General features: G+C 44.3%; 2 protein-coding genes and 1 non-coding gene across 6 annotated transcripts; all 3 read left to right on the plus strand.

Annotated features, from left to right (window-relative positions):
• Window positions 1–18,731: 18,731 nt before the first annotated feature.
• LOC108100432 lies at window positions 18,732–36,073 on the plus strand. 4 transcript variants are annotated; one of them, XM_043208521.1, is made up of 4 exons: window positions 18,732–18,770; window positions 34,901–35,251; window positions 35,318–35,490; window positions 35,555–36,073. In XM_043208521.1, exons 2-4 carry the CDS (start codon window positions 34,902–34,904, stop codon window positions 36,049–36,051), a joined length of 1,020 nt encoding a protein of 339 aa, XP_043064456.1. In that variant the 5' UTR covers window positions 18,732–18,770; window position 34,901; the 3' UTR covers window positions 36,052–36,073. The 4 variants fall into 4 exon arrangements, with proteins under 4 accessions (XP_043064456.1, XP_043064455.1, XP_043064454.1 ...); XM_043208520.1 differs by lacking the exon at window positions 18,732–18,770 and adding an exon at window positions 19,580–19,740; XM_043208519.1 differs by lacking the exon at window positions 18,732–18,770 and adding an exon at window positions 19,580–19,736.
• LOC122320361 lies at window positions 19,079–19,223 on the plus strand. The gene has a single exon (XR_006245626.1). It is a non-coding gene; the product is annotated as a small nucleolar RNA psi28S-2876 (small nucleolar RNA).
• A 17,371-nt stretch (window positions 36,074–53,444) lies between the features above and the next one.
• Window positions 53,445–53,945, plus strand: LOC122320313 (AAC-rich mRNA clone AAC11 protein-like). Its single transcript, XM_043208492.1, has one exon. The coding sequence runs from the start codon at window positions 53,445–53,447 to the stop codon at window positions 53,943–53,945; it is 501 nt and encodes a 166-aa protein (XP_043064427.1).
• The last annotated feature ends 18,144 nt before the right edge of the window (window positions 53,946–72,089 follow it).

Consider the following 72,089-nt stretch of genomic DNA (forward strand, 5'->3'; position numbering starts at 1 on the left):
ACCTCAAGGAAGCGTGCTTGGACCAACGCTGTATTTAATCTACACACCAGACCTTCCGACAACCGGCCTTACAATAATCTCAACATTTGCTGATGATACTGCCATTCTAAGTCGATCTAAGTGCCCCATGAGAGCAACGCAAAATCTATTAGCTCATCTCGGGATTTTGGAGAAATGGCTAGCAGATTGGCGCATAAAGGTTAACGAGCAAAAGTGCAAACACGTTACTTTTACCCTAAATAGACAAACTTGCCCCCCACCATCTCTGAACAACATCCATATTCCACAAACAACGGAAGTAACGTATCTTGGAGTCCACCATGATAGACGGCTTACCTGGAGAAGGCACATCGAAGCCAAGAGAACACAACTAAACTTAAAAGCAAGAAGCCTACACTGGCTCTCCGCTTAAATTGGAGTACAAGGTACTTCTGTACAATGTAGTTCTCAAACCAATTTGGAAGTATGGCTCCGAGCTATGGGGGAACGCATGCGTTAGTAACCTAGAAGTGATCCAGAGAGCCCAATCAAAAATACTAAGAACAATAACGGGTGCACCGTGGTACATACGAAATGAAAATATTCACAAGGACTTAAAGGTGGGATCTGTTAAAGAGGAAATCGACAAAGAAAAAGCAAAGTATACGATCAAGCTACAGGCTCATCCAAACAGGCTGGCGCGGTCTTTAACGTGGAACACTAGCCACACACGACTCCGGCGAAGAGATCTCCCCACCCAGCAACAATAGCTAGGGCCGTTATACCAAAAACTTAATTTTAATTAATTAATTACATGTATTAGGCTAAGATTTGAATACTTGTCGTTAGTCTCATTGTGAGAAGGTTCGATAATTAAATACCGTAATTACAAAAAAAAAAAAAAAAAGAAGGGTTCACAACTTCTGACACCATGTTTTATGTATGACATGTTGCTTTATTGGTAGATCACTTAAGACTAAATATAATGTGTGTATCTATATCTAGGTATGGTGTTGCCAACTTATTTGCATGTTTTGTGTTGCCATATTGTTACAGGCATGCCACAGGATGGCTTGCGCTTGAGTTACCTTCTCTACCCTATTCGTAGAGATGTTGAGTCTACGACAAACTCGAAGAGGCACGATCCAACTGGACACAATCGGAAACTACCGTTATAAAACACGACTAAAAGAGAAGAGAGAATCGCGTAGTGGTTTGGCGTGGTTCGATTGAAGCAGTCGAGGGTGAACATGGCAATCAAGCAGACGTTGAAATAAAAAGTAAAGCCTAAAATAAGTAATAAATAACTGAGCGTTTTAAATTACACCAGCAAAGAGGGACATCTACACCAATAGTGTTACAAACATATTGGTAACTGGCGCAGTCGTAATCTTACCTATTACTCCAAATTAAACCGGACACAACATTATAAAAGAAGGTATGTATATAGTATGTACATACGTATTTAAATTATTGATTTCGAGTAAAAACGCTGAGAATAGTGATGAAATTCAGACATAAATAAAGCAAAGTAAATGATTCGCTTATGTACATAAATTCCCTTATGCTGTGTTTTTTCTAAGAATATGCTGGAACAATTCAGACATACATAGCGGTGAAGCAAAGTAAATGATTCGATTATGTAAATTCCCTTATGCTGTGTTTTTTCTAAGAATATGCTGGAACAATTCAGACATACATAGCGGTAAAGCAAAGTAAATGATTCGCTCATGTAAATTCCCTTATGCTGTGTTTTTTTTTCTAAGAATATGCTGGAACAATGCGAGAGACACACAGAGATAACGGGATCGTTCGTTTCAGTACGAACAGTCCTCGACTTTTTTTTTGTATATTGTGTTTATACGTATGTATGTATACAACAAAATTCGATGCGTTGCGAAGCGCAAAACAACAATATGTGCTCAAACTGATCGTGTGTGTTGGGAAACATGTTTGAGACAGTTGCAGTTAGTTCTGTGTTTCAGTGCGACTCACAGACTAAGAGCAACAATATGTGCTCAAACCGATCGAACGTGTCCTGGAACATGTTTGAGACAGTTGCAGTTAGTTCTGTGTTTCAGTGCGACTCACAGACTAAGAGCAACAATATGTGCTCAAACTGATCGACCGTGTCCTGGAGCATGTTTGAGATAGTTGCAGTTAGTTCTGTGTTTCAGTGCGACTCACAGACTAAGGTCAATTATATGTGGTCAAACCTTTTTAACGTATAGTTGAAACATGTTCGAAACGATATTTGTATAAATATATTTAAGTGCAATTTAAGCACCAAATACAACAATATATTTATATACTTACCTTGGTTTGGTTACACGCAAATTTGAAATATAAAATACATATTTACTAATTATAAATCCTAATTAACAGATAGAGCTACCATGAGAGGAGCAAAAGACCATATTCCAAATACCAGGAGTCGAACTGGAAACAACACCAGTGTATCCGAGAATACAGAGGCCATCGTAACAAGACAAGACGATCATTCATCTACGCCTTCTTCATCAGAATACGTCCTTCCGGATCCAGGAGATCAAAATGTTAATCCACTTGATGTCCTATCAACACTGAAGATACCTGACGCAATTCGTTTTTTGCCTGTGTACGATGGTAATCCAAAAACTTTACATGAATTTGTAACCAATGTGGAGGAAATATTAGCACTAATTAGCGGCACTAGTAAAACGCCATATGGTCAGCTACTTCTAAGATCGATTCGAAATAAAATCGTAGGAAAGGCTAGCGAGGGTATCATCGAATCTGGAGCCAGTCTTAATTGGGAAGAAATTAAGGACGCCCTAATTTTGCATTGCGCGGACAAGAGAGATGAACCCACTCTAATGTTCGAGCTCCACAATTCTGTACAGGAGGGTTTATCGTTACGTCAACTATATGACAAAGTCTGTGAGATTAAACTAGCATTATTTAGAATAGCGGAAACCACAAAATCGGAGCAGTGTGTGGTAAAGACAAAAAAAAATCTGTTTGCAGACATATGTCTCAACTCATTTTTAACAGGAATTAGGGGCCCATTAGGAGCTACAATAAGATCTATGAAACCGACCAATCTTCGGGAGGCCTTTGAATGGGCGTTGAAAGAAAGAGAAACTTTTTTCGCTCAAAAGAATATGAAAAGACCGGACCAAAAACAAGAATATAAATCCCAACAATACTTGTATAATAATAGAAGTATAGATTATAAGCAAAGTAGTGTAAAATATGAAAGACGTAGTCATAAACGTAGTAGTGACAGTTATAATTATAGAAACGATAATAGAGGAAATGACGAAAAGCGTAACTATAAGCGTTTTCGTAACGATAATGACAATATTGATAATAATTACAAAATAAATAACATGTTAGCAATTATGCCAAAAGAGAATACCTATAAGAATAATAATCAACAGAAACAATCCAATAGACAAACCACCAACTATCAATCCAGAAATTCGTTAAGGAATTCTGATCAACAAGTACAAATACACAATTTTAATGAGGCGGCAAATTTTCCACAAGAAGCCTCAGACAACAGACAGGGTACCTGATAAATAAAGACAACAATATTATGGTAAATAAGATTTTCGATAAAGCTCTCAAGTTCCTTATAGATACTGGTGCTACTTTTTCTTTTATTAACCCTAAGTATATTCAAAAAGAAAATCAAATTAAATTACATACACCAATAACCATTTAGACAGTACTAAATCAATTCCAATTACATAACAAGACTATGATTCCATTGTTTAGTGAATTCTCTGATTTTTCACAGTACTCATTTCTTTTATTTGATTTTCATCCATATTTCGATGGACTTATCGGGATAGATATATTGCAAAAAATAAAAGCTATTGTAAACATTCCATTAAAGATACTTGAAACAAAAACGTCAAAAATAAATATTGAGCTAGAAGAGAAATCAAATTCTGACATATATACAATAGAGGAGGAATCAAAGAAGATTATTCAGCTACCAGTAAACGTCACAAACGGAACCTTCTTGTTTGAAACCACAACTATTTCCGAAGATATTGTAGTATCAGGTGGACTTTATACTGCCGAAAATAACTTTAGTTATATGGAAGTTCATAATTTTTCAAGCCAGGACAAAACATTCTGTTTAGATACATATTTAGAAGTACAAAACTGTAGAGAACAAGATTATTTTGAAGTGAATTTAATTCAAAAAGAAAATAACGAAACGACATTCAATACTCAAGATTTTAGTACTTATATACGAACTCAACACCTTAATAATGAGGAAGTTAGCCAACTTAAGAAACTCTGCTTAGAATTTCCGATGCTGTTTTTCAAAGATGGAAATACCTTACCTTTCACTAACTTAATTAAGCACAGAATTAGAACCACAGACGAAATTCCCATTCACACTAAGCCCTTTCGTTATAGCCAAAAAGATGAGGAAACAAATCGATAACCTGCTAGAACAAAAAATAATTAGGCATAGTTATTCTCCATGGAGTGCTCCAACGTTCCTAGTAACAAAAAAAATGGACGCCTCAAATACAAAAAAATGGCGATTAGTAGTAGATTATCGCAAGTTAAATGAAAAAACTATTAAAGACAAATATCCTATGCCTAACATCAATGATGTCTTGGATAGAATTGGAAGAGCTAAATACTTCACACCATTAGATTTAGCTAGCGGTTATCACCAAATCGAGATGCATCCGAAAGATATAAACAAGACGGCATTTTCCATTGAAGGAGGACACTTCGAATTTGTAAGAATGCCATTTGGACTTACAAACGCTCCAGCCACCTTCCAAAGGGTTATGGATAATGTGTTGGCCGACCTAAATGGAAAATGTTGTCTAATATATCTAGACGATATAATAATATTCTCGGAATCTCTACAGGAACACATTATTGATTTAAAAGCAGTCTTTAACAAATTAAATAATGCTAACCTTAAACTGCAACCTGCCAAATCTGAATTTATGAGAAAAGAAATCGAGTACTTAGGACACGTGGTTACGGACAGAGGAATTAAACCAAATCCAAAAAAGATTAGTGCTATAAAATCATTTCCACTTCCAAAGACCAGAAAACAAATAAAATCATTTTTAGGTTTGCTCGGATATTATAGGAAATTCATTAAAGATTTTGCTACGATTACCAAACCCTTAACACAACAGTTAAAAGGTAAAGATTCAGTAAAAATTGGCAAAGAATTCTTGTCCGCATTTGAAGATTGTAAAAACCTATTATGTAATGATCCATTGTTAGAATATCCGAATTTTTCAAAACCTTTTACACTTACGACGGACGCAAGTAATGTGGCAATAGGAGCAGTCCTTTCTCAAGGCACACCTAACAATGAAAAACCAGTATCATTTGCTAGTCGCACACTTACAGACACTGAATTAAAGTATTCAACCATCGAAAAAGAAATGTTAGCCATTATATGGGCTACAAAATACTTTCGCCCTTATCTATATGGCCAAAGATTTAAAATTAACACCGATCACAAACCATTAACATGGCTAATGAATTTTAAAGAGCCTAATTCTAAATTGGTTCGGTGGAAACTGCAACTTTTAGAATATGATTATGAAATCTCATATAAAAAAGGTTCTGAAAATGTAGTAGCAGATTCACTTAGTCGCATTTCAGCGGAAGTACATACCAACATTTCTATAAAAAATGACTGTAATGTAAAGAAAAACACAATTTTTACCGTAAAAAAGCCAATTAACGAATACAATATGCAGATTATATTTAAAATTCATACAGACTCTCAAATAATAACTTCAACTCTTTTCAAAAATAAAATAAGGAAAATAGTCACGGATAGTTCATTTGATAATAAAAAAATTACAGATATATTTAAAACAATATTAAAACCAAATAAAGTATACGCAATTTTTGCTGCAGATGATATTTTCACTATCATTCAAGAAGTGTTAAAAGAATAGGTACTTTTTACCAACAAATCCCAACAAAATTGTAAGAGCTACTACAATACTGAAAGATGTTGAAAATATTGAAGAATTAATTATAGAAATACAAAATTACCATACAACAACCATAGAGGCATAGATAAAACGGTAGCTCATTTAAAGAGGGAAATATATTCTCCACAACTTAAAAATCAAACGTCCCGGTTAATTAACAGTTATGATATTTGTCAAACCTTGAAATACGATAGACAACCACAAAAACTATCTTATCAAGAAACAGAAATCCCAGATTTGCCTATGCAAATATTACACATCGACTTGTACAGCATCAATTGCAAAATAATTTTAACAATTATAGACAAGTTTTCAAAATTTGCAGCTGGATATACTATTCCAGCAAGGGATAGTCTGAATATAGTTAAAGCCATGAGAAATTTCTTTGTACTCTTCGGTACTCCTAAAAAACTAGTCTGCGATCAAGGCGCTGAATTTTCGGGAAAAATATTTAAAGATTTTTGCCAGCAATATAATATTCAACTTCATTTCACGTCTTTCCAACAATCATCTAGCAATTCACCAGTTGAGAGGTTACATTCCTCCTTAACTGAAATATATCGCATCATAATAAATAAAAAAAAGGAGAAAAAACTTGATTGTGACCATAATGATATTCTTACCGAAACGTTTACTACATACAACAACGCTATCCATTCTACCACTAAATACACTCCATATGAGATTTTTTACGGTAGACCACATTTGTTTAACAAAGAAACGACTTTCAGCAACGAACATGATTATATCCAAAAACTTAACGAGTTTCAGAGAGTTATATATCCCGAGATTAAAGATAAAGTTGAAAGAAAAATGAAAATTAGAATCAATAAATTGAATAACGACAGGGAAGATCCAGAGCAGCTAGAAAGTAATGATATAATATTTAGAAAAGAAAATAGAAGAAATAAGCTTACACCTAGATTCACAAAGCAGCAAGTACTACAAGATAAAGGTCAAACCCTTATTACAACAAAAAATCAGAAGATTCAAAAATCAAAAATCAAAAGAAGGATAAAAAAACAAGAAGCTCAACCCATTTAATTTCTAATCCATTCAAAGAAAAGAAAATGAAGTTTGTCTCAAAAATTTACATACTTATGTTAACTTACAATATGTCTAATAAGGCAAATTAACAATATTTCGATAATCACACACTTATTATTGTTATATTATAATATTATTTTATATTATTATTATTATTATATTATATAAGCTCAGAATTCAGAATAAGAAGTAAGATAAAAGTTATAAACATTGTATTTATAAAAGAAGCGATGAACGCAATAAAAAATGTACATACTTATGTTAACCTACAATATACTTGTATATATCTATATTTAAAATAATTATATTATATAAGCTCAGAATTCAGAATAAGAAGTAAGCGATGAACGCAATAAAAAATGTACATACTTATGTTAACTTACAATATGTCTAATAAGGCAAATGAACAATATTTCGATAATCACACACTTATTAATGTTATATTATAATATTATTTTATATTATTATATTATATAAGCTCAGAATTCAAAATAAGAAGTAAGCGATGAACGCAATAAAAAATGTACATACTTATGTTAACTTACAATATGTCTAATAAGGCAAATGAACAATATTTCGATAATCACACACTTATTAATGTTATATTATAATATTATTTTATATTATTATTATTATTATACTATATAAGCTCAGAATTCAGAATAAGAAGTAAGATAAAAGTTATAAACATTGTATTTATAAAAGAAGCGATGAACGCAATAAAAAATGTACATACTTATGTTAACCTACAATATACTTGTATATATCTATATTTAAAATAATTATATTATATAAGCTCAGAATTCAGAATAAGAAGTAAGCGATGAACGCAATAAAAAATGTACATACTTATGTTAACTTACAATATGTCTAGTAAGGCAAATTAACCATATTTCGATAATCACACACTTATTATTGTTATATTATAATATTATTTTATATTATTATTATTATTATACTATATAAGCTCAGAATTCAGAATAAGAAGTAAGATAAAAGTTATAAACATTGTATTTATAGAAGAAGCGATGAACGCAATAGAAATGTATTTATGTTACAATATATCTAATAAGGCAAATGAACAATTTTTTAATAATCATATACCTATTATTATTATATTAATTGAATAATTTATCAACAATACTTAATCTAGGACTAGAGGAGGGTCACGTTTTAAGGAAGACATCTTCGTTCGTACCGTCAGATCTGTCTCCATTCCGGACCTCACTCAGCACTTAGGGGGAGGAGTTACCTTCTCTACCCTATTCGTAGAGATGTTGAGTCTACGACAAACTCGAAGAGGCACGATCCAACTGGACACAATCGGAAACTACCGTTATAAAACACGACTAAAAGAGAAGAGAGAATCGCGAAGTGGTTTGGCGTGGTTCGATTGAAGCAGTCGAGGGTGAACATGGCAATCAAGCAGACGTTGAAATAAAAAGTAAAGCCTAAAATAAGTAATAAATAACTGAGCGTTTTAAATTACACCAGCAAAGAGGGACATCTACACCAATAGTGTTACAAACATATTGGTAACTCTTGCGCAGCTGCTGCTGCGGCTGCTGCTGCTGCCGTTGTTGCTGTTGCGGCTGCTGTTGTTGCTGCTGCGGCTGCTGCTGCCGTTGTTGCTGCTGCGGCTGTTGCTGCTGCGGCTGCTGCTGCTGCGGCTGCTGCTGCCGTTGTTGCTGCTGTACCTGGCGGTGTTGTAGGCGTCCGATCATCTTGACGAAAAATTTGGAAAGACCGAACCTCTATCCGTCGCCTCCGACGACACCTCGGTTTTCGTCCTCTCCCTCCTTTCTTCGTTCGGGGTCCCGTTACCGGTGAAAGCTTTTCTCTTGAGGTGGTGTTGGTGACCCAGTAACGGTGATCGCCCCTTATGTACCCTCCACTGACCCTCTTCTCGCGCTCCAAAGTACCCTCCTCTGACCCGCTTCTCGCGCTCCTAGCGCTCGCGCTTCACGAAACGCACGTACAGTGTGCCCCCGCAATGACGGCCGTTACTCACTGTTTCTCCTCAGATGTGCCTGGTTTAACTCACTAATGTGAGACCTTTTCTCCTTGCCACTCAGGCAGTGCCGCAAGTTACATATTACTGGGGAAACAAAATCTATTTGGGGGCCAATTTCGCCGCGAAGCCTTCCACTGCTTTTGACAGGTGGTGCTCCTTGGCCCAGACCTTATCGCCAATCCTTGGCGTCCATGGCCTCCTCCGCAGGTTGTAATGGCGCGCCTGATCCTGCGCCGCCTTTTCCATATTACGCCTTACTAGTTCAAAAATTTCTGACAAGTTTTGTGCGTTTTCACTTGGTGTTTGCGTGGCTTTGTCGGTCCCGATCGTGTGTTCATCATATAGCGCCTTCGGGAGTCAGGGTTCTCGACCTTGAGTGACGAATGCTGGCGAGTACCCAGTGGACTCCGCCACACTGGTATTAACCGCCAGCTGTAATTCTGGCCATTTTTCGTCCCACGTCCTTTGGTCGGCCCCTACAAACTGGGCGATCATCGTCTTCACGGTCCTATTTGCTCTCTCTGTCGGATTTTCCTGGGGCGTTTACGGCGCAGTAAACTGGTGTCGCACACCCAACTCTTGGAGGAATTTTTTAAAAGACCTGCTGGTAAATTGCACCCCGTTATCCGTGCTCAGGATTTTCGGGACGCCATACCTCGAGACGATTCTCTCCCTTATCGCCTTTTGCAGCGATTCTGTGGTAGCCTTCCGCATCGGCACCAACTCGGTCCACTTCGAGAATCGGTCCACCAGCACGAGCAGCATTGCATTCCCGTGTTTTGACCGCGGCAGTGGTCCGACGAAATCGGCACACACTGTCGCCCACGGCTCCTCGGGAATCTGCGTCAACATCTTGCCTGCCGCCTGCAGCTGGTTCGGATTGTACTTCATGCAGCTCTCACAGCTACGTACGTAGGCCCTGATGTCCCTGTGCATGCCCGGCCAGTGGTACCTCTATCACTCTTGGGAGGATTAATAATTGCATCAACACCTTTCTCGTCCCGAGACCAACCACTATTTCCAGCTGTGATTGGATGCTCCCGCATCTTCTGTCTGCCATGCGCACCTGCCTTCTCGTCGGTACGACCTTACCGGCGGCCTGCAGCCTGTCCGCCAGCTTTTCGCTTATAAAGCTTGCCGTGGCGCCAGTGTCCACCGTGGCCATCACTTTTCGCTGGTTTATGAGCACTGTGGCGGACAGCTGCATCTCTTCCGCCTTCAGGTTGCCCATTAGTTTCGAGAGGCAGCACCTTGCGATCCCTGGCCGCCCCTCGGTGGCTGAGGTTGCTTGGCGTTTCCCGCTCGTGCGCAGCATTCGCCGTTCGTGACGCCTATTTTCCCGCATCTCCAACAGAATGCGATTCTTCTGTTGCGGCATTCTTTCGCCCAGTGGTTTTGGCTTCCGCATCTCCGGCATGCCTGGGATGGATTATTTACATATCCCGGACGTGCGTTACGCTCGTCTGGCTCCTCCTGACAGCGCCTGCACGTGGCTGCTGGTTCTCTCCTCAAGGCCGGCGCATGATATCGGGCTTTTGGGATGTTTTCTGGCTCGAACCGCTCCCTCTGTTGGTCGAGCTCCTCAAATTCGTCCGCTAATGCCATCAGGGTATCCAGGTTCTGGCACCTGTAGGGGCGGATAAATAGCCGTAGTGTCAGGGTGCTGTTTTCTTAAATCCGCTCCAAGATTTCGTCCTTGTTCAAGCCCAGGGGTCGCATCAATGTCTGCATGTCTACCATGTAGTCCTTGAAGCTTTCGCCGTAGTTTTGCTTCCTCTGCCTGACCTGATCTGCGAGTTTGTTCATAAATCCCCTGGGCAAGAAGAACTCCTGGAAGCTCTGGCTAAATCCGCCCCAGGTCTCCCAGAACCTGTTGTTAGCGATGAACCATTCGAGCGCTCTGCCCTAAAGCAGTTCCGGCATCACCCTCGGAATTTGGTTGATGTCTAACCCGTATGTCATGGCCGACCACTCCACTTGTTCGAGGAACTCCAGGGGCTTCTCATTCCCGTCGTAACGGAAACTCCACTCCCTGACTTGTTTTGCGATTTTGGCATAATCCTGTCCGGGTCTGCCATTCTCCGCACGTTGTTCGCGGTTGTCGCTCTTCCTCTCCCTGCTGCTCTCCCGTCGGTCGCGGCTGCTGCTCCTGCCGGCGTTCTGCATGCTGCTCACGTCCAGGCTGCGCACCAGGCCCTCGGCTTGGGTGACTTTCAGGGCGACCGACGGGTACTTGGCGTAATCCCTTTCCAGGGCCGCCAGAATTGCCAGCGCATCATGATCATGCTCGGAATGGTCGATGAATTCGGCCAGTGTCCGCCTCATGTCCTCTACAAGGCCCTCTAGCTCGATGCCTAGGGCGCTTGCGATCGCCGGGAAATCGTCCTTTTTAAGGTTGTATAACCAGGACTTCCCCATTCTAAACCTATTTTCTGGTTTCTTTCGTCTGAGTATCACGCTGTAACGAACTGCTTTTCTTTGTCTTCGCTCGCTACGTAAACGTGCGGCTAGCTCAGTTGAGTTTGTGTGTTCGTCCCAACAAATTTATTGTTGCGTGACCCCGAGACCAAAGAAGAACGCAGAGTTAGGTTAGATTTAGGATATGTGTGTTGGGTTTATTGCTTGTAGATTTACAATAAAGTATTCGACTTCGGGCTCCGATTCCTGATGAATACAACGCCCTCGTTGACGCCGGTAGTGGCTCCCACGTCGACTTCTACGGCGGCACGCCTGTCGTGCGTCCTCTGCCTTGCCGAGTCTTTCGGGCACCGGTCGCGTACTAAGCTCCCTACGAGTCTCTCACAACTTGGCGGATGTTGAGCAGAAAACTTTACTGAAGGGCTAAGCAGCGTTGCTGCAGTCAACACTCCACGCTCCACCCTGAAATCGGTCGGGATTTCGTCGGCTGGGCCTCGGCAGGTCCTCACTCTCTCCGGGCACCTTTCGCACAACTTCCTCGGATTCTCGTCGAATGGCCCTCAGCAGGTTCTCAATCTCTCATGCGAACCGACGCTGGGTACCTCTCGCACAACATCCACTGGATCTTCGTCAGCTGGCCCTCAGTCAGTTCTCAATCTCTCATGCGAACCGACGCTGGGTACCTTTCGCACAACATCCGCTTACTCGGACTCCACCAATACCATCGTTTTCGAGACTCGTAGACGCACCCTACAACTTACCTTGTACCATCGGGATCTCAGCTTGGCAGTCTCAGCTTATGCAGACGTGACCGTCGTTGGGCTTCTCGACTCGGCGATCTTGATTCCGGATATCCTGGCACTTACGGTCACTTGCGTTGATACGGTCACTTGCACGACTTTCACTTGACTGTCCAGAAGTGTGCGCGCGTCCTCCTTTTATACGCCATCCTGGTCCCGCAATTTCCCTTCCTCGGTGGCGTGATCGGGTACAAAGTGCAGAACAAGTGGCGTGATCGGTTCCAAAGTGCAGGACCAGTCCCGTTAGTTCACGGTCATTCCTTTTTGTGCTGGTCCAAAGTCCGCGAACTTCACCGTTATACGGGTCCAAAGTTCAGGACTTCACCGTTATAACGGGTACAAAGTCCAGAACGGCACCGTTAGTTCACGGTCTCTCTTCTTTGCGCGGGTCCGAAGTCCGCAGACTCACCGTTGTTGGGTCCAAAGTCTGCAGACTTACCGCAACATTGAGTCCAAAGTCCTGAGAGCCGTTATTTCCCTTTTTCTCTCAGCACCAGCGCATCCCGCTGTTGTAAGGAGTTTTACAAGGTTTTTAAAAAATTTTTTACATTTTTTTTTTTTTTATTTTTTTTCTGAATGACCAATATATCGAGAACATTTTGTAAAAATTTTGAGTCAATTAAAGTCAAACTAACGGAGATACAGCGTTTTAAACAACCGTATTTGGACGTATTTTCACGTATAAAAATACTTTGAATCGATTTTGCCGAAGACGTTATTTTGAAAGTCGGTGAACATCAGAACTGAAAATCTACTGAACCGATCCTTTTCAAATTTTTAACACAAATTCTCAACATAAATACGCAGGTAATCAGGAAGAGATTTTTTTAATTTTTAATTTTTTCCTATTTTTAAAAAATAAATTAACAGCGATTTTTTAAGCTAAAATCGCACTTTTGACTTTGAAGTGCTCCCAAAAATAGACAAAAAATAAATTTAAAAAAAACTCTTCCTGATTACCTCGGGAAATTCATTATCTTTACAACGCATATCACGTTTTTTTTTTTAAGATGATCCGTCAACGCCCTATGATGTTCACCGCAAAACAACTTTTTCTTTGGGCGCTTCGGAAGATTAACCGCCACAGGCTTATTTCTTAATATTTTTTAATAATTTTTTTTTTCTAATACTCTTCAAAAGTTAAACAATAACATGTAATTAAGCTCAAAAAAATAAATTTACTCATTTTGCCGCAAAAAATATCAAACATGGCCCTTTTGTTGGCCTTTAAAACCTTTTTTTCTCCCAGCTCTATACTCTGGGCGACTACGTATGGAACTTGTTACGCGAGGATACCTCTGAAAAAGCCAAAAAAAATTAGAAAAAAATTTCACTTTAAAAAAAAATAATAGTTTATTGGAAGTAAAAAAAAAAATAATATTTTGTGTTAAATATTTTCATAATAATAATTTCATAATATTTATCATAAAAAAAGAAATCCTTTCACTTAGAATGTGGCATAAATATTTTTGTGCATAACTTATGCACCTTAACCGAAAACAATCAAAAAAGTAACTTAAACAAAGATTTTGTTAAATTTTGTCGCACAGTGTAATGACATCCACATTTCCTGATGCATGGAAAGCGGCTAAAATTATTCCTGTACCCAAATGACGAAGTTGTGAGTTCAGGCCCATATCGATTATGCCATTTTTATCGAAGGTGTTTGAAAATGTAATGTCTATTCAAGTGAACAAGTTTATTTCCGATAACAAATTAATAACCGATCTGCAATCAGGCTTCAGGAAAAACAAAAGCTGAACCTCAGCAGTCATTAAAATATCCGAGGAAACTCGAGAACACCTAGATAAAGGCGAAGTCACTATTTTAACACTTCTTGACTATAGCAAAGCGTTCGACACTGTTGACCACTTGACACTTTGCACAAAGCTTTGTTCACTGTTTTTCTTCTCTGATACGGCAATTAAACTTATTTCGTCCTATTTAAGTAATAGATGTCAAGCTGTTGTAACGTCCACTTGTTCTTCATCTTTCAAATATGTGAAACGTGGTGTACCCCAGGGTTCTGTTCTTGGTCCTTTGCTTTTTGTGATATATGTAAATGACTTAGTCAATGTTGTGTGCGATGGTCCACTGATTCACTTGTATGCTGATGATGTACAAATGTATGTAAGTCGTCCACTACATAGAATCAATGAATGTATAGAGTTTTCTAATGAGCAGCTTAAAAAAATAAGTGTATTGGCAAAACAAAATGGACTTGGTTTAAACCCATCAGACCAAGCGCAGAGGACTGGGTAATTGCCAAGTCTCCTGTCTCTCCGGAGAGACTTAAATGGGCAATTGGGACCTTCCAACCATTTAAGTCACCTGGTCTGGATGGTATCTCTCCATCATTCCTGCAGCAGGGACTGGATTTACTCCTAACCCGCTTAAGGAGACTGATGCTAAGCAGCCTAGCAATTGGAAACATCCCAAATGCGTGGCGTAGAGCTAGGGTGGTCTTCATCCCCAAAGTAGGGAAGAAAGACAACACCAATCCCAAGTCCTTCAGACCTATCAGTTTAACTTCATTTTGTCTTAAAACATTGGAAAAGCTGATAGACTACCACATTAGAAGCACAGTTCTCAAGGCTGTCCGCTGCAGTCCACGCAGCACGCATACAGGGCAGGTCGTTCAACAGACACAGCACTGTACCAACTTTGTCAAACTCTTGAAGGAGCAACAGACAACAAAGAAGTAGCAATCTGCGCCTTTCTAGATATAGAGGGAACCTTTGACAATGCGTCGCATGATGCCTTCTTAGCGGCCCTCGCCAAAAGGAATATTGACGCAACAACAAGAAAGTGAATTGGAGCCTTGTTAAGCTCCAGACAGGCAATGGCGTTCATTGGCAATAGCACAATGACCGTTGCCACAAGCAGAGGAGTTTTATCTCCTCTACTGTGAAGCCTACTAGTAGATGAACTACTAAGGAAACTCGCCGACAGAGGAATACAATGTCAGGGCTATGCCGATGACATAGTAATAGTACCCAAAGGGAAATTTGAAGAAACACTTTGCGATATTGTCCAACTCGGACTCAAGATAACGCTCGACTGGTGCAGGGAAGTTGGACTTTACCTCAACCCCGCAAAAACAGTCATTGTTCCTTTAACAAAGAAGTACAAACTAAAGAAGATGAGACAAATCATACTACTACTCCCGTAGTACTCCCGTAGAAATAAGCCGGGAAGTTAAGTACCTCGGAGTTACCTTCGACAGGAGGCTAACGTTTGCAACCCATATGCAAAAGACAGTGGATAAGTGCCTCAGGGCTCTCTTCACCTGTCGGAAAATTGCAGGGAAATCCTGGGGGACCTCACCCCAAATTATCAGATGGTTATATCTTATAATTGTGAGGCCAATACTCACATATGGGTCTGTAGCCTTGGGTAAACGAGCTAGGCTTGTTACCGCACAGAAACAGCTCCAAAGGCTGCAAAGACTGGTATGCATATGTATGACAGGAGCAATGAGAACCTGCCCACTGCGGCACTGGAAGTTCTCATGGAACTCACTCCGCTACATTGCGTAGTAGAGTTACAGCGGAAGGCCACCCTACTAAGAATCACTTCTTGTGGTAATGGCAGTGATCGCATCCTCAGTTCTAGGGATGCAGCAAAACTACTAGTCGAACTTCCCCTGAGCTCACACCCCAGGGACGAAATGACAGTAGAATTCATCTTTGAAAAGAATTTCTCTGCTCATCTGAGCAACTAGAAAGAATGGACCACCATGAAGGAAGTACATTCCATGGCGAGTCACACTATAGCATGGTATACGGACGGGTCTTTAACACACCAAGGCACTGGCCTTGGAGTAGTAGGACCACGAATCAAATACCATGAATCGTTAGGCCAATACACCAGCATATTCCAAGCTGAAGTTCGCGCCATAGGACGGTGTGCAGAGCTCAATATGAAGCGTGGGTACACAAACAAGGACATTGCGATCCTCTCGGACAGTCGAGCGGCAATTACTGCACTATGCAGCAATAGAATCACCTCGAAGCTGGTACGAGAAGTAAGAACAAAGCTGAACCTTCTGGGAAGCAACAACAGGCTGTCATTAAGATGGATTCCAGGACACAAAGACATATCCGGGAATGAACTAGCCGACAGGCTAGCAAAACTAGGGGCGGAACGACCCCTTATAGGACCCGAGCCTTACTGTGGCTTAGGCAGACACACAGTCAAAGATTACCGAAGAACGGAAGAGGTATATATGAGGAAAGCCTGCTGGGTAGACACCACAGGCCAAAGACAAGCCAAAACCCTCATCGTCAATTATGACATGAAGAGGTTTAAGAAACTTATACTACTAGGGAAAAGTTCACTTAGGATAGTTACCGGCCTACTAACCGGACACTGCAAACTAAGGAGACACCTATTTAATATAGGGATTACAAACAGAAAAACATGCAGATTCTGTGATAGCGAGGATGAAACCTCCCTACCTACCTCAGAATGCCCAGCACTAAGTAGCCTGAGGAGCAGAACCCTCGGGTCCAGGTTCCTTACACTTGGGACCTCTGGAAGCATCGACCCGATAAAGCTCCTTAACCTTATCGAAGGAGCCGGATTGATGGGTGAGCTCTAAGCTCAGATAGGGGGTACAATAGATCCAGTTGGGTCGAGGTAACCAAAAAACTATCTACCGACGAACATTCGGCTCTTAATTGCCAAAACCTGTCTTGTCCCAACTTTAATGTATGGTGTTGAAATTTTTGCAAATTGTGATTCAGTTAGTCTCCGTAAAATCAATGTTTGCTTCAACAATATTGTTCAATATAAATACGGTCTGAGGTTGTATGACCATGTCTCGACACTAGAATGTAATATATTGGGATTAAGTATAAAAGACTATATGATTTTTAGAACTTTAATATATTACTGCACAAGATTTTTTATTCAAAAGAACCAGCGTACCTGTACAGAAAACTTAAGTTTGCCTCTTTAGAACGAATGAAAAACATTATAGTTAAAAGGCACAGGACATTGACCTCAGACCTCATAGTCTATTCCATGAGATGTGCCGTTATATTTCTAGTTTTTTCTGCTTTTTTCCGAGTAAAACTGAATGTTTTAATTTGCCAAATGCAATATGTGCAATAATAAGCTCATTCAGTTTTCAGTATTTAGAAAAACCTATGTTTTTGAATTTAGTTTATTAAATTTTTCGTTTTAATTAAAAAATTAATTTGATTTATTTTAAAAACCAATTACAAAAACAGCAACCATAAAATAATCAAAAAAAAAATTTTTTTCCTCCTTTTGCTTAGTGCGTCTTCCGGTTATAACGACGAAAAATGGTCGGTCCCTTGAAAGTCGTTATAACCGGATTCTACTGTAGTTATATATGTTAATTTAAATTCAATGTGACTAGGACAATAATAAATAAGCAATAGCTTGTAGCCCTGGGAAAATACTAAAATAAATAAATAAATAATAAATAAAAATACGTTTTAATATCCGTTTCCGAAAATAAGTACATATGTATTATATGTACCTGTATTCAAAATTTGTTTTGTGTTCGATTCCAACTATATTAAGAAGGTCACTATGTTAAACCAATACCAGTCGTAACGTACCCTAAGAATAATCGTTTTAAATTAAACCATAACAAGAAAGGAAGCTAGCTTCGGCAAGCCGAAGCTTATATACCCTTGCAGTTACTAAATATGTCGAAAAAATACATAAAAGCTAAAGAGCATCGAAGCTATGACGATTTTTCTATTAATTTTCCATATTGTTCATATGACAGCTATATGATATAGTCGTCCGATTTTAATGAAATTTGCTTTGTAACTCAAGACTCATTAGAAAACTCTATATTCCAAAAATCATTATTGTCTGATGAAAAACAACGAGGTTATAATTATATTTCCGTTATTTCTATATAGATTTTTCGATCTTTCCTATGGCAGCTAAATGATATAGTACTCCGATTTTTATGAAATTTTTTTCTCGATTTAAGAGTATTTCAAAAACTTGATGTTCCAAAACAACGACATTATAATTTTCTTTCCATTATTTATATATATATTTTTTGATCTCTCCTATGGCAGCTATATGATAGAGTTATCCGATTTTGATAAAATTTAATACGAAATTCAAGTGCAGTTAGAAAACGCCATCTGGAAGAAATCAAGTCGATCTGATCAAAAACAACGAACTAAGAATTTTTTATTTCATTCTCTTGTATGGGAGCTATCCGATATAGTCGCCCGATCCGGCTCGTTCCGACTTATATACTGCGTGCAACAACTACACAACTTTTGGGAAAGTTTCAGCGAGATAGCTTTAAAACTGAGAGACTAGTTTACATAGAAACCGACAGGAGGACAGACGGACAGACAGACAGACGGACAGACGGACAGACGTACAGACGGATTTCGATTCTGATCGTGATGCTGATCAAGAATATATATACTTTATGGGGTCTGAGGTGTCTCCTTCACTGAGTTGCAAACTTCTGACTGAAGTTATAATACCCTTTGCTCTGCAAGGGTATAATAAAAGGTAGTTGGGAAATTAAATGTAATCGCTATGTTGAGGATTTAAGATGTTCATTGTCATTGGTTAACTTATTTTTCCATGAATTTATATATTTATAAAATTATATTTTACTAGATATGTTATGTATATATAAAAATATTATAATTATTTTGTACTATTTTAAAAATTTAAAAACTGCACATTTATATAATATTAAACAGTAAAAATCAAAGCTATTTGCAGACTTAAAAAAAGTTTCATTATCCCAATATCTTTTACGATACTTTAAAAATTAAAATACAGAAAAATTGTGATTGTTTACTTTAGTATTTATTGTGGCCGGTAGCAATGGCTTGTGGTTCGATTGGAGACTGCCTGCTTATAACACTTGGCTAGATCGAAATTCTATCTAATATCCGTAGCGTCATAATGTGTAATTTAGCCGACATTTGGCGTATGAAACGAAGAGACATTGAAAATTTTTATTCTCTTTGAAATTTATCTTGTTCTTGTTATCTTCTGACTGAAGTTATAATACCCTTTGCTCTGCAAGGGTATAATAAAAGGTAGTTGGGAAATTAAATGTAATCGCTATGTTGAGGATTTAAGATGTTCATTGTCATTGGTTAACTTATTTTTCCATGAATTTATATATTTATAAAATTATATTTTACTAGATATGTTATGTATATATAAAAATATTATAATTATTTTGTACTATTTTAAAAATTTAAAAACTGCACATTTATATAATATTAAACAGTAAAAATCAAAGCTATTTGCAGACTTAAAAAAAGTTTCATTATCCCAATATCTTTTACGATACTTTAAAAATTAAAATACAGAAAAATTGTGATTGTTTACTTTAGTATTTATTTGAACATAGTTAAAGTTATACTTATAAAAATCTTTGTAAAAGCGACTTGATTTGCAAAGAGTAAAAATCGTAAAAATTATACTAGCTAATTAAATTAAAAAGGGACATAAAAAGTAGGTACAGTGAAGAATAAACATATATGTATGTGTATGTTATATACACATATATATATATATACTTATATGTACATATACGGATATATACGCAACGGGCTTTCTAGAGCCGAAAGCAGAAATTTAATGTTTTACAAAAAAAAAATAATATATATATATATATATTTATATATACATAAATATATATGTATATGTTTGTATTGTACATAAGTAATAGGTATGTATATATATTTATACTAGCAAGCTCCTAGCGAAGGATAAATAAATTCCAACCAAAATAATATTTATATTAAAATATTAATAATCCATATAAGTACATTAGTATTATAAAACGCCGTCGAAAGAAAAGAAAAAAATGTTAGTCCTGAGGTGCACACCAGGGTCTGGCCAGACCTTTTTAGACTTTTAGACTAACTGAAGTCTCTAATAATAGTCGTGGCAAGGTTTTTAAAGGCAAAAAATGATATACATACATATTTGTGTGTTCTTTTTTTTTTTTGAGGCGACATGAATATTATAATTTTATTAAATTTAATGACATGTTATTCTATAACTTTTTAAGTATAATAGAAAAATATGAATTAAGAAGCTTGTTACTGTAAATCTCCAGAAGCGACTTGAAAAAAGGTTGGTTAGCGGTGAACATTATAACTCAACCAAAACAAAAAGCTTGATATGCGTTTTAAAGTTGATGTATTTTTTGAGGTAATCAGAAAGAATTTTTTCTGTACTTTTGCAGCACTTGGGAGTTAAAAAGCGCGATTTTAGATGTTAATTTGTTTTTAACAAGAAAGGAAGCTAGCCTGTTTATATACCCTCGTTCTCATATTAATGAACGCTATACAAAAAGGCTAAACAACATCGAAGCTATGTCGACTTTTCTATGAAGTTCCTGTATTTTGACACCTATATGCTATAGTCGTCCGATTTTTATGAAATTTAATTCGAAATTCAAGAATCATAAGAAAACTCTATATTTTAAAAATTATGCTTTTCTGATCACAAACAACGATTTCATCATGTTGTTTTCGTTAATTTCTGTTAATTCTATACAGATTTTTCGATTTTTCCTATGGTGGCTATATGATATGTTTTCCGATTCTTTAGAAATTCTTCGTCCGATTTTTATGAAAAATTTGAAATTCGAAAGTCATTAGAAAACTCTATATTCCAAAAATTGTCTGATGAAAAACAACGAAGTTTTCAATTTTTTCCGTTAATTGTATATAGGTTTTTGATCTTTCCCATGGCAGCCATATGATATAGTTATCCGATTTTGATAAAATTTTATTCGAAATATGATAGCATTAAAAAAAAAACACATTCCGAAAGAAGTCATGTCGATATGATCAAAAACAACGGCGTGATAAATTTTTGTTTTCAATCGCTATGGGAGCTGTCCGATATACATATGTACATATGTAATATTACATTTATATTTTTAAATTTTGGAAAAGTTGAAACAAGATAGAAATAGATGAAAAGTACTTACATAATTTTACCATATCTGCAGTATTTATACCCTTGCAAAGCAAAGGGTAATATTAGTCAAAAGCTTGCAACGCAAAGAAAAGTATGTATATTCTTGATCAGCATCACGATTTCAATCGAAATACGTTTGTACGTCTGTCCGTAGTTGTTGGATCAGTGAGCTTTTTCACTAAACATAACCTTTGGTGGTGGTCAAATAAAATAAAACCGCCCAAATTTTCAACTAAATTTACACATATTTATTTAAATGGCATTTAAATAAATGACATTAATTTACGTTTAGATTTGAAATTTAATGATTTGATTTAGGCTGCGGCATGACCGAACATTCTCACCCCGCTGAAAGATCAGGCCTTTCAACCAGATCCTGCTACGGCAGCACGCACAAATTGCGGACAGCCCTTCGAGTGATTCCAGTTGATGTTCGTATTGCCCCTCCAAAGCTATCGACAAATGTGAAAAGGGAGGACACCGTGCTCGATGATAAAATTTGATGCTTAGAATGCAGCCTCCACTAGTCATCAGCCAAGTCGCTCATTGGGATATATCTGATAAGCATCTGAGTGCCCATTTAGACATCTTCGACGTCAAGACCAGTGCGTCTTATACGGTGTGCAAATTTGTATACGTCTCCAAAAGTGTTGGTCATTTTTTGCCAGGAATTCACGAATTTGCATTTTAAAGATGGATTCACTTCGGTACAAACGTCAATCAAAATGCGCTTTCTGAGCTCGGAAAGAGTCTTCACAGGCAAACAAGATTCAGGCCAATCGTGCTGATTCTGTAATGCAGTTGCCTTGATAAAAGAAGATCCACCTCCTGTTACAATCCAACCAAGCCTCGTTTTCTGTAATAGGGGGTAACCCAGCAGTCAACTTAATCTGCCCTACAGATAATAACTAAAAAAACATGCTTGCGCCAATCAGAAGATCTAAACGCTGAGATTTATAAAATTCAGGAACGGCCAACTGAATTTTAGCGGAAATTTTCCAGCTATTGGGCTTAACGGTCAAACTGGGTCGATTGTCAATAATCGCTGGAGCAACAAGAGCAGATAGGCACGCGAAGTAATCAGAGGTATGCGACTCTAGCATGATGCAAACGGAAACTCCTTCAGAGTCAAATCGAGCATCTCCAAGACCAGGAACTGATACGGTAGACTTCGTTTTAGGCAATTTCAACTGGTGAGCAAGTCGGGAAGTCACAATGTGGACCTGATCGACTTTGAACGCTTATGCAATTGGAAGAAAGACAGTATCAGAATCCACATTCTGAGCCAGCAATGAGGTAGAAGGGCTTGAAGCAATTGCATTTGGCGTACTTTGTACGAACCTGGGTCGAAGGCTGAGAGTTAAGATGTAAAAGGCTATGATGCTTAGACCCGCAAATTCGACAGCAGCCTGACCTACAATTGCGCATTTGGTGCCCCTTCTTTAAGTAATTAAGACAAAGCGCCAATCCTTTTGACTTTTGAATGCGCCCCCTGACCACAACTATAAATGGAATGACCACTGTTGTCACACACAACCCATGCATGTCCCGAAGTGTTGGTGGCAATTAAGATGATTTTGTAACGGCTTTTTTCTGATAGTGAATCATTTGAGTACAAAGCTGCAGTGAGCTCTATATTTTCCAAATTTTTGGCAGCGCTTTGACAATAATGTAGCGAAATGATTAATCGAAGGAATTTCATCAATAGCCGAAGATTCTTCCCAATTGGCCTGAGTCTTGCTATCTAATTTTTGCAAATTTGTTTAATTTGCGGAATCACAACAAAAGGATTTGGTATTGCAGGCTCACAGGCTGTGAGCCTGCAGTGACAACATGGGCCAGTGACCCGGTCTCAGAAGACTTTTGTGCGGGTATATTTACACGGTGAGGTGGAATCAGAGGTTGAGAACCAGCTTCAGGCATATCGGAACTACTTACCGTCAAAGGTCGTACACACCGCTTTAGATCGACCGGGCCCCGAATCTTTTTTAGCTGCCGATCTCAGCAACATTTGAGGGGCTGCTAAGGACAACTTCTGACGGGGACTCTTCTTAAAGGACTCTAGCTTAAAGCTATAAAACTGCGAGTCCAGCGCTAAACGAAGATAATTTGCTTTAGCAAATAACTATCCTAGCTATGCCAAACCAGTGATCAGTCTCTTTAAGCTGCCTTTAGTTTGGCGCATTAACGATTTCATCTCATTTGCAATTTCTGGCAAGCTTCACACCAAAACTTTGAAGCCAGGCCTTTACTAAGATCGTTACTTATCGGCCCTGTAAATTTAGCCCACTTACTGTGCACCATCATACCACAAAGTCTACAAGTAAGTTTAGCCAGCTCCGTATTAATTTTTATATGACGCTTTTTTTTTTAAGCATCCAATATAAGTGTCCATGGACTTACTAATTCGGACCACTGTGCCAAGGGAAATCAAAACGAAAATTGTAAGCGAGCAATAAAAAACCAAAGAGAAACCAGGAGAGCTAACCGGAAAAACACAAAAGAAAGACGGAAGTGAATACAAGAAAAGAACACCAGAGATCAGATAATAAAAAATTTCATTATAAAAATAGTAGTGCTATTTGAGAAAACAATCACACGAAAAGCGAACGGTTGCAAAATGTTAAGTGCATGATTTAACGATATCGGATTTACTAAAACTGGTTATCTAAATAAAAATCAGAAAACCAATTTTTTTTTTAAATTTGTAATTGTTATTTATTAGATCTTATTTTCTTAGATGCTAACAAGAGGCTTTTAAATTTTAATCTAAGCTTATTTATTTTGCTTTAAGACCTAGCTTGCCTGAAGATCCATATCACCCTGCTTTCGTGGTGACTATCGACACTGGTATAACAGTTAAAAATAATGCTATAAAGCCAGCCAAGCGAATTCATTGTTTTCGCAAGGCAAACTTTCTGAGACTTAATCATCTTATATCTGGCAATGACTGGTCCGATCTCTATTCCTGCAATAATATGGAAGACGCCATTACAATTTTTTATTCGGCAATAAAACTGTTTTTTAACTCATGTGTTCCGCTATATAACCCGTCAACATCCCATAAACCACCGTGGTTTAGCAAAGAGTTGACACACCTTAGGAATTTAAAGTCCAGACTTTATAAAAAATATAAAATTTCAGGTTGTCAGTCTGTTTTTGGAAAATACATAAGAGCTCGGTCAAACTTTACCGTGCTTAACGCTCAGTGTTACAAGAATTATTTAGTCCGTTGCAGGTCCCAGTTTTTACGGGATCCCAAACAGTTCTATAATTTTGTCAACACTAAGCGCAGATCATGTTCCTTTCCGCCTTCGCTCTCGTTTGAAAGTAGGACGGCTAACACTGATCAGGCAATAGCCGATCTGTTTGCCCAATTCTTTCAAACAACTTACTCTACAGTGTCTCATTCAAGTGAGCAATATTTATACTCAATACCTAAGTCGAACCTTATATTTCGTCCCACCTTAAACGAAAGCTCCCTACTTTTGGATCTTCAACGTGTTACTCCAGTTTACTCCCCAGGTCCTGACGGGATTCTTGTCAGTTTCCTCTTGTTTGGAAAGAGTCATTTGTTATTCCCCTTCATAAAAAGGGAAGCAAGTCGGATGCTTGCAATTATAGAGGTATTTCTAAATTGTCAGCAATTCCAAAGCTTTTCGAACTTTTTCCACTTGCAGCACCTTTGTAGATCAATCATATCTCCATGCCAACACGGATTTATGAAACGCAGGTCTACCACAACAAATCTTTTGGAGCTCACATCCTTCGTGATAGATGGCTTTAAAAATAATTTCCAAACTGATGTCATTTACACAGACTTCAGTAAAGCATTTGACTCTGTAAATCACTTCCTATTGATTCGCAAACTTGACATGATGGGGTTTCCAGCAGATCTTTTAAGTTGGATCTTTAGTTATCTCAGTGGCCGAACGCAAAGAGTCCTTTTAAAAAATTCCTTAAGTAGTATCCTCAGAGTTACCTCTGGTGTACCACAAGGAAGCCATCTGGGACCATTACTTTTTACCTTGTTTATCAATGATCTTCCATCGATCATTGTGCATTCCCGCGTACTTATGTACGCGGACGATGTAAAACTGTGTCTGCAGTATAATGATTACTCCCGTCACATAAACCTTCAAGCAGACCTAAACAATTTTCAAAACTGGTGTAACGAAAATTTACTGAAATTAAAAAAAAATTTAATGCTGGATGAGGATTGTTGAAAGTTAATTTTTTTTGACAACAGTGACAGGTGACAGTGCTGGTTCTTAATGTTTTGGATTTAGCTTTTGGGAGTTTCCCAATGTTAGTGGTGCTGGCCATATCGACGCATTTCCGCGAATGTATCGTATGTTGAAAAATCAAATTTTACCGGAGAAGCTTTTTCTTTATTTTCGTATTTCGGTATTTTTGTGCGATTGCAGTATTTCCATGCAAATGAAAAAAAATTTGTATGGACATACGATAATTTCGCGCGCACATTGAAAAGCATTGTAACATACGATAAAATTGAAACTTCATTTTTATCGGAACTATAGGGCTTTCAGTTATAATATTTAGGTAGTGGGACATTAGTTGCCTAACAATTTAGCATTAAAATCTCAATTTCGAAAAAAAGCGACATACGATACTTTCGCGGAAATGCGTCGATATGTTCAGATTGGTTTGACGACTGAATAATATATGAGCAGTTTGTTTTCGAGTTCTATTGGAGAACGAAAGTTCAGAAGCCAGTGGAGACTATTAGCTTTTAGCTTAAGGGGTTATAACTAGTTGCAATTTTGAAAAAATTCAAAATTTTTTTTTGCCAATTCTGAATGTATATATGTATATCTAAGAATATTGTCTGAAAATTTCAAAGCATAAATAGTTTTGGAGTAATGAGTGTATTTTTAAAGACGTATCCCACGTAGTTCAACTAGTAGCCAAAATTTTTAATGCGTTTTTCTCGAAACGATGTCTTCAAAGTCGGTGAGGAAAATTTCTCCGAGACAGCTTGACCGATTGACTTTAAACTTTCACAGGCTCTTCTTAGATATTTTTTCAGGTAATTTTGGCTCCGACAAAAATTTCTATTTTTTTAGTCACTTTAAAGTTGAAATTTTTGTGCCAAAAACGAAGTTTTATGTTTGGGAAGCCGCCATTTTGTCTAAAATCAAAATATTTAAAATTCCCAGCATCATTACCAGTATTTGTCTTTACGTAATCCTTTTGGTTTTTTGTATTTCTTATAATTTGGATCAGAGATATCTTCCTCACCGCAAAACACCTTTTTTAAGTGGACCCTCAGGAGATCCTCTACAGGATCGACGGACTCCAATATTTTTTTTTTTTTTTGAAAATGTATTCTGAAACTACAAAAAATTATCTAACTTTTCATATACAACACGTATATATACAATAAAAGGCCTCTCCAGAAATAATTTACGAAAACGCTCATTTTTTCGGCCTCGCAACTGGATATAACCCCTTAAGCTGGTTCCTTTTGGCCTCAATTGTGTTTACGCCAAGTAAGTCGTCTATCTACGTGGACTCCAAGATATGTATCATCTGTAGTTTGAGGGATATATATATTGTTAAGAGACAATGGGGGGCAAGTTTTTCCATTTAGAGTAAATGCAACATTCGCTTTGGTTGGATGCTAGATCGGCTTAATATGCTCCGTTGGCAAACGTCGAAGTTGTTGTCAGGCTGCATGTTGGTATATCTGCTGTGTAAATTAGCTTTGCTTAAGCAAATGGAGATCATTAATATTTGTGAAATGATCTTTGATTTGAACATAACATGAATGTCACATTGAGCGAGGAACTCCGATAGCCTGTGATGTGAAATGCCATTTACAATCAAATTACATATGATAAAATTACATAAACTTCAGAAATCATTGCATTTGTGAGCGTTACCAGCATTGCTTCCAATTTACAAAGCATTTAGGAACGTTCGCTGACCAATAATGCCCTGTGCTTGCTTCAGGGTCCGTTGCACTCCTGCAGAAACTGGATGTGGCCCTGCTGGGCCATTTATCAGGTTGTTCTTGCTCAAAACATTGGCAAAAGGAGTTTCTTTTGGATCATTTTTGATACTATATAAAAAGGGGTGATTGCCTTCACAGTTGCTAACATTTTTCTTGATTTTTCTTGAACGACGAGTTGCATGTGGGCTTAGTTTCTGCTTGGTTGGGCTGGGATAGCTTGCCACTGGAGTTGACAATAGTGGGCAGTGGGAAACTGCTGTTGTTGTCGTTATTGCTGTTAACGAACAGACCGTTGCACTATGAACCAGGATAGACAAAAATTGGCCAAAAGTCAATATGCTTGTAAAAATTTAAAAATTATTTTTTTTTAATCTAGATACTTTAAATTATTAACACAACGCGTTGTTAGCAATGGCTATATATTGGATGTTACCGTTGCTGGTATCATCAGATTACGTACATTGCACTTCGGCCGTTTAATTCAACACAGTGGGAGAGAGCGGACTCTCTCTGTGCTTTCATGCAATGTTGCATTTTTGATTTTGGTTTTGTTTCAGGGGTAACAGTTGAGAAGCACGCGTTGTTTTTGGCTGCCGCAAGCCACCGTTCGCCTTACTGTTGTTGTTGTCGTGCGCGACTCCTATTTTTTGTAGCTTAGAAAGCTTGCGCTTCCACGTATTGTATGTAATTAATTTGATTTAATTGAAGAAATAGAGACAAATTTGACTGTATAAGCAACATAAGCACAAGTACTTATGCATACCCTGTGATTTTTTTCTCGCTTTAATTTAGGTTTGTATAATACTGTTTTATATTACTGGCGGAGCGATATGAACAATACGTCTGGTTGGTTCAGGAACGATATAGCGATGATCAAAAATTGGAGGGAAAGAATGTACGAATGTAAAAATGTTAGTTTTCTTTGTACTTAATTTTGTTTTCCATGATGTTGAGTTTACCCTGAGTTAATTTACTTAATTTTTGTTCTATTTAGGTAGTTTGATCGACAAAATCGTATTTAATTTGCCACTTATTTTATTTCTTAAACCTGACAGGGCTGCAAAATATTTCTTACTTTTCCGGGTGTATATAATGGGGTCATTGCATTTTTGGCTGCTTTCTTATAATTCCATAACTTCTGATTTTATAAAATTCTTCAAATTTTGTCGCAAAACAGACTTCTTTAATATTGGGTTGGCAAGAAAGTCATGTTTTTTTAGTAATCGTTTTTAATCTAATTTATTTACGTCTAATCGAGCACCAGGGTCACACTTTTTAGAATCTTTTTAAAGCTTATTGTCTTAGGTACTATCGACAAAAAATTTGGTAATTATTCGATAACATTTGTGGAAGCTATAGCAAATTAAACATGGAGGACCAAAGTAAGCATTTTCGGCATATTTTGCTTTTTTACTTCCAAAAAGGAAAAAAAGCGGTCGAAGCTCGCGAAAAATTGTGCGAAGTGTATGGTAAAGATGACATGAGTGGTCGCCAATGTCAGCGCTGGTTTGCCAAATTCAGGCTTGGAGATTTTAGAGTTAAAGACGCGCCACGTTCTGGTCGACCATCGGCCGTTTTTGACTAACAAATTCAGGCTTTGCTGGATGAAAACCGGCGTTATTCAACGCGGGAGATGTCAGAGAAGCTCAAAGTGTCGCAAACAACAGTTGAAAACCATTTGAAGAAACTTGGCTACGTAAGCAAGCTCGATGTTTGGGTTCCGCATAACTTCTCTGCTGCAACGGATTAAAAACGATCCTTTTTTGAAGCGGATCATTACTGGCGACGAAAAGTGGGTTGTTTACAATAATGTCCAACGAAAAAGATCATGGAGCAAGAAAGATGAGCCAGCCCAAGCCACATCAATGGCCGATATCCATCAGAGGAAAGTTATGCTGTCTGTTTGGTGGAATTGGAAGGGTGTAGTGCACTTTGAGCTGCTGGGACGGAATGAAACCATCAATTCAGATGTGTACTGTCGCCAGCTATCCAATTTGGCGGAAAAAATTAAAGAAAAGGAGCCAGCACTAGCTAATTGCAAGGGTATAGTCTTTCACCATGACAACGCTAGGCCCCACACATCTTTGGTCACTCGGCAAAAATTAACGGAGCTGAATTGGGAAGTGCTACCACATCCACCTTATAGTCCGGACTTAGCACCTTCAGATTACCATTTGTTTCGCTCTCTTCAAAACTCTTTGAATGGTAAAAACTTTGATTTAGATGAGGCTGTCGAAAACCACTTGTCTCGATCCTTTGCTGGAAAAGACCTAAAGTTCTTCGAGCGCGGAATTATGCAGCTGCCCGAGAGATGGTCATTAGTGGTCGAACAAAACGGCCAATACATAATTGATTAATTATAAGTCCTGATATAAATAAATCATCTTTGAAAATATTGAAAAAAAACGACATGACTTTCTTTCCAACCCAATAGAATAGCTGTGCTGCGAACCAGTTTCCAGTTGTGTCCTTAGAGTTTTTACTCGCTTGAAAGAATTCACTTCAGTAAAAACAATAAACCATTATATTTTACACTGAGGTCAAAGCACCTGTTGTTGTAATTTTAATTAATTTTATAACATGTACTAATTTAATAAATCGTTTATGTCATTCCCAATTTTTGTATTTTTATTTTACAGTAATTTTAAATAAAATATAGTCTTTTAAAGCACAGTTTTTAAAATATTTTGTATTCTTATAGCTTAAAATATTTAAATCAAATATTAATATCAAATAAGTTCAAATGCTTTTTTGGTTTGGTTTTTTCATGGTAACGCCGAGGGAATGCCCTTCCTTCTTTCTTTAACTATGAAGTTGTTGGGTAATGCCTTTGTCACGGTCTTCAAAAACAAGATCGGTGGTGCACAGCTTGGTTGGTTGTGATTTTAAAATTCAAATTTTTTATTGATTTCTTCTAATTTGGGAGATTTGTTTTTAAACAAGAGAGGGAGTAAGAGCCAAGTAAAATGCATATATTAGGTATTTTTAGGTTTTCTTGAACCTAAAGACGAAATATAAAGGCACTTATTAAACTGGTCTGGTTTTATTTCTTATTTTTGATTTTTGGATGCAATATTACTTATTTTCGTTCGTTGCATTTAAATCAGCTAAATTTAATCGTTAAACGAAGGATCCGTTTTTTCGTTGTTACTCCGCAACGGCGCTTGCACCTATAATCTATCGAAGAAATTTTCGTTCATAAAAGAAGTTTTAGGGGCACAACTAGTGTGACATTTCAAAAAAACCTTTTTTCTTTGATATTTCGGTAGATTAAAAACCTTTAAAAATAACATATTAAAATTTTAAATCGATATCTCAAACAGTTTTTGAGTTATAGCAATTTTAATAGCAGCCGCTCGTATAACAGTGAATACGACCGTTTTATCTTTAAACGCGTTTTTCTCGAAACAGCATTTTTCGAATTTGCTGCAGTGATTACTCAAAAACTAATGATCCGATTACTATTAAAGTTTTTTTTAACACGTTCTATCGATTTTTTGATCTGATCAAAAATCGAATTTTGGCAGGCCAAAAACGACCAAAATTTTGGATAAAATTCGATTTTTTTTTTTAACACCGCCATTTTGTCAATTTTTGATATTTTTTATTTATCGTAGGTCATTGTATAGACAATATTATCTAGTTGAACGAAAATTTTTTTTTTAATTTCATCCACGGAGAAGGCCGGAATTACTGCAGCAGTTAAGGCCCTTTTTTTTAGCGCCGTTGGAGATCGGCTCTAACTTCAAAAATATTTAATTTGTTTCTTTAAAAATTTCACTGTATATTCTTAAAACATGTATAAATATATTCTGAATATTTTGAAATAATTGATCAAGTAGTTTTTTTTAATAAAAATTCCCAAAAATCAGCTTTTTTTTGGCCGTCACACTAGTTGTGCCCCTTAACTTAAAACGAAACGAAAACGGCTAATCCTTTGTTACCTCTTCTACCGACCCAGGTTTCTTTTGACCGACTTTATGTAAAGAAATTTGGGGCAATCAGTGCAGCCGATTTAAATGTTCGCTTACATTATTCCAATAAAACCAATGTATAATCGCAATGAAGCCCTGCTAGAATCTTTTAATTTTAATCAAAACGGTCGACCCTGTCAAGACGAATTTGAAACAAGAAAGGAAGCTAGCTTCGGCAAGCCGAAGCTTATATACCCTTGCAGTCATCAAATATGTCGAACAAAATGCATAAAGGCTAAACAACATTGAAGCTAAGACGATTTTTCTATTCATTTTCCATATTTTCGACTATAGATCATATGGGAGCTGTATGATATAGTTGTCCGATTTTCATCAAATTTAATTAGTAATTCAAGAGTCGTTAGAAAACTTTAAATTTCAAAAATCATGCTTATCAAATAAAAACCAACGATGTTATAATTTTATTTCCGTTATTTCTATATAGATTTTTCGATCTTTCCTATGGCAGCTATAAGATATAGTTGTGCGATTTTTATGAAATTTTTTTCTCAATTTAAGGGTTGTTAAAAAACTTGATATTCAAAAAATCATTCTCGTGGGATAAAAAACAACGATGTTATCAATTTATTTCCATTAATTCTATATATTTTTTTCGATCTCTCCTATGGCAGCTATATGATAGACTTATACGATTTTGATCAAATTTAATCCGAAATTCAATAACAGTTAGAAAATGCCATCTTGAAGAATTCAAGTCGATCTGATGAAAAACAACGGCGTACGATTTTTTTATTTCATTCTCTTGTATTGGAGCTATCCGATATAGTCAGCCTATCCGGCCCGATCCGACTTATATACTGCGTGCAATAGCTACACAACTTTTTGGAAAGTTTCAGCAAGATAGCTTTAAAACTGAGAGACTAGTTTACATAGAAACAGACAGACGGACAGACGTACATACATACTTGTATTTCGATTCAGATGGTGATGCTGATCAAGAATATATGTTTATACTTTATGGGGTCTAAGGTGTCTTCTTCACTGCGTTGCAAACTTCTGACTGAAATTATAATACCCTTTTGCTCTGCAAGGGTATAAAAATTACCATACTTCTTGAGTTTTAGAGAAGCTACAAGGTGTGTTCAAAAAGTATCGCGAATTTTGAATTTTCGCGGGTTACCTCGTATCGAATATCAAATTTTTATGCCGACCAGTTATCGGCCATTTTGAATGTTCACTTAATTGTTGACAGCTGCTTTGCTTGCACGTGTTTTAGATCGTCTTCGACTTTTACCTATTCAAAAAAATGGATCAAAGAACCTGTATCAAATTTTGTGTGAAATGCATTCCGAATGTTGACTGTGGCATACGGAGAAGCTACCTTGGACCGAAGCCGAGAAGATGTGAACGACGAAGAGCGTGCCGGACGACCGAGCACTTCAACAACAGACGAAAAAATTAATGAAGTGGAGAAAATGGTATTGGCCAATCGCCGAATCACCGTTATAGAAGTTCCTGAGGACCTAAACATAACGATTGGCTAGTGCCATTCGATTTTTATCAATGATTTGGGCATGAGACGGGTCGCCGCGAAATTCGTACCAAAATTGCTCAATTGCGACCAAAAACAGCATCGCATGAACATTGCTAATGAGATGTTAAACTCTGTCCGCGACGACCCAAATTTGCTCCAAATCATAATTGGTGACGAATCGTGGGTTTATGGTTACGACGTGGAAACCAAAGCTCAATCATCTCAATGGAAGCTGCCGCACGAATCAAAACCGAAAAAAGCGCGTCAAGTTCGGTCGAATGTGAAAGTTTTGCTGATAGTTTTCTTGGATTGCAGGGGAAGAACAGTCAATAAGAAATATTACCTGCAAGTTATGCGCAATTTGCACGAAGCAATCCGCCAAAAACGACCGGGTTTGTGGAAGCACAAAAATTGGCTTTTGCACCACGATAACGCCCCTGCTCACACATCGTTGCATCACCGTATTCTCCAGATTTGGCCCCCTGTGACTTTTTCTTGTTTCCTAACTGAAGAGGCCCATGAAAGGACGACGTTACGCTACGCTTGACGAGATAAAGACGGCATCGAAGAAGAAGCTGAACAAGATAAAAAAAATGATTTTTTTAAGTGCTTCAAAGATTGGAAAAACCGTTGGCACAAGTGCATAATATCTCATGGGGATTACTTTGAAGGGGACAAAATAGATATTCATGAATAAATAAATAATTTTTGAAAAAACACAAAATTAGCGATACTTTTTGAACACACCTCGTATATTCACCAACGCAAGGATGAACATCCGCCGAATTCTACTATGCGCCACTTTGATTCATTACTTATTACTAAACGAACTCGTGTTCAGGTTTCATGTCGATATTCTATACAATCTTACGAAAAAACCCAGATTTAATGAACCTTGAAAATCTACACCAACTATCCAGTGGTTTTAGATATGCTCCACAAACGGTATTTATAAAATATCTTGTTTTCTGGACTCATATCATACTGCTCAAGAAGGTAAATTCGTCGGCAGAAAATAAACTTCAGGAGTTTTTTGGTTTTGGTTTTGGATTCCTTGGTATTAGATTCTTCCTGTTGCAAAAATTACATATTTATACCCTCGCAGAGCTAAAGGGTATTATAATTTCAGTCAGAAGTTTGCAACGCAGTGAAGGAGACACCTCAGATCCCATAAAGTATATATATTCTTGATCAGCATCACGAGCAGAGTCGGAAAACGTCTGTACGTCTGTCCGTCTGTCCGTTTCCGCGCAAACTAGTCTCTCAGTTTTAAAGCTATCTTGCTGAAACTTTCCCAAAAGGTGGGTAGTTATTGCACGCAGTATATAAGTCGGAACGGGCCGGATCGGGCGACTATATCGGATAGCTCCCATACGAGAGAATGAAATAAAAAATTCTCACGCCGTTGTTTTTTGTATCATACGACTTGAATTCTTCAAGATGGCGTTTTCTAACTGTTATTGAATTTCGGATTAAATTTGATCAAAATCGGATAACTCTATCATATAGCTGCCATAGGAGAGATCGAAAAAAATATATAGAATTAATGGAAATAAATTGATAACATCGTTGTTTTTTATCCCACGAGAATGATTTTTTGAATATCAAGTTTTTTAACAGCCCTTAAATTGAGAAAAAAATTTCATAAAAATCGCACAACTATATCTTATAGCTGCCATAGGAAAGATCGAAAAATCTATATAGAAATAACGGAAATAAAATTATAACATCGTTGGTTTTTATTTGATAAGCATGATTTTTGAAATTTAAAGTTTTCTAACGACTCTTGAATTACTAATTAAATTTGATGAAAATCGGACAACTATATCATACAGCTCCCATATGATCTATAGTCGAAAATATGGAAAATGAATAGAAAAATCGTCTTAGCTTCGATGTTGTTTAGCCTTTATGTATTTTTTTCGACATATTTGATGACTGCAAGGGTAGATAAGCTTCGGCTTGCCGAAACTAGCTTCCTTTCTTGTTATTTAGGAGTTCATTGATAATTCGTGCCGAAAACTGAAGAAATGCCATGGGTAGTTATACCTTACAGTTTTTCTCGTTTTGGAAAATTTGTCTCCCATCTTGCGATAACCCTGGACCATGCAGAAAACACAGGAGCTATAAGCTTTGTAGTGGTCTGTTAGGCATCATTATAAAAATAAAAAAATTATACTAGGTTTGAGATATTTACAAGTATTTTTAACTGCTTTTCTTTTAATTTAAATGACAGAATGAAATCCATGTCTAAATGGTACATTGGCTTTTGTTTCGCCATTTCCATTTGTTTTATAACCTGCCATGGTCACGGAAGACTAATTGAGCCGCCAAGTAGAGCGTCAGCCTGGCGCTTTGGATTTCAAACAAAACCTGATTATAATGACCATGAACTGTACTGTGGCGGATTCACCAGACAGTGGAACAGAAATGGTGGCAAATGTGGAGAGTGCGGCGACGCATGGGATATGCCGGAACCCCGTCCGCATGAATATGGTGGCCAATGGGGACTTGGTCTAATTGTAAGGAGATATAGTCCGGGAGCTAAAATAACGGTTCGAATAGAATTAACTGCTAGTCATATGGGGTAAAAAAAATTCATTTTTGTGTTTTTTGTGTTCTTTTTTAAATTATTGAACTAATTTTCTTGCAGGTATTTCGAATTTCGATTGTGCCCGAATCATACTGCTAAACAGTTGTGCTTGGATCAAAATATATTGACAATACTTGATGGCTCCCCGTCTCAACCATATTCATCTGACCTGGATACCCGTTTTTATCCTCGCAACGGAAGTCGTATATATGAAATTTATGCTCGGCTTCCAAGTATGATTACATAATTAAACTGAAATATAGATTTATTAAATCATACTAATATTATATATTTTAGATTTTTCATGCGACCACTGCGTTCTTCAATGGCGTTATGTTGCCGGTAACAATTGGGGAGTATGTAGCGATGGTAATGGAGCCATGGGTTGTGGACCGCAAGAGGAATTTCGTTCATGTTCGGATATCGCCTTAACTACAAACGTGGGTGTTTATGCAGACCCAAGTCGTCCCCTTCAAACAAAACCTACCAAGTTGATAAACACAGAAAAGGTTTTAGAATCAGATCAAAATGAAATACTTAAGTATTCATTTGTGATTGCGATAGTAATGGTATTGGTATTATGTATTTGTATTGTATATATTTGGTACATATATAATTATGATGTTACGAATGTAATATTTGGGTGTTCGTTCAGAAAGAAGGTGCTTAATTGTAATGTATTTAAATCCGCTAACAAGATTAGCAATGTTAAATTGGATAAGCCACCAATTCCTCCTCCACGAACTAAAAGACTAGAAAAAAACAATTTAGCAAATGTAACAATTAAAGCCTAATAAACAAATTGACTTGTATTGATTTAACAATTGACTAAAGTTCATAATGAACTTGTTGAATTGGACGAAAACGGCGTACCAAATGCAATGTAGATGCACAGAAAAAGGGGCGATTGCTAAGTAAGGATTTACGATCTATTTTTATGGGAGGGTACTATGAATATTAAACTACCGGCCAATAAAAAGCAAGTGATATTATTTTTTTGTATTTGCTGACTGAAATCAAGCCTAGCGAGTATTCAAACTTTAAATTATTTTTTACCGTTATCATTCACTCTTATTTTTATACCCTTGCAGAGCAAAGGTTATTATAATTTTGGCCAGAAGTTTGCAACGCAGTGAAGGAGACACCTCAGACCCCATCAAGTATATATATTCTTGATCAGCATCACAATCTGAATCGAAATACGTCTGTCCGTCTGTCCGTCTGTCCTCCTGTCCGTTTCTGCGCAAACTAGTCTCTCAGTTTTATATCTATCTTGCTGAAACTTTCCCAAAAGGTGTGTAGTTATTGCACGCAGTATATAAGTCGCAACGGGCCGGATCGGCCAACTATATCGGATAGTTCCCATACGAAAGAACGCCGTTCTTTCACGCCGTTGTTTTTGATCAGATCGACTTGATTTCTTCTAGATGGCGTTTTTTAACCACTAATGAATTTCGGATTAAACTTGATCAAAATCGGATAACTCTATCATATAGCTGCCATACAAAAGATCGAAATATCTATCTAATATATAAAATTCTCGTGTCACAGTTTTTGTGACCTTACTCCTTCGAAACGGCTATACCGATTCTCATGAAATTTTGTGAGCGTATTGAGTAAGTCTGACAATTACCCAACGTCTATTTTTCATCCTCTTAAATCGTGTTCGCAAACAAAAATCGCATATGAAGTGAGTTTCTACCTCATCACACTGACAAAAACACGCTACCATAGCATTTTAAATCAATTTAAACTGGGGCAAAAATCCTTCATCATTAAGTAAAATCATGAATTCTATTTAAGAGTGTTTTGTCCAGTGAGCAATGCCAAGAAAACGCAAAGAGTGAGATTTGAGCCATGATACAAGTAGATCACGATACATGCGAAATAGAAAATCCGAAAGAATAGCGCAATTGCATCAAGAAGAGCCAGAAGATACACGAGCTGAACGCAACGAAGTCAGAAGATTAGAACAACGACAACCACGCCGTGTCACAGTCAATAGAGGCAGAACAAATGACCATCAACGACAACAGGTACATCGAGCATTTTTATATAATTCATTACTGCGTCTAGCATTCCAGTATGAGCCCGATATAGAGTAATATGCTCACTCAAAAGTGGTAATTGGTGCTATGGACAAGGAATGTCCGCAATGTCATGCTCTGAAATTTAAAAATGAGCCAGCTGGAATGTGGTGCGCGTCTGGAAAAGTGCAACTACCAGAAATTGAAACACCACCTGAACCATTGAACGGCTTACTTATCGGCACGGATCCAGATTCTAATGTGTTCCAGAAGTCAATTCGAACATTTAATTCATGCTTTCTACATAAATCTAGAACTGAGTAAATTATGACTTTATAATTTCTGTACAAAAATTACTCAGTTCTAGACTTACATATGTATTTATGTATGTATGTTTAAGTTATTATAATTGCGTTTGGCATAAAATGAATCCAGGTTATTTTAATCACAACGCGCATTCACGCGATTGGCAAGTGCGCTTCCGGAATCCTCTCCGCCCATAAAGTAGATTTGTAAGAATTTATTTTGTTCATTTGGCATTGGCAGCAGTGAGCCCATTTTATGATAAACTTGGCCTCTAATTTTGAATGTAGAATTGTAATTTTGACAATTTGCATTAGTATTTCAACCTATTTCTGTTGCTTCGAACGATGTCATTTGAAAGCATGAATTAAATGTTCGAATTGACTTCAGGAACACGTTAGAATCTGGATCCGTGCCGATAAGTGAGCCGTTCAATGGTTCAGGTGGTGTATCTTCTGGATTTTCTCTGACTTCATTGCGTTCAGCTCGTGTATCTTCTGGCTCTTCTTGATGCAATTGCGCTATTCTTTCGGATCTTCTATTTCGCATGTATCGAGATCTACTTGTATCACGGCTCAAAGTACCCGCTTTGCGTTTTCTTGGCATAGCTCACTGGACAAAACACTCATAAATAGAATTAATGATTTTACTTTATGATGAACGATTTTTGCCCCAGTTTAAATTGATTTTAAATGCTATGATAGCGTGTGCTTGTCAGTGTGATGAGGTAGAAACGCACTTTATCGGTATAGCCGTTTCGGAGTAGTAAGGTCACAAAAATTGTGACACGAGAATTTTATATATTAGATATAATGGAAAACAAATTATAACGTGAATTGAGAAAAAAATTTCATTAAAATCCGACAACTATATCATATAGCTGCCATAGGAAAGATCGAATAATATATATAGAAATAACGGAAATAAAATTATTACATTGTTGTTTTTCATCAGAAAATGATGATTTTTGGAATTTAGACTTTTTTAACGACTTTTGAATTAAATTTCATAAATATAAAAGTCGTCCAAAATATGGGAAATAAATAGAAAAATCGTTTAATTTAAGAAAACTTGTTCAAGAGTTCAGAAAAATGTGTACTATTCTGTTGAAAATAAAATAACTGTTAAAGGTTTTATCTAAAACTTCGCCCAAGAGTATTAAGTCTTTAAGAACTTTAAGAACCGACAGCTGCAAATTAGGCTGCAGGATTGCGGATCGGCGATCTTATTTGAAAGCAAATTTACTTCTGGTTGTTTTTTCCTTTTCTAGGTTACTGTAGTAACCAAGTATTTTAAAAACTGCAAGTTTCTCCTGTAGCAAAAACGGTTCGGCATAAAACTGTAAGAGGTCCAAAAAGGGTTTTCCCTTATAAAGTGGCCCTGTGCCACAAGCAACTTCAGTTCCGAAATCAAGTTAATTATGCGAAGTGAATACGTGCGTTTTGGTTCAGTTCTTATTCTCAAGTGATATTTTTAATTTCAAATGGTTTGCTGTTAAGCTAATGCGCTGGCATTATTGCGAGTGTATGTGTAAGACTGCTAATTTCAATATGTGTAACAAAGAGAGAATTCCAGTGAGCGCGACCATTAACGAGCGCATTTAGCTTAAAAGTAATAATTTAATAAGAGTAAGTTTAAGCTTAATATAAAGAATTTGTTTTAGCTATAGTTACATAAATATATATCTAAACAGTAGGACTTCAACCATGGAAATGAAATGACTAAACATCGGCCGCGTTAAACGGCTGCAAGGCGTTATGAGCTCCAAGGCAAAGGAGCTATCCGACGAATGGAATGCTTAAAAAAGCCAGACTTATCTCTGACGACTGCCACTCGAACATTTCCATCCTTGCCTTTGATCACCTCCTCGATGACTCCTAGTAGCCACTGCTGAGGCGAACTGTTGTCTTCGTGGACCACGACGATAGTTTAATCGTGTTGTCAATCTACCCAAAACCGTTGCTTGACGGCGGATATCAGTTACCATCTCTTTAAGCTGAGCTACTTGTCGTTTGTTACTGGCAGACTTGTCACGAATGGGGGTTACTGTTTCGCCATCGTTTGGGTTGGAGCTGCTCACGACCATGGGCCTCGAATTTAAGATGGCTTCTACCTCTACCAACACGGTGCTCAGTTCGTCCTGCCGGAGCACTGCACTGCTCACGGCCTTGATTATTAATCCTTTGACCGATTTCACGGCCGCCTCCCAGAGGTCGCCGAAATGCGGCGCTTGGGGCGGGGATGAACGAAATAGTGATCCCACGCGTGGCACCGAATTCCATTATGGCATCCTTTTTGGCAATGAAGTGATCCTTGAACTCCTGTAGCAAAATTGGTGGCATTGTCGCAGTAAATTTTCTGAACACGCCCACGCCGGCCAACAAACCTAGACAAACACATGATGAATAATTTAGAAGTGAGGTCTGAAGCAAGTTCTATGGGAACAGCCTTAGAGGCAAAACAAACAAATATGGCAATTTATGTACATCTTTACAGCTGACTTCCCTCTAATTTCTAAGGTTACATAAATTGGACCACAAAAATCCACTCCACCGATTTCGAACGGCCTATTGCCATGAAGACGATCAGCAGGTATATTTCCCATTATTTGAGTTGGCAAAACTGGCTTATAACGAAAGCAATGTACACACTAACCAAATTTGTTGCCGAAGAATAGCCATCAAGTCACGTGGACCTGCATGACATTTTGAACGATGTAAATATTGTAGACATAATTGAACGAAACTGCAATTTTTTGCCAGCTTGATGAGGATACAAAAATAGATTAAGTTTCTGATAACATGGTTGTAAAGTCAAGGATTTATGTAGCTTTTCAATTTCATTTTTGAACTAGATTCGCTGCAATGCAGACACCACCTCCAAAAACGCCGAACCAAGTTATTCGGCTGATGGCACGAGTGACGTCTGTTTGTGCGATTTTCCATTTATAAATCGAAGCATATCAAATATGACGAAGACTTGTCAACGAGGTCCGCTGTAATAGGGTAATGTTTGAATGAATTTATTCAAGCTCAAGGGCCGTCTTTTATACGTTTCGGTTTACATTAGTTCTTATGCATAAGCTTAATCCTAACTGTTCTTATGTTCTTACCGTAATTTTACATTAGTTAATATGAGACATACGGTTATTAAAAGAGCTTTTAAGTGTGAGGTATCCCTCACGGGGCCCCGCCCCACCTGCATATATTATTAGTTAAGAATAGTTTTAAGTTAGGATTTAGAACCATTGTATCTGCACATCACCGCCAATATCGCCGGCCACATCACCGTCAACATCATCGGCAACATCGCCGACATCATCGCCAGCAACACGCTTCGGCAACATTGCCGACATCATCGCCAGCAACACGCTTCGGCAACACTGCCGACATCATCGCCAGCAACACACTTCGGCAACACTGCCGACATCATCGCCAGCAACACGCTTCGGCAACACTGCCGACATCATCGCCAGCAACACACTTCGGCAACACTGCCGACATCATCGCCAGCAACACGCTTCGGCAACATTGCCGACATCATCTCTCCAAACTTTACGCTCTCGGCAGCCGACAACCGTCAGAGCCGACGGCCGAACCAGGAGAGCCACGCACGAGAGGAGAGGAGCACGATCGCGTAGAGAGACGCGGGTGCAGGGAAGCTGCAGAAGAAGCAGGACGACGACAACGGCACGGAGGCAGCGTAAGGGGCGCTGCCGCGGTCGGTAGCAGCAGCGAGAGCTTGGAACAGCATCCGCTGTTCGCCGATCGAGGAGTCGCTTTTTAGCTCCAGAAGAAGTAAGACGTGGAGTTGGCTTTTGAATTTGGAACGAGCAAGACGCAAACGCGGAAAAGGAAGGAATACCAAGCAACCAGAGCACGTGGACATGGAGTCCGAGGAGTAAACGGGTGAGCCGGCCGTGGGCCATCCCTACGGGGTGGCCAGGGTGTGCGCGTAGGGTAGTAGGGACAGTTAGGTTTGACTAAAATATTGTAATAAACTATAAAAGAACATAAATTACAATCGGCTTGAAGTTATTTTCAGTAAAGGCGTTCTCCGAGTGACGGAGCCGCCCCTTTCTCCACATATCTTTCCCTCCCTCGTATTTAGGAGCACCGGCCACCGGATGACGGGGCCGGCTAACCGATTCCCGGGTGACGGGATCGGCTGCTCATATCCTTCCCCCTCGCAATTAGGAGCACCGGCCACCGGATGACGGGGCCGGCCAACCGATTCCCGGGTGACGGGATCGGCCGCTCTTACCCCTTCCCTCGTAGTTCGAGCACCGGCAACCGGCTGACGGGGCCGGCTAACCGATTCCCGGGTGACAGGATCGGCCGCACACTACCTCCCTCTCCTTGGAGCACCAGCAACCGGCTGACGGGGCTGGCTAACCGATTCCCGGGTGACGGGATCGGCCGCTCATAACCCTCCACCCCTAGTAGGGCTCCGGCACCCGGTTGACGGGGCCGGACAGCCGACTCCCGGTTGACGGGATCGGTCGCCATTAGCCTGTCCAGGTCCGCTGGTCGCCCGGTTGACGGGCCGACGGCGTGATCACGGCACGCAGACAACCCCGATTTTCCCCCTCGAATCACACACCTAACTAGGAAACCCGCCTCCTTTTCCTGCCTGTCTCCGTAAATAATAAATATTTCTGTAGGGGACCCTGGATAGACTGAGTATTTATCCTGGCCCGTGATAAGCATCCTTACAGATGGCGCCCGAACAGGGACTAGGCAGGATAATGAAAGGACATTTTCATCCTTCGCGGAACCACCAGAAGAAAAATCAGGTCAAAGTTTGAGGTTAGGGACGAAAGCTAGGGAAACACGCTTTTTCAACGAAAAGAGGAATAGGGAAAAGTAACTGCGAGGAGAGAGACTGCGAGAGAGGGAAAAGTCGTCGCACAAGACTTAAAACAAACGTAAGCAGGTACAGTCATACGAGAGAGGAAAAATGTCGTCGCACACGACACGAAATAAAGGCAAGAAAGTACAGTCCAATATGTTTGGCAAATCAGAGTATACGAGGAATGTCGTCGCACACGACACGAAATAAAGGCAAGCTAGTACACACGTAGACGCTCAGTCATACGAGAGAGAACAGAAGGGAGAGATAGAGAGCCGCCAAACTTAAGCCACGTGGACGCCGCAGCCGGCAACCACGAGATTAGAAAAATTTAGTTCCCTTACGCACTACTGGTCCCTTACCAAACGGGACGCCCGACGCTGGCAAAGCCGAGAAGTATTTAGGTCGCCAGCCGACACACACAGGAGGACAGTCGATCAACAGAGCCACAGGAGGAAACATCGATCAACAGGATCACTCAAGGATACACACGCCAAGGACATCAAGGGTACACATCCCTCAAGGACATCAAGGATACACATCCTCTCAAGGACATCAAGGATACTCAAGGACATACATCGCCTCTCCCGCACCCTAGCCAGGACAATCAAGGATACACAGGACTACAAGGACACACAGGACTACGAAGAACACACATCAAGCAACATGGGAATTTCCTGGATCTCATACAGGAAGAAGCACGAGCTCGAGGCTATCCTTCTCGATCTCGGCCTGGAGCAGAACGGCACGGTTGAGGAACAGCGAGCCCGACTGTATGCGTTCGCCAGGCAACCGGAACACTCCGAGGACACACTGATCCGGCTTGGGGAGTTGGAACGCAAGTACATCCCTTCCGCGAGGGAAATCACTGGCACGCGCCAGTGCATCCCAGTTCGACGCAGGCATCTGCCTGATGTTGGTCGACAAAGCGACCAAATGGGGACTGTCCTTCGACGGCACCTCAGACCCGCTCAGCCTCGTGGAACACATCGAAGAACTGGCGGATACCTACCGGATTGACCGGGAGTATTTGTCTCACGCTATCATTGCCCTCTTGACTGGCCGAGCGGGGAGCTGGTTCCGAACCAGTGATCTGCAGGGACGGACCTAGGCAGAAGTCCGCCGGGAATTTTTAGAATTTTTCCTGCCGCCCCGGTACTATCAACGCCTCGACGACGAGATCCGCTCTCACTTCCAGAAAGTGAATGACCCGTTCAAGGAATACCTGGTGGATCTTCGCCTCCAGATGCGCCGCCCTGGATTCCGACCCGAGCAAGAATTAGAACGAATCTACGAGAACATGCTGCCCGAGTACCAGGTGTTCACCCGCCGCCAGGATTTCAAGACGCTGACCGAACTCACGCACCTGGTGGCCAACTTTAAGGATGCCTGCAGCCGAGGAGGCCGAACCATCCGTGGATACCCATCATCAGCAAGCCCAGACGCTGAGTATCCATCCCATAGCAGAGTCGCACGACCCAGGGCGAACCCTGCTTACACACCGCAGGTGCCACGCCCTGGGGACGCGACCGACGAGCGCGCCAGCCGAGGCACCGGAGGAAACTCCAACCGAAACTGTGGCCAGGCCGGCCACTACGCCGCGGAATGCCGGAACCAGAGAATCATGTTCTGCTGGGACTGTGGTCGCCAGGGCATACGCACTATCGAGTGCTGCAGGAACCAGACGCCGGGAAACGGGCAAGGGCCTCGAGTATCAGGAAGTCACCCGAGGAACCCACCAAACTCCCGCACCCAGTAAGCAACGCCATCCAACAGGATCGGAACCGTATCCGCGCACAGGTCACGGTCGAGGGACGCCCGCTCACCGCCACCTTGGATACGGGGGCCTCGCATAGCTTTATAAGCGAGCGCCTGGCGAGAAAACTCGACGATGGAAGGAATCACCGCGCCGTACGGACACAGGTAAAGCTAGCAGACGGAACCGACAGGGAGCTCACACAGGCCCTACGAGTCACGATCCAGTTGGGGAAAGCTCGGATCAGCGTCTCCGCTCTCACCATGGCGGAAGTGCTGGACGACCTTCTGCTCGGCATGGATTTCCTGTGCTACAGCGGAGCCACACTACAGTGTGGGGGCATTGCCCTCAAGCTTCAGCCACCAACCCCGGCTCGACTTGCGAGAACCAGCTCGCCAGCACCGACACGAAGCGAACGCGCCGCAACAACGCCGCCACAACACACGGCCGCCGCCTCACAAGCCGCCCCACGGGCGCACACGTCAGCCGCCTCACAGGCGCACTCGGAAGCCGCTACCCAGGCGCACTCACACGCCGCCTCACAGGCGCACTTGGAAACCGCCACATGGGTGCACCGCACACGAAGACATCGCACGGCTGCATATACACGTATTCGTCCCGGGAGCGCCCCACACAAGGTTAACCACGCAGACGCATGCACGGCCCCAAGCTGGGCTGGAGCACTACCCGCACAACGAGAAGCCGCCACACAGGCGCACTTACAAGCCGCCTCACAGGCGCACCCAGAAGCCGCCTCACAGGCGCACACGGAGCCACGCTTCGACCCACAACGAGGATCCGCCACACGGGCGCACCGCCCACGAAGACATCGCACGGCTGCATACACACGTCTTCGCCCCGGGAGCGCCCCACACGATGTCAACCAAGTAAGTTCATGCACCACCCCTAGCTGGGCTACTCAACGAGAAGCCGCCTCACAGGCGCACTCAGAAGCCGCCACACACAGATTGACACAGATTGGCGGAAAAGTTGCTGCGAGCCGGACGTGTTTTTATATCCGAGTTCGCGAAAACAAGTTCCTACCGAAGAAAATCGCGCGAGTGCTACCTGAAAATAAAGAAGTGAGGTTGTAGAGTCCCGAAGTGTTGGAGGCTACAACTTACCGGCGTGCGGAGGACTGCATTGGCACGAGACAGACCCCTTTTGCACACACTGTGCGGGGGCAATGGAAGACGCAGAACATGTATTCTTTGTCTGTCCGAGATTCGAAGCTTTAAGGCATGAGCTCAGCTTAGCGATTGGGAAGCCGTTCACAAAACAATTGGGATGCCGTAAGCAAAATGACAGTCTTTGTCATGAAAGTCAGCGCAATCGACTTCAAACCTAGTTTAATTACTAGTTGCGGCTTTCAGGCCATCTCCCCCCTCATGAAGTAATACCCAAGGTTAACCCCCTGAGGTTGTGCCGTGAGAGGAAAACGGAGAGTAGGTTCAGGGTTTTAGTGGGTGAAAGACCCACACTTCGGCTCTTCAAGCTTTCCCCCTATATAAAAAAAAAAAAAAAAAAAAAAAAACAGGCGCACTCAGAAGCCGCCTCACAAGCGCACACAGAAGCCGCCTCACAGGCGCACACACCGGCCGATACCCAGGCGCACACACAAGCCGCCTCACAGGCGCACCCAGAAGCCGCCACATCGGCGCACTCACACGCCGCCTCACAGGTATACTTGGAAGCCGCTACACCGGCGCACACACACGCCGCCCCACAGGCGCACACACACGCCGCCCCACAGGCGCACTCAGCGCCACGTCCCGACGCTCAACGAGAAGCCGCCACACGGGCGCACCGCACACGAAGACATCGCACGGCTGCATACACACGTCTTCGTCCCGGGAGCGCCCCACCCAATGTTAACCACGCAAGGAGAGTCCATTTCAGAGGTCTGGAGCCATCGGCACCATTCTGCGGGACCAAGAAGGACTCGGAACGGACCTCGACTCCACCACCACAACCAGCACGAACACACCGGGCATGCGAGCAGACTGCCCGTTCGGGAGAGCGCACGCCCACGGGCAACGGGGCACTGCACCAACTGCTACAGCATTTGGCATCCCCAGAGGGCCCCACCACCTCGGCCGCCTCCCAGCGCGCCGCCGGGCGAGCCGCCGCCGAGACCATTCTGGCGATGTTCCCAGCCACGAGCCGCCACACGATCGGCTGACACCCCAGAAGCACGGACGCCCACTTTGCCCGACAACGCTGCGGCCGTAGTGGGTGCAGCCACCGCGTCGCCGCCCAAACCCGTGCGACGGGTAAGATCACTGCCCGCCACCGACACATACCGATCGCGTTTCCGCCACCCCACGACAGAGGAGGAGACCCTTCCGGACGACGTACCGCACCCCGAGGCCCAGATGCGCGCCCCAGAGGGGTGGACCACCGCCGACGGGTGGATCCCCAGTGAACTGCACAACCGCATCCAGAGGCGCCTCCACCAGCAAGGAAATATCCGTTTCCTGGACGAGGTCGGGGAAATACGGTACCGGATCCAGGTAACACGAGGCGGCCACCTGGTCACAGTCTTTCCGCATCCCCGAAGAAGGGATGGGATGTGAGGTATCCCTCACGGGGCCCCGCCCCACCTGCATATATTATTAGTTAAGAATAGTTTTAAGTTAGGATTTAGAACCATTGTATCTGCACATCACCGCCAATATCGCCGGCCACATCACCGTCAACATCATCGGCAACATCGCCGACATCATCGCCAGCAACACGCTTCGGCAACATTGCCGACATCATCGCCAGCAACACGCTTCGGCAACACTGCCGACATCATCGCCAGCAACACACTTCGGCAACACTGCCGACATCATCGCCAGCAACACGCTTCGGCAACATTGCCGACATCATCTCTCCAAACTTTACGCTCTCGGCAGCCGACAACCGGCAGAGCCGACGGCCGAACCAGGAGAGCCACGCACGAGAGGAGAGGAGCACGAGCTTGGAACAGCATCCGCTTTTCGCCGATCGAGGAGTCGCTTTTTAGCTCCAGAAGGAGTAAGACGTGGAGTTGGCTTTTGAATTTGGAACGAGCAAGACGCAAACGCGGAAAAGGAAGGAATACCAAGCAACCAGAGCACGTGGACATGGAGTCCGAGGAGTAAACGGGTGAGCCGGCCGTGGGCCATCCCTACGGGGTGGCCAGGATGTGCGCGTAGGGTAGTAGGGACAGTTAGGTTTGACTAAAATATTGTAATAAACTATAAAAGAACATAAATTACAACCGGCTTGAAGTTATTTTCAGTAAGGGCGGTCTCCGGGTGACGGAGCCGCCCCTTTCTCCACATATCTTTCCCTCCCTCGTATTTAGGAGCACCGGCCACCGGATGACGGGGCCGGCTAACCGATTCCCGGATGACAGGATCGGCCGCTCTTACCCCTTCCCTCGTAGTTCGAGCACCGGCCACCGGATGACGGGGCCGGCTAACCGATTCCCGGGTGACGGGATCGGCCGCTCATATCCTTCTCTCCCTCGTATTTAGGAGCACCGGCCACCGGATGACGGGGCCGGCTAACCGATTCCCGGGTGACGGGATCGGCCGCTCATAACCCTCCACCCCTAGTAGGGTTCCGGCACCCAGTTGACGGGGCCGGACAGCCGACTCCCGGCTGACGGGATCGGTCGCCATTAGCCTGTCCAGGTCCGCTGGTCGCCCGGTTGACGGGCCGACGGCGTGATCACGGCACGCAGACAACCCCGATTTTCCCTCTCTCGAATCACACACCTAACTAGGAAACCCGCCTCCTTTTCCTGTCTCCGTAAATAATAAATATTTCTGTAGGGGACCCTGGATAGACTGAGTATTTATCCTGGCCCGTGATTAGCATCCTTACATAAGTTTATTCAGATTGATCGAGAAAAGGAGCTTTGGAGCATGGTTTATGTCTGTTATGCAAAGGTTGTTATATTGTTTGTTTATATACGATGTTTATATACGAAAGGCTGTCATACGAATGTTACACCTCCCTTTTTTGGAAAAAAAATATAATATATAAATTGTTAAAGTTACTATTAGGTTTTTTTTTTTTATTAAGCTATTAACTTAATTCTATTTAAGTGTATAGTTTGTTTTTTCATGTTCTATTATGAGATTGTTTTTTTCGGGTAAGTTTACAATGGTGTATTTTTCTATGTATTGGTTGTCTAGCTTATCCCAGCGGGGAAAAAAACCTATGGAAAATATGCTTCTTTCCAGAGGTTTCTTCATACAAGCCGAAGGTCAAAAACATCATTCACCCCTTACATTTTTGCCGCCTCTCCTTTCAAAATACACGGAGGTGACACACAAAAGTAAGGGGTGAAGGTGGTTTCTATGTGGAAATCCACTGGTTTTTGTCTTGAAAATTATAATCCCCTTACCTAAGCCTGCTAAAAGAAGTAGGTTTTCGTCTATCCCTACCCCAACGCCTGCTAAAAGCAGCAGGATTTCCAGTACATTAAAAACCTCCTTACCACTTTCCCGCTGGGATGTCCTATTTTGTTTCTTAGCAAAATTTTTTGGCCTATTTGTATGTTAACATTATTTGTGTGTTTATCATAGTTTAGTTTTTGTTTTAATTTGTATTTTTCTATCATTTGGTTTGCTTTGTTTTGGGCTAATTGTAGTGTATATTTGAGTTCTTTGTTGTCGTCTTCTATATTGTAAACTGGGTCAATGGAGTTTGAAGAAAAGGGTATGTTTGGAGCTATTTTACCAAAAACGAGTTCGAATGGGCAATAGCCGTGTACTATTGAGGGTTGTAACGAACTGTTTTTGTTGCTTTTATGCTCGCTACTTGATTGTGCGGCTAGCTCAGTAATGGTTGTACGTTCGTCCCACCAAATTTATATGTTGTGATTGCCCCACCAGTGAATGAGAAGACAACGTTGATTTTTTGACTTCAAACTTGTTTATTTCATCTCTAAATCTGACAATTTGATATATTGCTCGCCTCGGTATGCTGCTCTTGACGCTCTCTGGTACGCTTCCCTCGATGTCGCCTCCTGGGTTGAATCCTTCTCCTGTGCTCCCGCTCGATCGCTGCCGTCGATGTCGGGTACCTCACGTGATGGAGTTGGACTATCTGGGTTCCACCCTAGTCCCTACTACTCCGTGCTGGGGCTGTTCAATCCCTGGGTCTCGGGGTTTCGCTGCTCCAGGACTCTGGCAGACACAGCAGGGTTCTCGGCGTGCACGCCTTTAACACCCGTGCCGTTCAATTGCGCGTCCTTCGCGGCTTGTCGCACCAGAACGCAACTCTCGCCACGAGACGGACCAAGCGTACGCCGGATCACGGTCTGGTAGACTCTACAGTATGCGTCTGGTTCTTGACTCTTCCCCACCGAGGACACGTTTACTCGATTAAGGACTCGTATGTGTAGATTTGGTCAGGACCCGCCGGGCAATACGCCAGGCTCAATGTCTCCAACCAGGGGTGGTCACAGGCGCCTAGTTCGATTCGTGTGCTGCCCACAGGACCTCAGCTACCTGTGTCTCAATTCGGAGACTTGCAACTTTAAGTCTCGACGTAGCGATCTTGCTCCCTGTAGACTGCTTGCTTGGGATCCTCGTGTCCTTCGTCCACGCCGTTGATCCTTCCTCGTCCTGCTCTTTCTGTTCGTCCTCGCTTGAATCCTTGCTTGTATCCTCGCTTGACTTCTCGCTGTCTGATGTGTACTTGAGTTTCACTTCTCTTTGACTGATCCCGGCTGAACTGCGGGCCCGCTTATATAGGGCCCCCTGGTCCCGTTAATCCTCGGCGTTTCCTTTTCGTACGGGTCCAAGGTCCAGCGGAGATTCCGTTACTTCTTCGGTTGGATCGCGTGACCGGGTCCAAGGTCCACCGCGATCCCGTTGTTTCTTCGTTTGGATCGCGTGACCGGGTCCAAGGTCCACCGCGGCCACGCTATCCTTTTATCCAGCCCGTGATTATTTGTGGGGAGTTATCCAACTCCTCACATTCCCTCCTTACTTCGGAAAGGAAAACGAAGCTCGTATCCGCTCCGGTTGTTTCCTCCTGTTTCCTTCGTCGCCCATGCATCCCTCGAAGATCCAGATGCCCAGAATTCCTCCCGAGACACTTTCCCCGTAGAACTCCGTTCGTGGTAGACTCTCCCCTCGAAGACATAGACATTTCCTTTATAGGCGTTCCCCTCGTAGACGTTCCCCCCGTAGACGTTCCCCCCCGTAGACGTTTCCCTCGTAGACGTTGTAACGCCCTAAATTGAGGGCGCACAAATTTTAAGTTATTATTTTTTCTTTGTTATAATTATTAGCTATAAGTTCGGACACGGAGTCCTCCACCCAGTATTAGTTTAAGTATTACAAAATAAGGATATTTTGTTAGATTAAGCCAAGACCCACACCCCGACCCTAACGCGTTATCGCACTCGCGCCCCGAACGCGATACTCGACAAAAGTGCGATCTCTGACCGGAGAATCGCAGCCAACTTCGCGATTACCGGGGATTAGCTCGGTCTCTTCCGTTCCTGACCTTTGCCGAGTGCAGACGCCTGCTCAAGGACCCCTCCTCCGGGCACCAAACATTGACACGCGTTTAGTGACTAGCGATCCGTACGGCTACCGGTATACCCACACCACCATCCACGTAAGCCAAATACACCTATTGTGCGAGCAGCAGCCAGGGCCCCCCTCTTTGAATAAAATTAACTAGAAAAGCTATATAAAATCTCGTGAATTATTACTACACCTACACCCCTTTTCCTTCCCCTACCCCGTAGCCTCCGAGTCAACCGGAGAGTAACACCTTAAGATCCCTGCAAACTCCGAGTCCAACCGGAGTGCAGTACCTTATAATCCCTGTAGACTCCAAGTCCAACCGGAATATAGCACCTTATAACCCCTGTAGACTCCGAGTCCAACCGGAATATAGCACCTTGAAATCCTTGTAGACTCCGAGCCCAGCCGGAGTGTAGAACCTTGGACTCCTTGTAGACTCCGAGTCCAGCCGGAGGGTAGAACCTAAGCCTCCCCTAATACACTCCGAGTCCACCCGGAGTGTAGATTCCCCCGCCTCCGCAGATTCCGAGTCCAGTCAGAATCCTCCGCCGTAGCCAACTACCACCGAATATTCCCGGGATCCTCACCCCGCAGCGGGATCGCTCACAGTACCTCTTCCCACCGACAGAGGGCGCGGCGGACTAAATATTCCCAGGTTCCCCGCCAAGTGCTGAGATTACCATTCTCTCCACCGGTAGAGGGCGTAGCAAACCAGTTTTATTACCCGGTTCCCCGCCAAGCAGTGCGATCGGGTAGCACCCGTCTTTAACCGAGACTACAACCCCCTCATACAAATTCCAACTACAGGTTCCACCCTTCTATATAAATTTCTTGTAGAGATTCCCTGGCCCCGATTGAGATTTTATCCCGGCCAGAGAACAAACATTACAAGTGGCGCCCGAGCAGGGACCTGATTGGGAGAAAAACCCAGGAAAATTACCTCCTGTATGGGGAGTGCGTAGTCTTAAGACGAGTGACATAACCTAAAAATTCCGCGAAGAAAACTAGAGCAGGAGTGCATCGACCGTGAAAAATAACCTCAACGAACTAGTGAACGCGTCCGATATCCAGCCCACGTGCTGCTTCGCGATCCCGTACAGTCTACGCGACCGAGTGCCTGTAAAAAAAAAAAACCATATAGCCCAAGAGGGCCAGTAGAGACTCCAACCAAAGAAGACATTATTCCAAGAGGACCACGCATTAGGGAAACGCTGTAAACATGGGACCCGACCAGAAAATTTCCGGTGCGCCCGTTCCACACTTATTAACAAATCCTGGGGTCCCCTCGCGGTGGATTTATTCACGTTCGAAGGCCGAATTACTAGCCTTTGCTGACGAATTCGGATTCCCCGCCGAAGGCGTCGTCGACGACTTGCGGCGCAACTTTGCCACCCTAGTTAGGACTTCTGAACAAACCCAAGAGGTGTGGGCTCGACTCGCTGACCTAGCCAAGCAATTTTCCTCTCGTGCCCCGAGTCCCGTGTCCCCGGTGAACACGGACCGAGACATATTCTTCGAGCCGAACCCCGTCCCACCGGTGATCATTAACCGGGAACCTGCGATAGATCCGAGCCACGATCGGAACCGCCACGAGTTTGTCTGCGTCCCCGAACGAATTCGCAAATGGGGTCTTCAATTCGACGGGTATACAGACCCCTTAGCCTTTATCGAACAAGTCGAAAGCCGGGCCTTATCCTACGGGATCGACCTAAGACTCCTTCCGCGAGCCATGGCTGCTGACGAGCAGGGCGGAAAAATGGTTTCAGACCAGCCGCCTCCAAGGGGCTGACTGGACCACATTTCGACGCGAATTCCTCGAGTTTTTCCTTCCACCCCGATACCTCCAACGCTTGGACGACCAGATTCGGAGTCGTGAGCAACGGGAAGGGGAAACGTTCAAAGACTTTATGTTAGACCTTCAAGTTCTCATGCGCCATACGGGGTACTTGGAGGTCCAAGAGCTGAATAGGTTGTACGAAAATATCGCGCCGGAATACCAGATGTATATCCGACGTAGCGAGTTCCGAACCATTGGGGAACTAACTCTGTTGGCCACCGAGTTCGAGGCTGTCAAGAAGCGGAGTTTCGAAAGAAACAACTATAACCACGCCCCTAGAAATACGACAGCTTACCACCCACCTGCACAGGGTCGTGCGCAACCTACGTTTGCCGAGAGAATTCCCCACGGAAACACACCGCGTAAATCGCCCGAACCCAGAGCTGCCCCACCAGCTCGGGTTAATCGGGTAACAGCCTCAGATCGCCGAATCGACGTGCGGGATGCTTGCCGGAATTGTGGAGCACCGGGGCATTTTAGCCGCGATTGCCGGAATCCACGACAGTATTTCTGTTGGGACTGTGGACGAAGAGACGTCCGAACCGTCGAGTGCTGTCGACGCCCACAACCGGGAAACGGGATGGGTCCCCACGACCGGCGGAGTCCGACGGGACCAAATCCACCCGAGAACCGCCAGTAACTGCACCACTTAGGATAGAGAGGGGAAGGATCGCCGCCGAGGTCGACATTGGCGGACACGTGCGTTTAGCCATCGACATCACGAAGTTTCATTAGCCAGGACATCGCCGATGTAGTCGGCCAACCACACCAGTTTAGGGAGATTCGCACGCAGATCAACCTCGCTGATACGTCTCGAGTAGAAGTAACTAGGTTACTCCTGGCGGACGTGACACTCGCACGGAAGACAATTCAGGTTCCCCTTCTAGTAATGCCCGCCATGCTAGAACCTTTGATCCTAGGGATGGACTTTCTCGCTTCCATCGGCACCACCCTCCGATGTGGTACGGCAAGCCTCACGCTGTCTCGGCGAAGCCCAGGAGAAGATGAGCCGACCAGGCGTATCGGAACGGAACACGGCAACCACACGGAACCACCACCTCGACCCCGACCACGACGACCACTCAGCCACGAAAATACGCCCAGGACATCGAGTACACCATCAACGGAACCGCGGCTTGGCATAGCCAATCATGACATAGGAGGACCACAGAATGACAGGGTTATCAATGTGCCCAAAGAGAACAACGAGGAAAACACAGAGAACAACGAGGAAAACACAGAGAACAACGAGGAAAACACAGAGAACAACGAGGAAAACACAGAGAACAACGAGGAAGACACAGAGAACAACGAGGAAATATCAGAATATCAACAGAGAACAACAAAGACGGAACGGCAGCAGAGAACACACGAGGGATACCCGACGTAGAGATCGAGACCCAGGGGTCTCAACCAAACAACCAGGAGTACCAGGAAAGTGACTGCGAGATTAATCCGCAAGTCCAAGCGTTCCTTGACGAACATCTAGCACGATTTGAAGGAATGACGGGAGTAGCAAACATAGCAGAACACCGAATCACTATGAGGGATGACCGGCCGATTAAACAACGCTATTTTCCGAAGAACCCGGCCATGCAGCGGATCATAGACGAACAAGTGGACGCGTTGTTGGAACAGGGATGTATCGAACCGTCGTGTAGCCCGCACAGTGCCCCTTTGGTCCTGGTCCGGAAGAAAACCGGAAAGTGGCGCATGTGCGTGGACTACCGACAACTAAACGCAAAATCTATCCCGGACGCATATCCGTTGCCACGTATTAATCACATCTTAGAACGACTGAGAAATGCAAAATATATCTCGACCCTAGATCTGCGCAATGGATACTGGCAGATACCCATGGCCGAAGACAGCCGGGCATGTACCGCATTTACGGTACCCGGACGAGGCCTATTTCAGTGGCGAGTCATGCCTTTCGGCTTGCATTCGGCCCCGGCAACGTTCCAGCGTGCATTAGATAGCGTGATCGGGCCAGACCTCGAACCGTACGCGTTCGCCTACCTCGATGACATTATTGTCATCGGAGCCAGCCTGGAAGAACACATGGACAACCTGCACAAAGTCTTCGAGCGATTGAGGAGAGCCAACCTGCGTATTAACCAGGAAAAGTGCTCATTCTTCAAGAGGAAACTGGCCTACCTCGGACATGTGATCAGCGACCAGGGCATTCACACCGATCCGGACAAGGTAGCCGCCGTACGAAACCTGAGCCCTCCCACGAGCCTACGGGAGCTGAGGAGATGTCTCGGAATGGCCTCTTGGTACCGGCGATTCGTGCCTAACTTCGCCACAGTGGTCCAGCCCATGACGAACCTGCTGAGGAAAAACCAACGGTGGAAGTGGGAGACGGAGCAACAGAGTGCCTTCGACCTTCTGAAAAGTCTACTGACAGACGCACCCGTGCTGGCATGCCCAGACTTCTCTGTCAAGATGACACTCCAGACTGACGCCAGCAATTACGGACTCGGAGGAGTATTGACCCAGGAAATCGACGGCCAGGAACGAGTTATTGCCTACGTCAGCCGCAAGCTCGACGCCGCGGAGTTAAATTATTCGCCCACAGAAAAGGAGTGTTTGGCCATAGTCTGGGGAATACGGAAATTGCGATGCTACCTCGAAGGTTACAGGTTCGATGTAATCACCGACCACTTGGCACTGAAATGGCTGGACCAAATAGAAAACCCAACCGGGAGAATTGCTAGATGGGCTTAAGAGCTCCAGCAATACCAATACGACGTACATTACCGTCGCGGGAAGTAAAACGTAGTAGCCGACGCCCTATCTCGACAACCTCTGGCACACCTACAGAGACTTACGCAAGGAGAGCACCAATGCAAGTGGTTGCAACGGAGAATGAAGGATGTCCAGGACGATCCACAGAAGTTCCTCGACTTCATCATCGAAAACGGAGAACTCTATCGCCACCTTGGCCATCGTCCAGATGACCAGGACTACATACCATGGAAACTGTGCGTAGCAGCCGAACACCGAGCTCGGATTCTACATGAATGCCACGATGCACCCACGGCCGGACATCTTGGCGTTAGGAAGACAATTATCAGGATCTCACAGAAGTACTACTGGCCAGGGATGTTTCGCGATGTGCAACGTCACGTACGTCAGTGTATCCTGTGCCAGAAATACAAGGCAGAGCAGCGGCAACAAGCTGGGAAGATGCTAACGAGACAGGTCACCGAACCCTTTGGCATACTATGTGCAGATTTCGTCGGACCGCTGCCTCGTTCAAAAGAGGGGAATACCATGATCCTCGTCTTCTTCGACACCTTCACCAAGTGGGTTGAATTGATACCCCTACGGAAGGCAACCACGGCGACTCTGATACGAGCCTTCCGCGAACGGATCATCAGCCATTTCGGAGCCCCGAGGAAACTGGTGTGTGATAACGGATCACAGTTCACCAGCAAGGCGTTCAAGGACTTCCTCAAGGAAATGGGAGTAGAACTCCAATTCACCGCCCCATACTGCCCACGAGAGAACCCGACTGAGCGCGCGAACCGCACGGTCAAGACAATGATCGCACAGTACGTGGAGAGTGGACAGAACACCTGGGACAGTTTGCTACCCGAATTATCACTCGCGATCAACACAAGTGTCTCAGAATCAACCGGGTATAGCCCAGCCTTTCTTCTACAAGCTCGAGAACCGCGGCTACCTGGATCCTGGTACGACCGTGTGACCCCCGGAACAGCAACATCGCCCCAGAGCCCATCGGAGAGAGCAGAGCGCTTGAAGGAAGTCTTCCAGATCGTCCAGAACAACCTTCAAAAGGCCAGCAGAGAGCAGGGCAGGCACTATAACCTGCGCCGTCGAACTTGGAAACCCAAGATGGGATCACTGGTCCTCGTGCGGCAACACCACCTGTCCAAAGCGGCAGAAGGGTTCTCAGCGAAGCTCGCCCCAAAATTCGACGGACCGTATAAAGTGGTCGCTTTCCCTTCGCCCAACGTCGTCCGAATCCGCTTACCCGGTCAGCGGAAGGGACGACTTGCTAATATTGGAGACTTAAAAGCGTTCCATTCTTCTTCCCCAGGTAACTCCGACGATGAAGACAGCGAGACCACCAAGGAGGACACCGGCGATCAACCCGGGCCGTCCCAACGAAACCAACCGGCCGACGCAATCAACGAGGGGTGATCTTAAGCGCCTCAACCTTCCTTTGTGACCCGCTAATGTTAAAGTCAAAGCCAGAAAATCCTTTCGCTGCTGCCCATTTATCCATACTTTTAAGTAACAATAGAACTAAGATAGTTTAGTTGCCTCTTCCACAGATCGACCAACATGGAAACGATCGTCCTGTCATCCAGCGACAGCGAGGAGGAATCTGACCGCAGATTCCAAAACAACCGCCAGTCAAGGGCCACACGAGGCCCTCGGCTACGTCCAGGAACGGCGTACGCCGAGAGGTCCACCCGGTCATGCTCGACGGGAAGGCGCCAGCCAGAAGGCTCTGGTGGAGCGACCCCACCCTCGTCAGGACCCAGCGCCTGAACACGATCCCGCCACGCGTCAGCCAGCGAGTCGGAGGACGAGCCGATGTCGTTCCCCGTTCCGACCAGAGGAGGCTCTCCGTTTTACACGGACGCGGCCGGACATCGGATTTACGAGGAATCCCGTCAGCGAGACTCGAGTCCAACCGGGTCACCAGAGAGCACATACAACCCGTGCGGACGCGGCCCCAGCTACGAGTCGGAGGACGAGCCGATGTCGCCCCCCACCCTGACCAGAAGAGGCTCCCCATTCTACACGGACGCGGCCGGACACCGGATATACGAGGCATCCCGTCAGCGAGACCCGAGTCCAACCGGGTCATCAGAGACAACACTCGAATACAACCCGTACGGACGCAGCCCCGACTACCGAGACCACCCGGAACCCTACGTAGAAGACGTCAGCAGCGACGAATCCGGACACAGGGAACAGGCGCCCTATGGTGAGGACGCTCATTCGAGTGCTAGCCACGAGAGTGACGACGATCCCCAGGAAGGGGCGGCACATTACGTGTATACGGGCGAGGACCGTTACGGATACCATCAAGGGTCCTGGATCTATCTTCTCAAGACGAGCTGGGAGATGATCCAAATGGAGGCACCATACCGGCCACCCGACGACCCGGTCGTAACTTTCCCGCCGTCCCCCGTGCACCTGTGCATCATGGGGCCCGACGAAATAGAGGGAGCCGATACCCTAGGCGGTCAGCCGAGATGCCCGGCCGACATCGACTGTTCCCAAGACGAGGAGATGGGACCGGAGTCGTCCACCACGTCTTCTCTGCGACCCAATACAAAGCTCTCTCACGGGTCGCCAGCGATCGAACCCCTTGATGCGCTTGAGCTACCACACTACCCTACGGGTAAGGCAATGGAGTGGAAGTCCGAGTCCAGCGATGACGAGGAGAGCACCGGGCAACGCTTCCGACGAAAGGAGCCTACCCTTGCGGTGGTGCCCTACCAGCCACCACCAGTCCACGGGACCTGCCCCATGACTCCCCCACGAGGAGCAAACCCGGAACAAGTCCCGACTACGCCAGCGTCCAACACCTCGGACACCTCAATGGGAATGTCGCCCGCGACGTTACAACACCTGTTGGGACAGATCACGCCGGAACTGGAAAGCCTTTGGTGGGAGTCATCAGACGAATGGAACGGATTTAACAACACACAACCCGAGGCGACAGCTCCAATCGAAGATCGCTCGGCCCCGAAATTAGGCCACCCTCCGGTGGCGAGCGTTATCCACTCCCGGCTGGCTGGACGTGCAATAGCGCGGACGGACGAGTCCCGGAGGAAGTTTGGCAGGTCATCTGCGAACGTCGCCCCGCAGCCCGTGTATCTAGGCAGCGGTTTAGGATTTCGACCGAAGACGGATCGTATCAGGTCACAATGAAGCCGACCGGCACTGGAGCCGTTTCTTTTCTTTCCCCGAAGTAGGGAGGGGAATGTAACGCCCTAAATTGAGGGCGCACAAATTTTAAGTTTTTATTTTTTCTTTGTTATAATTATTAGCTATAAGTTCGGACACGGAGTCCTCCACCCAGTATTAGTTTAAGTATTAGGCTGCAAACATAGTGCGCGCTGAGACGAAGATTAAGATGAAGACGAAGCTGAAGACGAAAAACAGTGCAAAACAATTTATATGAATTCGCTCCTCCGTAAACATAGTGCGCGCAAAGACGAAGACGAAGACGATACGCAAGCAATCAGCTTCAAACGGTGCAGTACTGTTTTTGAAGACGAATCGCTTGCTATTTTGCCTTTGTTAATATTTCTCTCTCTTTCTACCCATGCTTTGGCGCAGCGCATGTTACAATTCACACAGGTATAATTGAGGTTTTGTTAAAATTTGTCCAATTTTTAAAATTTAGCTGTTCAATTTTTAACAGAATGTTATCAAATGTGCTGATTTTCATTCTGGTGTACTCCACAAATTTTTTTCATCTTAACGCAGCTCATTAAATAAATGATAAAATTCGCCAAACGCTTTTCTACCCAAATTAATTGGGTGAATTCGAATGAAAGAATTTTTTGTTGCATTTTAATTTAAAAAATAAACTTTCCTCCAACAGCAGCTCATCATCTGATGAGAAATCCATTGCGACTAACATCACAAAATCGCAACAAATTCGTCGTGCACTATGCAACCTATTAGCTTGCTAGCAACGCAAACAATTCGTCTTCAGTTTCATCTTCATCTTTATCTTCGTCCCAGCGCGCACTATGTTTGCAGCCTTAGAAAATAAGGATATTTTGTTAGATTAAGCCAAGACCCACACCCCGACCCTAACGCGTTATCGCACTCGGGCCCCGAACGCGATACTCGACAAAAGTGCGATCTCTGACCGGAGAATCGCAGCCAACTTCGTGATTACCGGGGATTAGATCGGTCTCTTCCGTTCCTGACCTTTGCCGAGTGCAGACGCCTGCTCAAGGACCCCTCCTCCGGGCACCAAACATTGACACGCGTTTAGTGACTAGCGATCCGTACGGCTACCGGTATACCCACACCACCATCCACGTAAGCCAAATACACCTATTGTGCGAGCAGCAGCCAGGGCCCCCCTCTTTGAATAAAATTAACTAGAAAAGCTATATAAAATCTCGTGAATTATTACTACACCTACACCCCTTTTCCTTCCCCTACCCCGTAGCCTCCGAGTCAACCGGAGAGTAACACCTTAAGATCCCTGCAAACTCCGAGTCCAACCGGAGTGCAGTACCTTATAATCCCTGTAGACTCCAAGTCCAACCGGAATATAGCACCTTATAACCCCTGTAGACTCCGAGTCCAACCGGAATATAGCACCTTGAAATCCTTGTAGACTCCGAGCCCAGCCGGAGTGTAGAACCTTGGACTCCTTGTAGACTCCGAGTCCAGCCGGAGGGTAGAACCTAAGCCTCCCCTAATACACTCCGAGTCCACCCGGAGTGTAGATTCCCCCGCCTCCGCAGATTCCGAGTCCAGTCAGAATCCTCCGCCGTAGCCAACTACCACCGAATATTCCCGGGATCCTCACCCCGCAGCGGGATCGCTCACAGTACCTCTTCCCACCGACAGAGGGCGCGGCGAACTAAATATTCCCAGGTTCCCCGCCAAGTGCTGAGATTACCATTCTCTCCACCGGTAGAGGGCGTAGCAAACCAGTTTTATTACCCGGTTCCCCGCCAAGCAGTGCGATCGGGTAGCACCCGTCTTTAACCGAGGCTACAACCCCCTCATACAAATTCCAACTACAGGTTCCACCCTTCTATATAAATTTCTTGTAGAGATTCCCTGGCCCCGATTGAGATTTTATCCCGGCCAGAGAACAAACATTACAACGTAGACGTTTCCCTGGTAGACGTTTCCTTCGTAGACGTAGACGTTTCCTTCGTAGACGTAGACGTTTCCTTCGTAGACGTAGACGTTTCCCTCGTAGATGTAGACGTTTTCTCGACTCAAACTTCGAATTTGAATATGCACGCCTTCTTGATGCAAACTGATAATTTGAATTTGCGCGCCCTCTGCCAATTCAAATTTGCGCGCCTTCCCGATGCTCCCTCTGGTCATACTGTCAGCTGGCTGATCCGTTCCCACCTGCACATGACAAACGCCGGGTTGCCACTTGATCATGGCGCTTAGTGCAGTGCGACCCATCACTTATTGGCCATCAGCCTATCGATAGTTCCGCCTGCCGATCCTACTCTATCGAAACCTTCCCACCCCGAGGTCCACGCCGGAGCGGAAAAATTCCCATGGTAAGTTTACTCTTTCACCTTTCTCTTTTTCCATGTTTTCTTGCATTTTCCCCTACAGCTCTCCATGCTCTTGACTTGCCCTTCAACTGGACCTTGGATGGAAAAGGTTAATGCCCCCCCAAACCGCAAGTACATGCCAAACTCAGCTGCCCACGCTAATTACCCTCTTCTTCTTGCAGCTCACATCAAACGATTCCCCCTCCCCTTTTTTTTTTTAAAATTTTTTTTTTGAGTGTTACATGTGCTACTGAGTGTTTTTTTTGTGCAAGTGCGTTTTTATGCGGTCGCCTAAATTTCCCCCCCTTTTCTTCTTTCCGTTGAGCTGGCCCCCCAAATCTTTTGTTTACCTACATTTTTTTTTTTTTTGACTAAAAAACTCCGCTGAGGGTTTTTATTTGCTTCCCGTCTGACTTTCTTTTCCTCAACTTTCCTGTTTCCGTTTCTTTCCTTAGTTTACCATCATAAATATTTTTTTTGCTCCTCTTTTTTTTTATTCTTTCGGTTCTGGTTCATGCCTCTTTTCTTCCTTTTTTTTTTAAATCTTGGGCTTTTAAAACTTCCTTTTTTTTTAGTTTATTTTTTTCATTCTTTTCCTTCCTTTTTTTTTTTTTAACTTTCCATTCCACTTCCTTTTTTTTTTAAATTCAAGCTATTTTTCATTATTTTCCTTTTTTTATTGGTCCTTTTTTTTCTGTTCCGCCGTTTGATTACTGGGTATACACCCTAAGGCCTCCTGGCCCCACTCGGACCCGGAACTTCTTTGCCCCTTGCTGCACCATTACGCAGCGCCGGCCACCGCGCCTCCGAGCGGCTTCGACGGCTCCGCACGTCTCAACTCCCGCGGGCCACTGCGTCCTCGGCACCTCCAGCCATCTCCGTCCGTCTGGCGCCGACGTCTGCCGCCGCCACTCTGGTGGTCCGGCCCTAGCCACGGGCACGGATGTTTGGCGTCTGAAGCCGGGTCTCGACTCCACGGCGGCCGCCTCGGGCCACTCCCACGGCCCCCTTTCCCACGGTTCGGGTTCCTCCTCCGGCCCTGCCTCGGCTTCCTTTGGGGATTCCTCCTCCACCGGCGTCGCTTCCGTGGGCCACCTCCACTCCACAGTGTGCTGGCACCATCGCACTCCCTTCTCCACATACTCCTTGAGGGAGTGCGCGACCCTCGCCTCTGGGATTTCGGCCCGCCACTCTGGCCGCAGCGGTCCCCCACTCATGTGTGCCTCCTTCGGCGCCTGCTGCTGCACCGGCGATGGCGGCCTACTAGGCGACGGCCGATCTTCTGCTGCCACTTCTCTCCCCGGATGCGGCGTCGGCGGCCGCGCTGGCATCCATCTCGGGGGTGAGGGCATGGCCTCCCAGTTGGGTTCGTCGTCCCACAGTCCTCCTGGCGTCGGCGGCCGTTCCGGCACCCACTCCGGCGACTCCGGTTCGGATTCCAGCGCCCGCTCCACCTCCTCGTTCTCCTCCACCCAGTGCCTGGGGGTTGGGGGCACGACCATGCCTGACGTCGGCAGTGGCACCTCCCTCAGCATTACTGGGCTCTCCCACAGCGCCCGCTCCTCGCGCTCCGCCTCCTCCAGCCTCGCCTCCCAGTTGGCGCGAGCCTCTCGCTCCTTCCTCGTGTCCGCCACTCTTTGCTTCACCCCTTTGTAGTGGGCCGCGATCTGTTGCCGCTCCTCCAGCCGCTTCTCCCACCTCCTTTGAGGAGGGAATGGCGTCCATTCGTTCCAGAGGGTCCGACACAGCCCTAAAGCCATATCGGCCCTCGTCACTACACTGGCCCTCGGCGGCCCATCTGGAACTTTCGCTGTCCCGGCCGGAATCGAGCTGCCACTCCTGCCCGCTGCCTTCTCCAGACGCCACCTCCTGGCTTCCATCCGTGGGTCGTCGATCATTTCGACCTCGCTGTCCGAGGACACGGTCGGCTCGGGCTCCTGCGGCGTTTGATCCTTCAGAACCCGTCTGAGGTTCGGGTAGGCCGGGTACCGGGCTGGCTGCCCACTCCCGACCATCCTTGCCCCCCTCCGAGTCCCTTAGGATCCTTTTCGGCTTCCAGCCTGCGGCGTGCCTCTGCGCGTGTTACCACTGTGCTCATCTTTGAGTTTTCGAATGTCTGGTCCCGGCCGCACGTCCCGCTTTTATACACGGGTCCTTCGCCATCTCCTTTCCGCTGGTCCCGTTATTTCCCTCGGAGTCGCTCTCTTACGGCACTCTGACTTAAGAGTGCCGTCTCTCTCTTTCCTCGGGAAGAAACTGTAAGCTTTCCTTCTCCTGCGTTTCTATGGTTCTTGCAGCAGTACCATTGTGTTTTTTTTGTATGACTCTGTTCTGTGTTAGAATTCTCTATGGCTCTGGCCCTTGTCCGTCGCTAAGATCGCCTGCCATTTAAAAAAAAACTTTGTGTTTGTGGCTACTTCTCGCGGCATCTTATAGACTCTGGCATGTGCCCGACGATTAAACCGTTGATGCGGTTGACTTTGGCACTCGTCCGACGCTAAGATTGCTCGCCCTTTCATGAAAAAAAACTTTGTGTTTGTGGATACTTCTCGCGGCATCTTATAGACTCTGGCTTGTGCCAGATGCTTAAACCGTTGATGCGGTTGACTTTGGCACTCGTCCGACGCTAAGATTGCTCACCCTTTCATGAAAAAAAACTTTGTGTTTGTGGATACTTCTCGCGGCATCTTATAGACTCTGGTTTGTGCCCGACGCTTAAACCGTTGATGCGGTTGACTTTGGCACTCGTCCGACGCTACGATCGCTCGCCCTTTCTATTCTATTTTCTTGTGTATTTCTTAGTTTTGGTTGGATCGCGCCGCCTTCTCATCCGGTCCGGCGTCTTCTGCCTGTTGTTCTTGTTTAAGCCCGCTTATGTGCATTGTTCGCTCCTTTTGTGTTTTCTGGTGGCGTATTTTCAAATCACTGGCGATGTGGAGTCCGTGACCTGGTACGGCCCGTCGTATCTCGGTGCCAGCTTTGCAGCGAAGCCTTCGACAGCCTTAGATAAATGGTGTTCTCGGGCCCACACTATGTCTCCCACCTTGGGCTTCCACTCTCTCCGCCTCAGGTTGTAGGGCCTGCTTTGGTCCTGGGCAGCCTTCTCCAAATTCCGACGCACGACTTCGAACAACTCCCGCAGCTTCTTTGCATTCTCTTCTGGCGTTTCTGCTGCCTCGAGTTGACTGCTAGCATAATTTCCGGCTATTTTTCGTCCCAGCCTCTTTGGTCCTGCCCCGTGAACTGTGCTATCATTGTCTTCACCGTTCTATTCGCCCGTTCTGTGGGGTTCTCTTGAGGAGTATAGGGTGCAGTGAATTGTTGCCTAACACCCATTTCTTCTAAGAACTTCTTGAAAGCCTTACTTGTGAACTGCACTCCGTTGTCCGTTATCAGCACCTTTGGCACTCCGTATCTAGCTATGATTCTTTCTCTAAATGCCTTTTTTAGCGAATATGCTGTCGCGCCACGCATAGGGACGAGTTCCGTCCATTTGGAAAATCTGTCGATCAGCACCAACACCATTTGATTTCCGTGCTTTGATCTTGGTAGCGGTCCCACAAAGTCAGCACACACTGTAGCCCAAGGTTCCTCCGGGACCTGTGTTAGCATTTTCCCTGCGGCCTGGAGTTGACTTGGCTTATATTTTAGGCATGTTTCACATTTTCGCACGTGTTTCCTGGCGTCTCTATGCATGCCTGGCCAGTAGTATCGGGCTGCTAGGCGTGCTATTGTTTTCCGAGTGCCACACCGCAACACCGACTCTCGCTTGTTGAGCGGCACACACAGCTTCCAGGCTACTACGTCCTCGTTGCCAGCTCGATGTGGTATGTGTCTGTACAGGGATTCGCCTTCCACCACGTAGTCCGGGAATTTTGTCCAGTCTCCACTGTCGGCTGCTCCCTCCTTAGCTATTCTCACCGTTTCTTGTAATGGTTGTCTGGATAGAGCAATGGCTACCACGTTCATCTGGCCTTTCCGATAGCTGACCTCAAAGTCGTATTGCTGCAACTCCAGGGCCCACCTTGCTATCCTTCCGGACGGGCTCTCTATGCTGTTTAACCATTTCAATGCCATGTGATCAGCTACCACCTTAAAGTGGTATCCCTCGAGGTATGGCTTCAGCTTTCGTATGGCCCAGACGATGGCTAAACACTCCTTTTCCGTGGTGGAGTAGTTCTTCTCTGCTCCGTTCAGGGTTCGCCCCTATTCCGTAGTCACTCGCGTCTGTCTGTAGAGTGAATGGCTTTCCAAAATCTGGGCATGCCAACACCGGATCCGCCACCAATCTCCTCTTCACTTCTTCGAATGCTTCTTGATGTTCCTGTGTCCACACCCATTTTGTGCCTTTACGGAGTAGGTTGTTTAGTGGATTCACTATTCTTGCGAAATCTGGCACGAATCGACGGTACCACGAAGCCACTCCCAGATACTGCCTTAATTCTTTTGTTGTCGCTGGCGGTTCTAGCTCGGCTATGGCTGCTACTTTTTCGGGGTCTGTCCCTATCCCTTGGCTTGTTACTCGGTGTCCTAGGTACAGCAACTCTTGCCTGAAGAACTGGCATTGCTCCGGATTTATCCTCAGGTTTGCTTCCCTCAGTCGTTTGAACACTTCTCGTAGATTTTCCTTGTGCTCATCCAAAGTCCTGCCGATCACGATGATATCGTCCTGGTATGCAAATGCGTGAGGTGACATTTCTGCACCGATCACCTGATCCAACGCCCTTTGAAAGGTTGCCGATGCTGAGTGTAATCCGAAAGGCATCACTTTCCACTGGAAGAGTCCTTTGCCGGGTACTGTGAACGCCGCGAATTGTCTACTTGACTTCTCCAACGGGATCTGCCAATAGCCGTCCTTCAGATCTAGACTGATGATGAACTTGGCCTCCCGGAGTTGGTCTAATATGTAGTTTATGCGCGGCATTGGGTATGCGTCTTTGATGGACTTCGCGTTTATTTGTCGGAAGTCGACACATAGTCTCCATTTTCCGGTCTTCATCCTGACCATGACTATGGGCGAGCTGTATGGGCTTCTCGAGTGTTCTATGCATCCCATTTTCAGCAGGTTATCCACCTTCTCGTTTATTTCGCCTTGGATCTTCGGATTCTTTGGGTAGTATCTTTGTTTGATTGGTTTATCGTCCTTCATGGTTATACTGTGTTCTGCTATGTTGGAGGTTCCCGACATTCCTTTTAGCTCTGGTTTTAAAAAGCTCTCGATGTCTTTCTCCTCAATTTCGCTTGCAACCACTGCCACTGACAATTTCTCTTCCAGCCACCCGTTGTGCCGTTTTCTCGCCGGAATACGTAGTTCGTGGCCAGCGCATTTAACCTCGGCTCCTATGCCTGTTAGGAAATTCCATCCTAGCACCAATGCGTCTACCACTCCTGGGAGTATCAGCAAACTCATGTCCAGTCTCTTGTTGCCGAATTCGACCGTGGCCTCGAGCCGCGATAATATCTCGCTGCACCTTCCGTCTGCCAACCTAACTTGACGTCTTGTTTCCTCGATCCTCCCTACTTCAGCCAGCGTTTTGCCAACTTCTCGCTAATAAAGCTTACTATGGCTCCTGTGTCTACAGTGGCCTTGAATTTTTGCTGTCCGATGGCCACTACTGCTGATAGCTGCAGTTTCTCCTCGATCAGTTTGCCCGTTAGTTTGGAGAGGCGGAGGTCTGCGATCCCTGCTCGCCTCTCTGCGGCTGGGATCGCTGGCCGTTTCCCATGTTTTGACAGCACTCTACGCTTCGTATGCCTACCTTCCCGCAGACCCAGCAGAAGAGTAGTCGCTGCTGTCGGCACCCTCGCGCCCAGTGTCCGTGTCCTCCGCATCTTCTGCAGGCCTCTTGCGGGTTGGGGACTACCGATTGTGCTCCGCCGTTTCGTGGACCTTGCTGTCTCTGATTTTGATTCGGCGGTCTCCATTGTGTATTCGGCGGCTGGGCTCGCTATCTGTGGCGTCCATTGGCCTCTTGTAGCCGTCGCCGGAACATCAGATTCCTCGCATCTCCTGCAGGTGACTTGTGCTTGCGACTGACCTTTGTTTCTGCTGAATTTGTTTTCCTGTATAAACGCCTCTCTCTCCTTTTCGAGTTCCTCGTATTCGTCTGCCAGGATTATCAGCGACTCCAGATCGTCGATCTTGTATGTTCTTAGGGAGATCCTAAGATCTGGTGTGCAGTTTTCTTTTATCACTTCGAGGGCTTCTTTTGTAGAATATCCGAGTGGCCTCATCAACGTTTGCATGTCGACCATGTAGTCTTTGAATGATTCTCCGAAGGCTTGTTTTCTCTGCTTCACTCGGTCCGCCAACTTGGTAAAGAAACCCCTCGGCAGGAAGAATGTCTGGAAACTTTCGCTGAACTCGCTCCACGTTTTCCAGTGTTTGTTGTTAGAGATGTACCATTTCAATGCCTTCCACTTGTTCCAAGAATTCTAGTGGCTTTTCCGTTCCGTCGAACTTGAATGACCATTCTCTGACCTGTTTCGCGATCTTTGCGTAGTCTGGCGGGCTTGGCCTTGGGTTTCCTTGTTCATCTCTTGTTCGCCCGGTGCTTCTGCTTCTGCCTGACTCCTTCATGCTATCTACATCCAGGCTAGCTATTAATTGTTCGGGATCCTGGTGCGTTATCTTGAAAGATGGTGCTGGTTTCTGGCTATACGTAGCTTCCAGGCTTATCCATATTTTGGATATTTCCGGGTCGTTTTCGGTTTCATCGTAGTATGCGGCTAATGCTTTCCGCTTGTCCTCCAATCTGCCTTCCAGCTGGATGTTCAGTTTCGCCGCCACTCTTGTGAAATCTTCGGACTTCAGCAGGTATATCCAGCTCTTCCCCATCTCTGTTGCTTCTGTTCACTTGATAGGATAATCACGTTGGGCGCCAGATGTAACGAACTGTTTTTGTTGCTTTTATGCTCGCTACTTGATTGTGCGGCTAGTTCAGTAATGGTTGTACGTTCGTCCCACCAAATTTATATGTTGTGATTGCCCCACCAGTGAATGAGAAGACAACGTTGGTTTCTTGACTTCAAACTTGTTTATTTCATCTCTAAATCTGACAATTTGATATATTGCTCGCCTCGGTATGCTGCTCTCGACGCTCTCTGGTACGCTTCCCTCGATGTCGCCTCCTGGGTTGAATCCTTCTCCTGTGCTCCCGCTCGATCGCTGCCGTCGATGTCGGGTACCTCACGTGATGGAGTTGGACTATCTGGGTTCCACCCTAGTCCCTACTACTCCGTGCTGGGGTTGTTCAATCCCTGGGTCTCGGGGTTTCGCTGCTCCAGGACTCTGGCAGACACAGCAGGGTTCTCGGCGTGCACGCCTTTAACACCCGTGCCGTTCAACTGCGCGTCCTTCGCGGCTTGTCGCACCAGAACGCAACTCTCGCCACGAGACGGACCAAGCGTACGCCGGATCACGGTCTGGTAGACTCTACAGTATGCGTCTGGTTCTTGACTCTTCCCCACCGAGGACACGTTTACTCGATTAAGGACTCGTATGTGTAGACTTGGTCAGGACCCGCCGGGCAATACGCCAGGCTCAATGTCTCCAACCAGGGGTCGTCACAGGCGCCTAGTTCGATTAGTGTGCTGCCCACAGGATCTCAGCTACCTGTGTCTCAATTCGGAGACTTGCAACTTTAAGTCCCGAACGTCTCGACGTAGCGATCTTGCTCCTTGTAGACTGCTTGCTTGGGATCCTCGTGTCCTTCGTCCACGCCGTTGATCCTTCCTCGTCCTGCTCTTCCTGTTCGTCCTCGCTTGAATCCTTGCTTGTATCCTCGCTTGACTTCTCGCTGTCTGATGTGTACTTGAGTTTCACTTCTCTTTGACTGATCCCGGCTGAACTGCGGGCCCGCTTATATAGGGCCCCCTGGTCCCGTTAATCCTCGGCGTTTCCTTTTCCTACGGGTCCAAGGTCCAGCGGAGATCCCGTTACTTCTTCGGTTGGATCGCGTGACCGGGTCCAAGGTCCACCGCGATCCCGTTGCTTCTTCGATTGGATCGCGTGACCGGGTCCAAGGTCCACCGCGATCCCGTTACTCCTTTGGCTGGATCGCGTGACCGGGTCCAAGGTCCACCGCGGCCACGCTATCCTTTTATCAAGCCCGTGATTATTATAGTTATAATAACAATAAGTAAAATATTGTAGGTATTCGTTAAAGGTTCTATGGCTTTTTTCTATGGTACGAAGAGTTTGATGGTTTGATGGTTTGATGTGCTGTAGAATTTAATTTATTGATTTTTAAAAGTTCTAATTAAACAGAATTCATGTATTCTGCTCCCATATCAGTTATAAAAGTTTTCATTGGCCCATATATTAGGATACATTTTTCGAAAATTGCTCCGTTGCAAAATCTTTGTAAGACAGTGTTATTGTTACTGCATATTCGTTCTTGTTGTCAGTTTTTGGTAATGGTCCTATTGTATCTATTAGGACTCTTTCGAAGGTTTTTACTGGTGTGGCTGTTAATATTATAGGTATTATTGGTGTTTTGATATGAGTTGTTGTTTTTGTCAACTTGCATTTTTCACATTGTTTAATGTAGTTTTCCAATTATATTCTCTTTTTATTTTGTTTAATGTTCTTGTGACCCCACTGTGACCTCCAGATATTGGGTTATCATGAAATTGTTTTAATATAGTTGTTGGTTGATCTTTTTCTTTTCTATTTATCTTTTTCATGGGTGGTAGGATTATTATTTTTATTTTTTTCAAAAATTTATTACCAATTTCTTTAAATTCGTTTGTAACGAACTGCTTTTATTTCTCCGCTCGCTACGTGAACGTGCGGCTAGCTCAGATGAGTTTGTGTGTTCGTCCCACCAAATTTATTGATGCGTAACCCCGAGACCAAAGTATAACACAGAGTTAGGTTAGATTTAGGAATACTTGTTGGGTTTATTGTACGTAGATTTATAGCTCGATATTTGGTTCGTGGTTCTGCTGTTTGATGACTCGATCTCCCTCGTCGACGCCGGTAGTGGCTCCCACGTCGACTCTACGGCGGTACGCCTGTCGTGCGTCCTCTGCCTTGCCGAGTCTTTCGGGCACCGGTCGCGTATTAGGCACGCTACGAGCCTCTCACAACCTTGGAGGATGTTAGGCAGAACCTCCCTAGCGGGGCTAAGCAGTGATGCCTGCAGTCACCACTCTTCGCTCCACCCCGGAGTTCGGTCGGGACTTCGTCGGCCTGGCCCTCAGCAGGTCCTCAATCTCTCATGAGCAACCGACGCCGGGTACCTTTCGCACAACTCCACTGGATCTTCGTCGGCCTGGCCCTCAGCAGGTTCTCAATCTTTCATGGGAAACCGACGCCGGGTACCTTTCGCACAACATCCACTGCCAAGACTCCACCAACTTCGTCGATTTCGAGACTCGTAGACGCACCCTACAACTTACCTTGTACCCTCGGGATCTCAGCTTGGCAGTCTCAGCTTATGTAGACGTGACCGTCGTTGGGCTTCTTGACTCGGCGATCTTGACTCCGGATTATTTGGCACTTGGTATTCTCCTTGGGGTTTCACTCGCGTTGGTACGATCTCGCTGCACGACTTCACTTGACTGTCCAGCTTCCTGCACGCGTCCTCCTTTTATATGCCACCCTGGTCCCGTTATTTCCCTCCTTCGGTGGCGTGATTGGGTCCAAAGTGCAGGACAAGTGGCGTGATCGGGTCCAAAGGGCAGCACAAATCCCGTTAGTTCACGGTCTCTCCTCTTTGTGCTGGTCCAAAGTCCGCCAACTTCACCGTTATAACGGGTACAAAGTCCAGAACTTCACCGTTATAACGGGTACAAAGTCCAGAACGGTACCGTTAGTTCACGGTCTCTCCTCTTTGCGCGGGTCCGAAGTCCGCAGACTCACCGTTATTGGGTCCAAAGTCTGCAGACTCACCGCAGCATTGAGTCCAAAGTCCTTTGCACCGTTATTTCCCTTTTTTATTCTGCACGCCGCGCATCCCGCTGTTGCTATGCGGCTCTCCTGCACTCAAACTTGTAAGGCGTTTTACAAACCCTTACATCTCCCCCTTCCTTCGGAAACTTTTAAAAGCTTCGGGCTCCGGAATGTCCTGGGGAAACGTTTTCAATTTGCATCCTTCCCACGTCGACCTCCACTCCTGAGTGCGGCCAAGGGCCCTCTGGATCTCAGCCGGACAGTCTCAGCTTAGTAAGGCATCTTGACTGCGGCGTCTTGACCTCCATGGCTCCTTGCGCGCACACCGATCCTTCCTTGATCCTTGTGGCCGCTGCCACTCCCTCGTCGACCTCCTCCTGCCACGGCTGAGAGCTCCTCCAACCTCAGCACCTAAGTCTCAGCTTATGTAGACTTCCCGTCGTTGGGCTTCTTGACCAGGGCATCTTGGCTGTCGAAAACTCCCAGCGCGCGACTCCTTCCGATCCTCGTTTCAAATTTGAAAAGTCTCCCGCGCAGAATTTCCCCGCGCACAATCGATAACTCGTCTATCGATCGTGGCGTTGCCACTCCTCAGGGTGCCGTCATATTCAGTGTGACCGGCCAGCGATGTTTCCAGTATTTTTTAGCTCCCATCGATCGCACTATCGATCGACCGCCGTTATCGTGGCGACCCCATTCCCAATTTCCGCTGGCCTCGTGGTTTTGTTTTGGTAAGTACTTGAGGTTATTTCGCACTTTTCCAATTTTCTCACCATTTTCTCCCTCTTCTTGCAGCATACATCTTTTCCGGGTTGAGCTGCGAGCGCCTCCCCGATGACTATGTGCCGGGGCGCCCAACATGATGCAGCGCGTCCCGGCAGGCCCTCTCATGGCCCCTTTTCCCCTCCACTGCCCCCTCTACCCCAGCAGCCCCTTTGGACTGGAGGCCCGGGCTTGCTTCCAGGTAAGTTTGTGAAATATTCGGCCGCTCCTCGGCTTACCCTTTCCTCTCTTTATTCCAGCTTGTCCCGGCTGCCAGTCGATGCTCCCTCTTAATGCGCCGGGGCGCCAACCCTGGCCCAGCGCGTCCCGGCAGGCTTCTCCCTTGAGCAGTTGAGCTCCATTTCCACCGCATGCCAGGCCGGCGACGGGGACCACGGCACCAGCGGGGACGCCAGTAGCTGGAGAACCGACGACAAGCGCCGGAGCCCCCCACTTCGCCCCTGGCTGTTCCGCTGGCCGCGGCCTTCCGCCTCGGCCTGAATTGTTGCCGCTGCTGTAGTTGTGCTGCTGCTGTTGCCGTTTGTTGTTGCTGCCGCCGATCCTCATGTCGCTGCTGCTCCTGCTGAAGTCTCCTGCTGCTGCTGCT

The sequence above is a fragment of the Drosophila ficusphila genome, unplaced genomic scaffold (genome assembly GCF_018152265.1).
Source record: "Drosophila ficusphila isolate 14025-0441.05 unplaced genomic scaffold, ASM1815226v1 contig_470, whole genome shotgun sequence".
Lineage (NCBI taxonomy): Eukaryota > Metazoa > Arthropoda > Insecta > Diptera > Drosophilidae > Drosophila > Drosophila ficusphila.

Excerpts from the sequence above, each read along its gene's own strand:
- LOC122320313 (XM_043208492.1), top strand. The coding sequence starts at position 53,445 with ATGCCCGCCATGCTAGAACCTTTGATCCTAGGGATGGACTTTCTCGCT.
- LOC108100432 (XM_043208518.1), top strand. The coding sequence starts at position 19,922 with ATGTATATGTTTGTATTGTACATAAGTAATAG. Across the intron at positions 35,252-35,317 it reads TTAACTGCTAGTCATATGGG|GTATTTCGAATTTCGATTGT; the intron begins GTAAAAAAAATT and ends ATTTTCTTGCAG. Across the intron at positions 35,491-35,554 it reads AATTTATGCTCGGCTTCCAA|ATTTTTCATGCGACCACTGC; the intron begins GTATGATTACAT and ends TATATATTTTAG.